General features: G+C 33.1%; 2 protein-coding genes and 3 long non-coding RNA genes across 5 annotated transcripts; 2 read left to right on the forward strand and 3 right to left on the reverse strand.

Moving 5' to 3' along the window:
- Positions 1-9215: 9215 nt before the first annotated feature.
- LOC139524202 (cAMP-regulated D2 protein-like) lies at positions 9216-18578 on the forward strand. The gene is made up of 5 exons (XM_071318857.1): positions 9216-9412; positions 10223-10343; positions 10737-10926; positions 11957-12093; positions 17467-18578. The coding sequence occupies exons 1-5, from the start codon at positions 9246-9248 to the stop codon at positions 18454-18456; spliced, it is 1605 nt and encodes a 534-aa protein (XP_071174958.1). The 5' UTR covers positions 9216-9245; the 3' UTR covers positions 18457-18578.
- A 1928-nt stretch (positions 18579-20506) lies between these two features.
- Positions 20507-28494, reverse strand: LOC139524200 (linear primary-alkylsulfatase-like). The gene is made up of 5 exons (XM_071318842.1): positions 28317-28494; positions 26957-27187; positions 25974-26180; positions 24966-25221; positions 20507-22321 (listed from the first exon to the last, which is right to left on the reverse strand). Exons 2-5 carry the CDS (start codon positions 27134-27136, stop codon positions 21210-21212), a joined length of 1755 nt encoding a protein of 584 aa, XP_071174943.1. The 5' UTR covers positions 27137-27187; positions 28317-28494; the 3' UTR covers positions 20507-21209.
- Positions 28495-30168: 1674 nt separating this feature from the next.
- On the reverse strand, positions 30169-35804 carry LOC139524181 (uncharacterized). Its single transcript, XR_011664749.1, has 3 exons — positions 35541-35804; positions 31762-31849; positions 30169-30884 (listed from the first exon to the last, which is right to left on the reverse strand). It is a non-coding gene; the product is annotated as an uncharacterized lncRNA (long non-coding RNA).
- A 5492-nt stretch (positions 35805-41296) lies between these two features.
- On the forward strand, positions 41297-45758 carry LOC139524182 (uncharacterized). The gene is made up of 3 exons (XR_011664750.1): positions 41297-42063; positions 44071-44269; positions 45682-45758. It is a non-coding gene; the product is annotated as an uncharacterized lncRNA (long non-coding RNA).
- A 5130-nt stretch (positions 45759-50888) lies between these two features.
- On the reverse strand, positions 50889-59997 carry LOC139524205 (uncharacterized). The gene is made up of 3 exons (XR_011664751.1): positions 59904-59997; positions 59066-59147; positions 50889-51108 (listed from the first exon to the last, which is right to left on the reverse strand). It is a non-coding gene; the product is annotated as an uncharacterized lncRNA (long non-coding RNA).
- Positions 59998-62039: the final 2042 nt, after the last annotated feature.

Raw genomic sequence — 62039 nt, forward strand, 5'->3', positions numbered from 1 at the left:
AACTGATTCAGTCATTAAATACGCTCGGATTCAAGCTTAAATATTAAAAATCTATCAAATATGCCAAAAAACGTCACTTTTCAGATGGTTTTTGTCAAAAATGAAAGTGACCGCAATCGTGTTCATCCTTAACCTTTATACATGCAGGGGCGTAGCTACCCGGAGGCACGACAGCACGTGCATCCACGTCGTTTTCACAAAAAAAAAGCAGAAGAGAGAGAGATGAGTTGGTCAATCGGAATCGGAGACTTTTGTTCTATCCCGGATATTAGTTTGACAACCTAGTTACAAGTGTTGATGAAGCTGTTACAAGTGTTGATGAAGCTGTTCATTCAGAGAAAGATCGTAGCTCCGAGTTGCGTGCACATTGATTCGGCATGCAAAAAAAGAATTGGCAAAATAAAAATTTATAAATTGAATGTTAAAGGAAACAACTATGTTGTCACTTTTTTTAATTGATGAAATATCATTAAATAACGACATTTGGTTTCAAAATAATTGGTTTTTTTTTTTGAGATTATGACAAAATCGGAAGGCTACTTGTATCTTTTACAAGATTTTTACTTTTGAATTTGTAATACTCAATCTAAGATATGTAGTTTTGGAGCACATTTTACAGTGTACAGTTCATCAGTTTGGAATGAGATGTACCAATCGGCATTATAATTATCAGATCCCTTCGATATCGTTGAAAATATGCCGAGGCGATGTGGTTGACAGACTACCGGAGCCAATCACCCTGCAACCAAGCCAAAACAGTATTGGAAAGTCTCATTATTTTTTGCGTTCATAGACCATATGATAAGGCAACTGGAGAGTGGGGTCACGTCAAGTTATCAGAAAATCGCTTCTTTGTGCTGTATCTGCTTCATCGTGTTGTAGGAAATATCACAAACGAACAAATCTCAATATTGTCTGAAACATACGAAACTGACCTAGCATGTAATTTTGACGAATTCAATTGGGAGTCGCTCGATGCCGAACACATACGCTAGTTTATAACATCTCGCGAGTGCTACCATGCCATGATGGCCCTGAGATCTATCAGTCACGGTACTACGTATGTAATTGAAAACAAATGTACGATCAACAATGAACAACGAAAGTTACATAGCATTACTGCATATTCATCGGGATTTCAGTGTGAATGTTGACAAAGTAATAGAGAAGTTTGTTTCTGCCCAGACCCGAAGAGCAAATTTTGGACAATTTTGAGTAAATTCTGTATCACAAATGTGTTTTTTATGTATTACTATATTCAGAAGATTTATTATAGTTTTACATTCATAAATTTTTATCTACATATAGCTCCTCTTTTGACCGAAAACCGAAAAAAAAAAATTTGCTGCATAATAGGGTCCCAAAAATTTTTCGACTCGCTCCGCTCAGTAGTTGCTTCCACATCGTTTCTTTCTAGCTACGCCCCTGACATGTTATGTAATATCATCAAATACAACTTACATTTCAATATTATGGATGAACACGAATGCGGCCACTTTCATTTAAGACGGAAACCGTCTAAAATTTAACAAATATGCTGAAATTGTGAAGATTTTTGTAATTTAGCACGACTTAATGATGCTAGTACTCGATATATATGCATTGTATTGTATTGTCAAAAACAGCCCATATTTATGTAGCAGAAGCATTCTACTTTCCAATAAATAGCTGAAAGGTTACATTTTCACACTTTTGTAAAACTGCTATATTTTGGGACCAAAAAGGGGTCTTACTGAACCTACTCCTTTGTGTTGTAATTTGTTTTATCGCGTATCTCTATATAAATGTTAATTTCATGCATTTGTCTTATGACGATACGTTTATATGGTTATTTACGGATAAATATATGTACTTTTATACTGCCGAAATCTGCAATGACATTCTAATGCAAATAAGTTGTATCTTATATTGCTTTTACAAGTGTACATATCGTATTTATACATTTTAGAGTCTTTAGAGTGGCTCTTGTACAGTATGTTTTAAGAAATGTTTTATCAACTATTAAGATGTCAAAAACATTCGTGTAAGGATCGAGAAGCAAGTCACTCGAGAAGAGATCGAGAATTCGTCGAGTAGCGGTCGAATTGATCTGGAAAGGATCGTGTATAGATCGAGTTTGGTCGGAATACAAAAAAAAATACCGATCAGTTCTCGATCATTTCGACCTTTGTTCGACTAAGGTCCGATCATTTCCAGATTTACTCGACCAATGCCCGATCGCTTCCAGATCACTGCGACTAGTATATTTATTTTATTCTAGTCCAACTCGACCAATCTCCGATCCCTTTGCGATCACATTCAACCTCTTTTCGAACTCTACTCGGCCATACACGAATACACATGACTGCTACACGATTCTCTAAAAGTGTGTGCAGATCTGATTAACTCTCATAACTCTGCTACCGCTAAAATATGTTGGCAACATTATTTTTAACTGTACAAAAATTCCTACAATAACAGTACGTGTCTTTACTTTTGCAAGGAGAGGTAACATATTAAAAGAGAGACAAAAGACACCTAAGGAACAATCAAACTCAAAGGTCGAAAACAAACCGACACAGCCATAGCGAAAAACGGTAACCGACGAGAAGACAAACAGCAGTCTACATAATAGTTATCAAAAGTACCAGGATTATAATTTTATACGCCAGACGCGCGTTTCGTCTACATAAGACTCATCAGTGACGCTCAGATCAAAATAGTTAAAAAGCCAAATAAATACAAAGTTGAAGAGCATTGAGGATCCAAAATTCCCAAAAGTTGTGCCAAATACGGCTAAGGTAATCTACTCCTGGGGTAAGAAAATCCTACATAACATAGAAAACTAAAATTTTAGCAAACACGTTACCCAACAAAACCTGGGATGGTCTCAGATGTTCCAGAAGGGAAGTAATTTTAGCACCGGCTGATTTTTAAAATATTAAAGTAATTGTTAAACTGCTGATAACTAAGTTATTTTTCAAATTTGGTTTATAGGAAACATCAAGATTATATTTTACCTGTTTTATGGGCTATTTTCTGTTTTGTCTGTCCGTATTTTCCGTTTGTCCATAAATGTTTGTAGCATAAACAAAGAAGATATGGTACAATTGCCATTGCGACATATCTTCACAGAACACCAAATTACACAGATATTATCAATAACAACTATAGGTCACCTTACAGTCAATTTATTTTTCATTCGATCTTTTTGACGTAATTTCACACAAACATGAGACGAAAGAAAAATATTTTTTAATTGGTGCGAATTTTTTTCTGACAGTAACGATACAAACTGTTCAGCGACCACACGTTTTGATCATTTGTTTCTAACATACTTTTGCAAGTTTGCATAAACTTTGACAAACTATACACTCGCTGCAAATGCGTCTACAGTTTGTCTTCGTCGTTTGTTAGTTCAAACGATGCATTTCTTTCTAACTTCTGTACCGTTTAACAAACTATAACAAACGTCACACAACGTTTACCAAACTTTGCGGGGTTAGAAAGAAATGCACTCTTGATCTCTTGATAGATATATGTAAAGTTGTAAACTGTTTCAGAAAAGGTATCCCTCCAGGGGATTGAAATTCTACTTTGGGTCAAATTTTGGGGAAATATGTGACATCTTTGCCTACTTTTTGCAATATTTTTTAGCAAATACATACAGGTTGATGCCATACAGCAAAAAGAAAATAAATATTTTTAACCATTCAACTACTGGATATTAAATCTATGAAAAATACTGATTACATACTTCAATGTACTTATGCACATATATTTGACAAACAAGGAAATGAGAATGGTAAAAGTTTATGTATATTGCTATCTAAAATAAGTACTAATTCAGTGACAAATCTCATTTTGTGGCGTCATTTCCTACAAAGAGCAATAAAGCTACCATTACATATCAGTGTCCACTATGAGGAAGTTTTATAAGTATTTGGTTCTTTTTTGTTGAGTTAGTGCAAGTCTCTTTTACGGCCCTCACAGTGGTCGTCGTGTCAGCCATTGCCTCTCCTAGATTTGTCGACGCCCATTGCTGTCCACACCTTCTTGTTCGTCTTCTATGTACTCTGCAAGCTCCGTCACAGCTATTAACCTGTCTCTCTGTGCTCTAACCACCTTTCCCCATCTTTGCTAGCCAATTGTAACGATTCACCTCCCTCCTCTCCTCGAGGGAAGTAGGTCGTAACCCTTGGCTAGCGAAGATGCACCATGCCCACAAATTAATTAATGTATTTCTATGTAGATATTTTAAATGTATGATTTTACTCGGACCTTCTGCTGAATATAACCAAATAAACGGAGAATGTGTCCATGGGAAACCGATAATGCCCCAGTTAGCATATATAACATTATAAAGGGTCATGTTGGGACGTACGTGCGTTCGGACGGACAAGGGTAACACTTAATGCCCTATCCGAAGCGGCGGGGAATAAACAAATTTGGACGTTTTTATACTAAAAGTGTGCATACACTACCAATTCCCGATTATCCCTACCACCCATATACGATCAGGTCGATCTCGTCTGGTCGAGATCAGGCTGAGATCGTGAAAAGTTGATTTGGTCTAGCTAATGGAATGAAGATCGTGTAAAGATCGTGAATTGATCGGAATTATCGAATAAGTATTCATTTTGTTGTCGGGATGGAGTCGAGATGGAGTAATAAAGGAGTCGTGAATGGTCGAGTTAAGGTCGTGTGCAGTCGGATGGCGGTCGGGTAGAAATCGTAAAAGGACCCGATCAAGAATTTGGTTGAGTTTGGTCGTGGAAATTTGGACAATCGTGATCATCGAGTTGATCTGATCGGCAGTGTGAACCTAGCTTAAAACAGTGAACACGTCATGGGCAGGAGAAGATATTAAATGCGGATGAAAAGAAATAAGATTACATTATGGATATTCCCGACTATTGCTTATAGTTAAAGCTAGGTTCACACTGCCGATCAGATCAACTCGATCAAGCCCGATCAAGCAAAATTATGTGATCGGGAGGCTGGTCTGACTCGATCGACAAGTATGTTCGGGATAGTCTACCTTGCTCTTCATCGATCTGACTTTCTACCCGAGAGTTTTTGACATGTCAAAAACATTTGAGTAAGGATCAAGAAGCACGTCACTCGAAAAGAGATAGAGAATTCGTAGAGTAGCGGTCGAATTGATCGTGAAAGGATCGTGTAGAGATCGAGTTTGGTCGGAATACAATTTTTTTACCGATCAGTACTCGATCATTTCAACCTTTATTCGACTAATGTCCGATCATTTCCAGATTAACTCGACCAATGCCTGATCGCTTTCAGATCACTGCCACTTCTATATTTATTTTATCCCAGACCAACTCGACCAATACCCGATCCCTTCGCGACCACATTCGACCACTCTTCGATCTCTACTCTGCCATACACGAGAATACATGACTGCTACACGATTCTTTAAAAGTGTGTGTAGATCTGATTAACTCTCATAATTCTGCTTCCGCAAAAATATATTGGCAACATTTTTTTTAACTGTACAATAATTCCTCCATGTACAATACGTGTCTTTACTTTTGCAAAGAGAGGTAACATTTGAAAAGAGAGACAAAAGCCACCAAAGGAACAATCAAACTCAAAGGTCGAAAACAAACCGAAACAGCATTAGCGAAAAATGTGAACCGTTGGAAAGACAAACAGCAGTCCACATAACATAGAAAACTAAAAACAATAGCAACACGTAACCCAATAAAACCTTGGATGATCTCAGGTGTTCCGGAAGGGAAAAAATCCTGCAATTGTGGCACCGGCAGATTTTTCAAATAAGAAAGTAATTGTGCAATAACATTCATTATTAGACTGCTGATTACTAAGTTATTTTTTCAAAGTTGGTTTATATATAAGAATATCAAGATTATTTTTACCTGCATGTTTTATGGGCTATCTTCTGTTTAGTCTGTCCGTATTTTTCGTTTGTTCAGAAATGTTTGTAGTATAAACAAAAAAGATGTGGTACAATTGTCAATGTGACAGCTCTTCACAGAACACCATATAACACAGAAATTATTAATAACAACTTTTGGTCACCTTACAGTCAATTTTTTTCATTCGAACTTTTAGACGTTATTTCACACAAAAATAAAACAAATATTTGTTATTTGGAGCGAATTTCTTTCTTTTTCACTAACGATACAAACTACAATGTATTCAGCGAGTACACGTTTTGATTATTTGTTTCTAACATACCTTTGAAAAGTTGTCATAAACTTTGACAAACTATTTATACACTAGCTGCAAATGCGTATACAGTTTGTCGTTCGTCGTTTGTTAAGTCAAACGATGCATTTCTTTCTAACTTTAACATTAAATCAATTATATAAACGTGTCCTTGCTTGTCACAACTAAAAAACAATGTATAAAATTACTCAAATTTAGGTATTACCCTCCTTTCTTTCATTAAAATAACAGCTATGAAAGAAAATTTGAGTAATTTAAGCCTATATTTTGAGTTATGACAAGCAAGAACATAGCACTTTTTTTAAAAGGCTTTATCATCACTATCTTCATACATTCATCGGATTAAGATGAAGAACTGCCAATAAAATTAAATATGCATAGAGGAGCGATGTCCTCTGTGTCTATAAAATCTTCTACAAAGGCTAATTTTTTCGCGAAATAAGTTCAAATAACAACAAAATGTGCATGCGTTTTTTACAGTTCAAACAGGGTCAGCAAACTCTGATAAAACGATGCATTTGTTTCTACTTCTTTAACTTTAACAAACTATAACAAACGGCACACAACGTTTACCAAACTTTGGTTAGAAAGGAATGCACTCTTGATATATATATAGTTGTAAACAGTTTCAGAAAAGGAATCACTCCAGGGGATGGAAATTCTACAATGGGTAAAATTTTGGGGAAATATATGACATCTTTGCCCTCTTTTTGCAATATTTTTTAACAAATACATGCAGGTTGTTGCCATACAGCAAAAAGAAAATAAATATCTTTGACCATTCTACTATTGGATATCAAATTTATGAAAAATACTGATTACATACTTATGCACATATATGACACAAACGGTACGCTTTATTTGTAAGAAAGCAAAGAAAGGGGATGATTATGTATATTGCTATCTAACATAAGTACTAATCCAGTGACAAATCTCATTTTGTGATGTCTTTTCCCTAAAAAGAGCAATAAAACTACCATTACATAGCAGTGTCCACTATGAGGAAGATTTTATGAGCATTGGGTTCCTCTTTGTTGGGTTAATGCAAGTCTCTCATACTGCCCACACAGTTGTCGTCGTGTCAGCCACTGCCACACCTTGATTTATCGGCGCCCGTTGCTGTCTATACCTTCTTGTTCGTCTTCTGTGCACTCTTCAAGCTCCGCACAGCTATTAACCTGTCTCTATAAGCTCTTATTCCCTTACCCATAAATCCAACTGCTTTATTTCTATGTAGATATTTTTAATGTATGATTTTACTCGGACCTTCTACTGAATATAACCAAATAAACGGAGAATGTGTCCATGGGACACTGATAATGCCCCAGCTAGCATTATAAAGGGTCATTACTCAAGAACGGCCATATGAACTGTGTTTCATGGTAATAAGCATTGTATATACTGCGTTTCATAAAATTTGGTTGAGGCAAAATAAAATTAGAGAACAAAAACTAATTTTGTTTGGACGTACATACGTACGTATGTTTAGAGGGACAAGGGTAACACTTAATTAATGCCCACTTGGAAGCGGCGGGGAATAAAAATTTCGGACGTTTTTATACTCAAATTGTGCATACCCGACCAATTCCCGATTATCCCTACGACTCATATCCGATCAGGTCGATCTGGTCTGGTCGAGATCAGACTGAGATCGTGAATAATTTATTTGATCTAGCTAGTCGAGTAAAGATCGTGTAAAGATCGTAAATTGATCAGAATTATCGAATAAGTATTCATTTTGTTGTCGGGATGGAGTCGTGATGGAGTCATTAAGGAATCGTGAATGGCCGAGTTAAGGTCGTGTACAGTCGGATGGTGGCCGCGTAGAAGTCGTAAACAGGCCCGATCAAGAATTCGGTTGAGCTTGGTCGTGGAAATTTGGACAATCGGGATCATCGAGTTGACCTGATCGGCAGTGTGAACCTAGCTTAACACAATGCATGATAATGCGAATTACGCTGAGCTTAGCAGAAAGGTCTCAGTACTAGATTTCAGTAATATTTAACAAATGTTTTTAAACCTATGCATAATTTATGTGTAACTCTTTAATTCAAGGACGTCTAAAAGTGTAAGCAAGGATCATATGATCTGGATTATTAATCTCGGTCATGATAAATCGGTTATATGATTAGATAGAATACATGTTATCCATATGTATAATAGCTGAAATCGTCGGAAAAGACTCTTATTTCAGTTATCCCTATTCTGCAACAATAAGATACTCTGGAAATTCAATAAACTCGTCCATGATAGTATTAAAAGTCAATATATAATCGAACTTAAGAAGATTTAGAGTAAATTTTATGATATTATAAACAATAACAACTTATTTTAACAAATAATATACCTTGTTGTGGTTGTAGATATTAAATTTACTAATTCACAATTTACAACGTCTTCATTGTCAAGAATATAAAAATAAAAAGGGCGCAACATACAAAGGCACTTATTTTTTCAGTCTGATATCTTTTTTTTACGAAAACCATATTAAGAGTTTATCAGAAAATTATTTGTCCCAGTCTATGGTATTCATCGAAGCTCTTATTATGTAATAGAAAATAGACATATACCAAAAGCTTCTCCTTTTTATGCATCTTTAAACGAATTATAATTATAAGTTAGATATTTCTGATAGAGTCTAATAAATTGAATTACAAGTTCGATATATTTATGTTCCAGTGTCTATCAATTTATTCAGATTTGGAAGTCTTTAAGTTAGCTTACATGTATCATGTATAGCTGCACTAAAAATATCAAAACACTATTTGTGATACTTTAAGTATTGACATAAACCACTGACATGGTATATCGTCCGATAATCAGTAAAATCATATGTTGTTAATATTTGCTTTGTAACTTGCATTTCATGAAAATACTCGAAATAACAACAATTATTCCATTTGCAAGTTAGCATGATTTTCATTTTTCTGTTCATCAATATATAAACTTTGATCGCTACTGTGTGTTGGTTTATACTGATAACATTGATAATGTTTACAATATTATCATATCAAATTTAATATTTACAAATAAATGTTATTCAAAATATTGCGATGCAGAATATTGTATATCCGATTTTGTCTCTTGTGCTTTCATTTTATTTGGTGCAGTCATTGCCTGTAGTGAATACTAAATATGGTCCAATAGCTGGTCTTCAGGAAAATGGTGTCAATGCATTTCTTGGTGTTCCGTATGCTCAACCTCCTATTGGAAACCTAAGGTATGTACATGTATGTATGTATGCAATCTACTTATGACTTTCGAACAGCGGGATACTAATGTTGCCTCTATTCATTCAGTGCTTATTGTGTCAAGTGCCTTTTTCAATCATAAAGCTGTGCTAATAGATTTTAATTAATATGCTTTGATGGTAATAGGCTATTTTCTGCTTTTTGGTCGGTTTGTCTCCGTTTGTCATTTTTTATTTCAAAATTTTCAAACCGTTTTACTTTATTATGTGGTTTAATCGAACATTTCCATAACTAAAAATATATTTCGTTCATTTGCGTTTACGGCTATGAACAAAATGAAATGTTGTGGTTACGTCAGCAAAACAACAACTTATTCAGAACATTACTAATACGACTTTCGACATGGACAAGCGTCTATCTCCAAGCAAACTAATTTTCAAAATATGTGGATAATTTTAACAGGTACTTAGACTTTCAAAGTTCTGGAATTTTAGGTCCTCAATGCTCTTAAAACTTGGTACTTGTTTTACTTTATAACTATTTTGATCTGAGCGTCACCGATGAGTCTTATGTAGACGAAACGTGCGTCTGGCGTATTAAATTACAATCCTGGTACCTTTGATTACTATTCTGATATCAATACAAATATTATTGACGTAGAATATTTAACAACCAATGACGTCGTTCCCGACTTTTATGGTTCGTGAACATGTGTAGGGGTTTAACTTTATTCCTATATCTTAATCATAAAAAGAATGTACTAAAAATTGATATATTTATAGATCGATGCCATTTTGTACGATAAATTAAAACTCTAGTTTTGCAACAAACCCTTTCAGATGGAACAATCCAGTAGAGAAAAGCAAGTGGGTAAACACATACAATGCCACCAAGTTTCAACCAGGTTGTCCACAGAAAGGATGCAAGGACACTAACCCATCATTCGTCTGTCCTGATAAGGTAAAAATATTGTAAGCAAGCCATCCCTGTAACTAAGCAACGTATATGGCTAATGCATTTCTACGAGTCCAAATCATAACGTTACCTTTGTGGTATCCCAGTCCCCTTTTTAAAAAATCTAGGTCTGCATCTGGTTAATGCAATCCTCTAAAAAGAACACAAGTTTGCTCACTTTGAAGATCAAAGTGAACATACCATTCTTGTTACAATGGGTGATGTTTCATTGATGTTTAACTTAACTCTCATTTTATTCGTATTAAAATAATTTCTTTTTTCATTTAATCAAAATATTAAATATGAGCATGCAAATGACAAGGATAGAGGATAACTCTTGAATTTGTATAAAAAAAAACCATAAGCAAATAAACATGGTACTTTGAATTCTCCTTTCAGACTTCTGAGGACTGTCTATATTTAAACATTTGGACTCCTTTGAGTGCTAATGCATCCACAGCTCTTCCAGTAATGGTATATTTGCATGGAGGCAACTTTGTTCATATGAGCGTTTCTTCTATGCTGTTTAACGGCCAATATTTTGTAAAGTTGGGACAAGTGATACTAGTAACACTAGATTACAGACTGGGTAAGTACGTACTAACACTCATAACACTACATTGTAAGCAAGTCAATCAAAATATACTGATAACACCAGATTATAAACCAGGTGATCCCATTTAACCGGTAATACCGGATTATAAACAAGGTAATCACATTATACTGGTAACACCAGATTATAAACGAGGTACCGAGTATTATAGTTTTATAATGGTAGCACCAGATTGTAAACAAGGTATTTACATTATACCCGCAGATCGAAACAAGTGGGTCTCATTTGGGGTTAAAAAAAATGAGAATTGCTTACGTACATAGTGTAAGCGGGAAACGGGAATATGACAACACCGTAAGCGGGATCCGGGATCAGAACCCCCAATGAGACCCCCAAACAAGGTAATCACAATATACTTAACAGCAAAAGGGGAGGGATCCGTTTGCGACAAAAATGCGTTCTTTTGCGCCACAACTTTTTTTCTCCAATGCTACGTTTGCGCCACCTGTTTTAAAATTTCATGGTATCATTTGCGCCAAAAAATAAAACATAAAAAATTACGCCAATTAGAAGAAAAATGACTTCCCTCCTCCTTTATACGGACATAAAACCGGCAGTTTACACGGCAAATGTTTGCTTTTCTGAAACATATTTTCTTCTTACTGCTGCTGCATGGATATTTCCCAATTTAATGTATGTAGTAGCTTGTAACTTCACTTTATTGTCCAAAAACACAACCATTGAAGGATGAAATACATAAAACAGTTCATAATAATTCCTGTGGAATGCTTTTGATCCATTACTGGTACGTCTTGTGGTAGATAGTTTCAGCCCATACTCCTGGTGGGAACAAAGCACTGTGTCATCAACATATGTGGCTAAAACCGTAACACATCGATAGGTATCTTTGGAGTGACTATTTCTATTGCATGTTATATTTTTTAGTGATCGAAGAAAGACACGTTTTTTTCCAGTGCGTAGAACTATGAAAATTATCTTAAAAACATAGAAGCATCATTTTATCTAATAACTTTTAAAATGCATTGAATTTGTCAATTATTTCTAGGTGCACTAGGGTTTCTGTTGACAAAAGATACACCCAATCAGAAAGGAGCTACAGGAAACTATGGTATATTAGATCAACAGTTTGCATTGAAATGGGTGGCAGAGAATATTAAAAACTTCGGTGGAGACCCAAATAAGGTATGACTAATATTTAAGAAAAACAATTTATTATCGATGGAGAGTTGTCACTCTCATTGGCATTCATAACACATCTTCTTATATCTATGTAATGTACAATCTATGTGTAGACAAGTAAACGATTTTATTGACCGATTGGATGCTGGCGGTACTTTAAATAGAGGCCAATTTATTAATTTTAATCAAAAAAGTAAATCTATATCATGTTGATGTTGTTCATATGTAGCAAATGATACTTCTCTTCAAAGGCATCATGCAGTTTTTTTTATTGGTACATCCAAAAATGTAGTTAAGTGAGCAAATGCTGTTTTGTGGTGAAAAAATATGTTTTTGTGAGTTTTGTTGTTTTTCATGATGTTGTCTTTTTAATGTTGCTCAAGTTTTGTATAATCTTAAGGTTTAATAGTACATCACATCTTTGCAATCTGTTTATTTATGTCAAAATACATTATAGATTGGACAATCATATACTAGCAGGTTGCAAAAAACATCTGTTTCAAAAACCACGCCGTATTAGGGGATATTAAATATGCATAGACGTTACGCTCGATGTTGGTGTCACTTTTGGTAACGTCGTAACGTCAAAATCATGTTATATGATTGACGTTTTGTAATATTGACGTCCATTATATTTAACAACTTAAGTTAACACTTGGTTTTCTGTTAATAAAAGGAGATACGGGTGTATGCCAGGGGACCTCTAAACAAATGGAAATATATATAAGGAATACTAATGGTGTTTTGTGAAAACAGAAATTGTGGGATTTACGCTACATTCAACTCTACGCGTATGCATTCATGCACAATTTGTTTTAAAATAATGTTTACCGGTCGAAAAAACAAGATTTTTTTTATTATGAAAATCGCACTGAAGAGGAGAAACCCTTACAGTTTTTAGATTTTTTTATACTTGTTCTTTTTGTTTTTAACTTTAAATATGGCTGTAGGGAGTATAATCTTTTTATATCAACCTTTAACAAATTGACTTTTGCGTATTTTCAATGATTGTAAGATTTTAAAGTCTGTCAAAAATTCTACGATAACAATATTTGATTGCCAAGTTTGATTTTTTGGGGAATTGGATGGTTATAAAAGGTGCAGGATATTCTCGGTGAATTGGTGGCCTTCGGCTGCTGTCTGCTCTTTAATTTGGTCGGGTTGTTGTCTCTTTGACATATTCCCCGTTTCCATTCTCAATTTTATATTTTATGTTTTACTTTGTTCTGTAGTTTTTTCTCTCTCTCTCATTTACCTGTTTTGTCGTTGATGGTATCTTATTTAATTGTTCTTATTTGGCACATTCTTGATTTCTCAACGAAATGATTTTCTGTTCCTTAGAATACAATTTAAGTAAAGTTGTACGTTAATGTCATGTGATTTTCTCCTGAGTAATTTTTTAAATTTTGCATTTCTCTAAAATATCACAAACAAAATACTCATTGTTTAATGCAAGAGCTATCAAACGCGAGAGAAAAGATAAATAACGCGTCATACATTTCTAAATCACTTCTTTTAATACATGTATCAATTGGAGAAATAAAAAAATAATAAAAAAAATTCTTCAATGTAATAGATATTATTGCTTCGGACAATATTGATACAATATTGAGAAAGTTCTAAAGTGCTCTCATCCTGTGCCGTGACACATTATTAAGCCGTGACACAATAAAAATTTCAAATGAAAATCAATGAATCAGTTCACATAAATTAACACATTCCAAAACATTATTATTCTCTTCTTCGGTTATAGGTTGCATTTCTGTAAATATTGACAATGCAATTTCCCATAGGAAATCCTTTTACGGCTAAAACTGTACCACTTTTACCATGAAGTTTTGAAAAATATCTTATCCTAGAATTGCATGAAAGTTTATACATTGTTATATGCACCACAATTTTTTTTTCAAAGATCAAAATATAGGGCTGTGCGGCATATTTTCAACGTTTATATGCCCTGAACTTCTCAGAGTTTAAACTGACACTAATTTTCTTAACTACCCCTACCTCGAATGAAAGGTTACCACAGATTTCAAGGTAAACAATATGCATGTGTATATTTACTGGTAACATTCCCAAGTTATGTCTCTGTGAGATGGAACACAGAGAGCATAACTGGGAACCAGTATGTAAACAAAATTAATTTTCTATGAATATTCAAGATCTCCCCAAAAGAGGCGTGGTTTGAGAAACAGCTGTATTTACAAAGTGCAACCAAAAATGAGCTTATTTCTTTTCAAAACATTGTCTTGACATACATACTGTTACAACACGGAAGCGCTTGAGACAATTGTCTTTTGATTTTTAAAAAGACTGTACTGTAAAACGTGATGCTTTTTTTCTTTATGAAATAATGTCCATTAATTAATTGACCGGTATTTATCATATCAACGAATGTCTCATATCTGTCATCTTCTAATGTCTCGTCCTCTGAATTGGAATCCTAGCTCTCGCTTTACTTTGACTTCCAACGAAATGCCAACTAGATCAGTAAACAAACAATGGTCATGCCCAAGGCACCCGCCACAATAGCATGACACGGTTCGAACTAGTACCGTTTGTAGATTTTTTGTTTCTACTCGATGTATGGTCCGTATCCCCTTTATTGGTTTAAACGATTTTCTATTTCTAGGAATTTCTTCTACATATTTAAAAATTCTTCGATTGCACGCATATGACAGTGGTGTTGTTAATCGTTAACAATTCTACAGCCGGACGTATCCGAAATTGTCCGCGTATATAAACGGCAATATCTGCTTGATTTTTCAAAAGTCCACGAGCGGCATACTGTGGACCTTTCTATGACAACTTTTAAAATAGTTCCTAATTATTTGTTTATATCCAAATTCGGCTACAGATTCTACTTGGGTACCAATGCAATGACCTATAATTGCATTTGTCTTCGTCATTAGAACTTAAGTGTTACTAGTGGATAAATGTCTCATTGGCAACCAAACCACATCTCCTTATCTACTAGTATTAAGTATATGGCGTTAAAGAGCTTGGGTTGCGGTTTTTGTTGGATTTAAATTGTTTGGTATGGTGACACAATTATCTACTATATCGACTTCAATATCTAACACGTCGACCTAACATCCGACAAGTCAGTATAATTATCTAACAAGTCAACTTGAAAATATCTGACATGTTGAGTTGAATATTTGACATGCCAACCTGAATATCCAACATGTTGATTTAATGTCCAAAACTTTCTTCATCAATATCTATGTAAGGCAACATACAGTATCGATGATTTTTATTTGATACATATATACTTTTAAAATATTACTCATAAAACGGAAAAATTTCAACCTATGTTTGGAAATATTAATATCCAATTAGCTGTACGTATAACATATCTCCGTATTTGATTGTTTACATATCGATATGTGTCAGTGTGTCCCCGTATTCGTATACATATATGTATTTCAATACTTTAATTAATACGAATATCCATTATGCATGATACATTTTGTATGCTAGTTGTACTTGAGGCGATAATTATGTTCTCCACTGAAGCTATTAATTTTGTATATACATGTAGAATTTTGTTGTTGTTGGGTTTCTGTTTGATTAGCTTAACAAAAAATGACACGAAAGAAAAAAAATTGAAAGAAAAAGTATATTCTGAATTAAGTTTTAGATGTTTTTATAACAAAATAACTACGTTTCAAAAACCGCCATAACGCCACAAAAAAAACCAGGTGAACGTCAAAAACGTCAAATAAGCAACGCTGTGACATTTTGGTAGACCACCATGTGACCAATGTATTTTGATAATTTGTACATTAATCTTTATCCTATTTATATTGAAATGTTCCTTCGGTTTGAGAATTTCCGATTATCGCTTAAATTTTCTTTTTAATTATACAGTTTTCACTTATTTCTAAAGATTTGTAACAACTTGTTTTTTAGTATTTTAGAAAAAAATGAAGATGCCATTTTTGTGACATTTTGGTAGACACCCTTTCAACGCATCAGTAATCGAAAAAAATTGACAAAAATTTAAACGAATGCATACTACCGTTTCTTTTTTATTAGGAATTTATCATATTGGCTTCATTTCTCCGTTCCGAAATGCACAATCCCTTTTTTTTCTTCGTTTTCTTTAAAAAACATCGAAATTACTAACGTTGGACGTTAGTTAAAAGTTTTGTGACGGGAGCCCTGTGGGGACTCATATACATAATTAGATTTTTATGTAATGCTGAAAAAGAGACTGCTATATGAATAAATGCAGTTCAGATGTTCCAGTTTAACGGACATATAGTATTTTCGGACTAGATATCATGCTTTACATATTTTTACTCGGTATTGATAATTTCAAGTAGAGCATGTTTTTTTTAAACGTTGTTGTGACAGTGTTTTTCGGGGCTTTGATTTTGATTATGATGTCGAAGTTCTAATTGAATTCGTTCTTTTAAATTGGGAATCAATGTTTTTAAAGCATTTCCCAAGTTCGTTTTACATAATGATAATTGATATAAAGACTTTAATGACAAACAATCTCGCTATCGATGGATTCTCATCTGTTATGCCGCAAAGGGCTTATATTTTTCCTTTAGTGTCTACAAGCTGAAATGGATTCTTCCAAGGTCTACTCGATTCGAAAATGGTGTCGATTACGTCATACAAATATGACATCACAAAGCCCTAACATTCCTCTTCCAAATGGTATACAATTTTTATATTTTATTTACTTATGGGTATCCGAAATTTGGAGGAACCCTCAAAAACAATATTAGTATGTTACCCGTCTACACGCAAAAACATATGATTTGTCTTGTTTGTTTTTGAAAAGCTTATTGACAAAAGTGAATAAAAACTAATAAGCCACCGTAAAAATAATGTTTTAAGTGCTCCGAAGATTTAAACACAAAAAACCATTTGATCTTCTCGGTATTTTTCTTTTTTTAAGCCGATAATTGGTCAGAGGTACATGAAATTAGAAAACGTCACCAACATCGAGCGTAACGTCATAGATATTTTCTTTTGTTTACATACTGGTTCTCAGATATGATCTCAATGTTTCATCTCATAGAAACATATGTTAACAATATACATTCATATGGATAGCGGTCAAATTGAATGTTGAGGTAGATTCAAAGTAAACGAAGGGGTTGTACATAATTTTAGTATAAGTTTAAACTTTTAGATAATGGCATAGAAATGTTAAAAAAATGCCGCAAATCCTTATGATTGGACCTTTGAAAGAATTGTACTACATATGAAACTACTCATTCGAGAATACAATTTTTAACAAAAATTCATAGCAAAAGTGGCACATTTTTAGCTACCAAAAGAGTTCCTAATGAAAATTGTTTGTCTATATTTACAGAAGTGTAACCCATAACCAAAATCCTTCTATCTTGTTAGGTAACACTGTTTGGACAGAGTGCAGGGGCACAGTCAACTATAATCCACCTAATGAATGCAGAAAGTTCGTTGTATTTCCAAAAGGCTATAATAGAAAGTGCACCGATATCTATCCCATTCAAAGACCGGACTGAAGAACTTTTCCTTGGAGAAATGATAACACTAGAACTTAAATGTCAACCCAATGACATGGAATGTCTTCGTTCTAAAACCGCTGATGAAGTTGCAATAGCACAAAAGACTGTCCGTGGTTACCCAAGTTCATTAAAACTTTTAGAGTTCTTTGAACCTTTGGGACCATTTGTTGATGGTAAGGTTGTACCATTTCAACCTCTAGAGGCAGCTTGGCGTGGTCATATACAGAAGAAGCCATTTATTATCGGATCTTTGACTGAGGAAACGAGAATTTTTATATTTGAAGCATGGAATCGTACAATTGGTCCTACATTGTATACCGAAGCACTGCTAGCAACGTTTGGACGCAACATTGTTGACATCCTTGGAATGTATCCACCTAACAATCCGGAAGACGAACGCGAGGACTTGCAAATTGCATCTACTGATTTTATTTTCACCTGTCCGACGAGAAATTTGACCAGATCAGTGAAAACAGAAACCAGCATTGATGCATGGGTCTACATTTTTGATCATTTCTTTTCATTTGATGGCTGGGGGAAATTCACGGAATGTAACTATCATGTGTGCCATGGCTCAGATATTCCATACGTGTTTCAATCATTTCGTTACAGTTCTAATTTTACGACAACACCCGAGGAGAATATAATGTCTGATAATATGATAAACTATTTTGCCAATTTTGCCAAAAATGGAGATCCATCAGTAGGTAATTCAATTCCTGTCAATTGGCCAAAATATGACAAAAATACTAACTGGCAAAGTTTGAGATTTAAAACCCCAGCCAATGAGTTAGACAGTGTATTCAGGGACAAATATTGTTCATTTTGGGATGCAATAGGGTACAATGCATAATTTTCGACTTTATTGTATATATATATGACTGCCATTGGGCATTATCTATTTGCCAGTAGTAAAAATTTGTTATAGTAAAATTATCCATTTGACGTCAATAACGTAATGATCAGCAATTTAAATATATTTGTTACTGATTATTTATATTATTGTATATTACATATACCTAAATTGTTAAACAATGTCGCCTTAATACAATGTCGCCTTAGATAAAAAACAGATTTTACAAATATGTTTTAGATGACGGTGTTTCATAATTTCATAACTACGTGATGTTTTAATGGAATTAATTGATGTGTAGGTAAAACGTAAATGCGACAACAACCAAAAAAAATATAAAACCCGCACATAAACCTGAAACTACTGTTATATAGTGTCTTTAAGTAGCCTCAGCATAAACAAATAAAGGTCATCAGAGTGACTGTCTTTCGACAACAAACAAGTGCCCGTTTTTGAATGAAGACCTCTAAATCGGAAAGGGTCTGACATGATTTGATTCCTTTCAGCAGGGATAACTGTTGATTTGATTTTTAAAATACAAATGTAAATAATAAAAACAAAAAGATTACAACAACAATGGCAAAATGATATGCATATGCCAATTAAAGAAGTGCGTTGCATTATTGGAACATAACGTATTTTAACGTTCTAATCTGAACCTCTAATCTGTTCCAAACCACTTTTTTTTTTAGAAAACGAGCAATATGAATTTAGAATTTGAATTTATTTTTGCACATTTCGACAGCCATATAAATATGTAGTAAAAATATATGCGATCACACACTCAGGCACACTCCTCGACTCTTTATACAGTGAAGTAAAACAAATATACAGTTAAATTGCCCAATAAAAAAAAAATGTTATTACAAAAGGGCTAAAGTAAGATATGTCGATATCAAAGAATGGTCACAGTTTCCGGGAAATGCATATAGCACTTCATTGGGCTGTAGTTCGTAAGTGTAACTCGTTTTTCGTTGTTTTATCAAATTAAACCCTTCATAGCAAGTTGCTGTTCGGTGTAAACCAAGGCTCTGTGCTGTAGGCCGTACTTTGATCTATAATGTTTACTTTTTACACATTTTGACTTGTGGGTGGACAATTGTCCCATACAGCATCTTCTTGTATGTATATATTCAGTGTCGCACTCAACCACTAAACTTACAAGAATAATTCATTGAAATTTGTATAAACGATACAAGGTCTATTTTGAAGAAAAGACTGATATAGATACTCTTAAGAATAATCAAACCTCGCCAAATTCTATACTGGAATATTACAAAACAAGATAAACAAATTGTTTTCCGCAAGAAACAAACTAAATGAAGCAAGGCTTGGTTCAAGACAACTCAAACTCGGCGACAAAAGACTTCCTTTAGTGAAACGAAAGTAAAATTCATGAAATTGCAATTTTACATTTCTTTTCAACATATCTTACGTGATCGATTCAGAAAAAAAAAAAAAGATAACATGTATGCGTTTAGTAAACCTAACACAATAATGGTACAAAAATGTCAAAGGATATAGATGGCAACTGGCCACCGCGTTCATCTCCGGTCCAATAAAAATCTGGAATATTCAGCAGCTGTGTCAAAGATGTTTGTTGTTGTTCTTCGGTTTGAACGTTGTGTCGACTATTATATTATTTGTTTGTGCTTTTCTCTGTGATAAGTGTTGTTGTGCCTGTGTGTGCTGTAATTCTGTCACGTAGTGTTATCATTTTAGCGATATTTTTTAACATCTTCATATATGCGGGAGGTTTGGCTAGTCATAAAACCAGGTTCAATCCACTATTTTTTCATAAAACATACCAAGTCCGGAATTTGGCACTTGTAATCAAATAGTTTGATTCTATGTAAGCTGACGTTTGTTTGGATTTTTTTTTTTTTTTGTTTTTTTTTTTTTTTTTGCTCTCCAGTGTTCCTATAACTGTTATTCCTTCTGTTTGTCTTTTCTAGTTTATGTGTTTCCCTCGGTTTTAGTTTGTAACCCGGATTTGTTTTCTCTCAATCGATTGATGACTTATATATATTAAATATTCAAATCTCAAGTGAATTATAGTTTATATTTTATTTTAAACAAAAACTTCAACAATAAAGAAATAAATATAGTGCATTGGTAATATAAAAACTCTTACGTTGCATTTGAAACTATCATTCTCTTTGTGCATGCACATTAATGTGATATCATACTGTCACACACACATGACTAAGACAAATAATTCTTTAAAGATATTCATAACTGTAAAATACCCATTTTACAAAAATACCTCATTTTATATTTAAATAACAAGACTTTAAAAAAAGTTTTCATACCCGAGTCAGTATCTGCATAACAGTATTCAAAACGGCAAAACTTATTTTACTACCAATCAAGCTTTTAATGACCATTAAACCTAAATTTAACACTTACACTGCTGCACTTGAAACCTTTAGGAATTTAAATAGTAATGTGTAAGAGCCACTATTATTTCTGATACTGCATATATTTCCATCGGAAGTGCTTGTGTTTTTCCTTCGATTTCCTCTCAAAATATCAGAAATATCTTAAAGTAGTTTATTTCAATAAAGTACACTTTTTATTAATTTTGATTTCTAATCTTTAGTCCTTTCCTGTAAAAAGGATTATTTTGCATGTGCCTGTCTTTTGAAATATCAACGGGTCTATCGGGGAAATGAAGGGGTAACAGAAGCCTTTAAAACAATGAACGTGCAGCGATTAAGAGTTTCATTTGATTGAGGTTTGCATAGTTAAAATTATCTATTTTCAAAGCAATTCATCAAATTTCTAAATTTCATTATTCCACCGTCAATAATAATTTCACCCGTCCCGTAAGCTGTTATTGCCCGCATTCTACTCGATATTAACTCCCGAAATACTTTCTCTGTAACTGTTATCTTCACGTCATATAATGGTTCTTTACCGTGGTGAAATGAAACAATGGCAACTGAATTTCTGATTGTTAATTTTACGTTATCACTGGTATCAGAAAATGAAAACAACAAAGAGTTGTTAACATTCATACATTCCTCCGCTTTAAATTTAACAGGCATTGCCATAAATAACTGTCTTATTGGTAGCGTTTTAATTCCCATTTGTCTATTGCGCTCAGAATTACGTATTTCTATTTCAGCTGCTTCTTCGAACGCACAAGTCAAATAATAATTTCTTCCACATGCGCTTACTTGCCTTGCACCCAGATAAGTCAATGCATCTATTTTGATGTCTCTTGCTTCATAGTTTTCTGAATGAATTATGAGAAGATATGAAGATAATTCTAAAGCCCATTGAAAGTCTTTTTCTTTTAGTGCTTTTTTAGCTGCTTCTAACATTTTATCAACACCTATTAGCTTTACCATTCGTTCTGATTTACTTTTTATTGTTAAAGGTTGGAGATCTATAGGGTTACCACTGAACCACCCTAGATACGAATTAAAAACACCTTTTACCGACCACGCAACTGTTCCGTAAAACTCCTTTAAGTATGGGTGTCTGGCTAAATTTTTTGGCAATGCTACTTTTTCAACAATTTCCTCTGATGTGAAGCCTTGGTTTATATATCGTACAGACTGATCGTGGATATACTGAATCGCATCTCTATAAACTGTTAATATTTCCCTTATATTTTCTTTGCCACTCACAGGTCGAGTATGGCTGGGAACTAAGTGTTGTGTGTCATAAGTTAACATTAAATCTAATGATCTAACCCATTGCATTAAATCACGTGAGGGTGTTCCACGAATAGCATAAAGATTTGGAAATGCTTTATAGATGTCGTCTGCGCATAAAAGAACTTGTTTTTCAGGGATCCACACACCTATCTGGTCGTCTGTTTCTCCGGGAATATGTATAATCGTCATATTGATTCCTGAAAATAGAAAAGGACATATCAGATAAATTTAAAAACGTCTCCTGTCATGGTTACCTTAAAAACAATATACAGCACACCATACTTTTACAAACAAATGGCGTTAACGTATCTCCGTTCATACTATAAACTAGAATATGCTCTCACATATGGTTGGACCCCTTTATCCTGCAATGGACCCCCCCCCCCCTTTTTTCTTTTATTTCTTTCCCCCTCTTTTGTAAATGGTTTGATCTGCCACTATTTCAACAAGATCTACGTCACAGAGTTTCCGCAAGTTTTCTCCACTATAACATACAAAGGTAGGTATTGCAAAAGTCAAATTTAGTTGATGATAGATCTTATCAGGGGACTCAGTTGTCCTTTGATTTTCATTGTCACAAATACAAAAATAGCTAGAGTGTGGACAATGTATATCTTGCCAATTTTTTCATACACCTTTCAAATTTATTTATTTGCACTTTTGTAACACAATTGTGTTTCATATCAAAGTTTAATTAAATATAGCATAAACGAAACAACTACATGTACCCTTTAGACACTTAATAATAATGTATACGAATATTATAGACATATACCATGCAGCCAATAAATGACCATATCTACTGTGAAATAACATGTATCCTTCAGGGGTTAATTGCATAGTTTGACAATTAAACACAGACTAGTATTATTCAACATCCAGACTACTACATAACCGGCCTACAGTTATCGGCCATTGTTTATGGACCACTGGACTATATAAGATCCAGCTTTGGACTTGAAGATTGGACAGATTTGTACAAGACATTCGTGCAGAGAGATTCCGCCAAGGTCTCCCCCTTGTGGGTAGGCTAGAACTCATGTGCTTAATATCCGAACGTACTCCATCAGGACTGAACAGTTATACCACTATACGATCACGTGCCCGTGTGATGAGTTATTAAACATTCGAACAATTCTACTTTTGAGACAGTTTGTGAACATTCGAACATTGAACTTTTGAATCTTTCTTGACTTTGTAATTACATAATAAAATATATTTATCCACTGACTGTATTACACTTTATGCGTAAAAAGTAAGTAAGTGGATGAAATAATATGTACAAAAAAATGAGGCATGATTTTTTAGGCAAAGCAGTGATTTGGTCCAGTTTGAAAAGGTCAAAATATGTCTTAAGCTGTTTAAATGAATAAGAAATTATAGATCACCATCAACAATGAGGGAAATCCAAACGGTTGGCCATTAAAGGCTCAGACATGTAAAATTTGAAGAAGATAAAAATTAAACAGAACCAGATGCTCCGCAGGGCGCAGCTTTATACGACTGCAGAGGTCGAACCCTGAACAGTTGGGGCAAGTATGGACACAACATTTAAGCTTGATACAGCTCTGAATTTGGATTGTGATTAAATAGTTGACACAACATAGGTTTCTGACACAGAATGAATGTGGTCTAAGAACTTAAATTTAAACTTTAAAAAAAATGACATTTACCTATTATGGTCCAACATCCAAAATCTAAATACATAGTTAGATTCAGCATATCATAGAACCCCAAGAATTCAATTTTTGATGAAATCAAATAATGTTCAATTTTAGACCCTTTAGACCTCAATGTGGACCAATTTGATAACCGGGCCCAAATATTAAAAATCTAAATACATGGTTAGATTCAGCATATTGAAGAACGCCATAGATTCTATATTCGTTTTTTGTTGAAATCAAACAAAGTTTAATTTTTGACCCTTTGGACCTTAATGTAGACTAATTTGAAAACTGGACAATTCTGTGCAATTGAATATTTCTTGCTATTGCGCAAAACTGTGCAATTGAAAATTTCTTGCTATTGCGCAATATTGTGCAATTAGATATTTCTTGCTATTGCGCAATGATGTCCAATTTAAGATTTCTTGCTATTGCACAATACTGTGCAATTGAAGATTTCTTGCTATTGGGCAATACTGTGCAATAGAAAATTGCTTGCTATTGCACAGTACTGTGCAACTGAAGATTTCTTGCTATTGCGGAATACTGTGCAATTGAAAATTTCTTAGTGTTGCAAAATACTTAATATAATAATTTTGGAACCCGGTTTGGGCCAACTTGAAAACTGGGCCCATAATCAAAAATCTAAGTACATGTTTAGATTCAGCATATCAAAGAACCCTAAGAATTCAATTTTTGTTAAAATTCAGCTAAGTTTAATTTTGGACCCTTTGGACCTAAATGTAGACCAATTTGAAAACAGGACCAACAATTAAGAATCTGAATACTCGGTTATATTTGGCATATCAAAGCACCCCAATAATCCATTTTTTGATGAAATCAAACAACGTTTAATTTTGGACCCTTTTGGTCCCTAATTCGTTGGGACCAAAACTCCCAAAATCAATCCAAACCTTCCTTTGGTGGTCATAAACCTTGTGTTAAAATTTCATAGATTTTTATTTACTTTTTCTAAAGTTAGAGTGCGAAAACCAAATGTCTTCGGACGACGACGACGTCACCAACGTGATACCAATATACGACCAAATTTTTTTTTTAATTTTGCGGTCGTATAAAAACTAACGGCTTAATCTTCTACCATACCTTTTACGAAAAAGAGTAAAAAGTCATTCACTTTAATTTTGTATTCGAAAGTTTAAACGAATAAATAGCTTACCAGCTAAAATTAAGTCTGTTTTCTGTTCATGAACAAAATGTGTGGGATAAACAACACCTAAAGTTGCTTTATCTGTTCCATATTTTAATTTCAATCCAATTCCAGCGTTAATTTGGCCTGGTAAATGGACCCCAAATTGTCTCATTGAGCGTTTGTAAGTAGCACCGTTGACGGTTGAGAATACTCTAGTGAACTCCCCAAGAATTCCATCGTGAGCCCATATATCCGGCGGGTTATCTTCATCCTCTATGAATGCCTGTTAAGGAGTGTGGGAATTAAGAAAACGTGTTAAACATTGCATAAAATACACACTTGTATACTATTATATAAATTAAATATTCTAAATCATTTTTTGAACACGGCTGATTTTACGCACATCTTTAATATATGTTTTATGAAAAACTAAATCTAAAAGTTAAACTTTTAATAAAAAGAAATAGACTGGAGAAACCGGAACAAAAAGTCTTAACAACATCGAAAAACACAAAAACTCCACCAAAACCTCGGTCAGTATACATGTATCAGGTGCTTTAAAACTTCAAGAAATGAAACAATACAAAACAGTATTTTCAATTTTTTTTCTAAACACTGTTTTTTCGTACATGTTATAATTTTACACCACTGTCCGGATTTTCGTGGATGGTCAAGTCCTAACAAACATAATTAAGTCTGCCATATTTTTTATGTGCCTCTACCTAGTCATGCGCCTATAATTTAGTAGTTGTCGTTTCATGCAATTGCTGTCAGTCTACTCTGTTTTTCTCGTTTGAATCGTTTCTCTTCTTCCTATGCCGTGACCTTATCAGTTTAGCTTATTATAAGTAGGGTACAGTATTGTGTATTGCTCATTATTGTGGGTTTTATACCAGTAAAGAGAGAAGTGAAGGGAAAACACGTCAATTTTTTTTCGAATTTCACTTTTAATGCAGCAAATTGACGAGATATGTTAAAAGTGTGTCAAAACATACCAAGATAACTTCCTACTTCCTTTAATGTTAAAATACAAACCTTAGCCCCATATGAATGATCGGCATGATTATGGGTATAAATCAGCGCTTTAATTGGTTTGTCTGTGACATTTCGGAACACCTTTAATATTTCTGAGGCACTCTCTGTACTTTCTGTCACATCAACTATAACTAATCCTTCGGGACCTTCTAACAAAATCGAATTAGCTAATGCGAATCCTACAGCAACATATACACCATCAGTAACCTGTCAAAGAAAGCTTAAAGAAGATGCAAAAAAACTTCACTTTTGACAGTAACCCAATAACAAAATATATTTATAAAAAAAGAAGATGTAGTATGATTGCCAATGAGACAACTCTCCACAAAAGACCAAAATAACACAGAAATTAACAACTACTAGTATAGGTCACCGTACGGCTTCAACAATGAGCAAAGCTCATACCGCATAGTCTGAGCTATTTATTTATGTATCAGCTTTTTTTATAACTATATTGCATAGACGTCTGTCTATTGTCAAGACTATGCGTTAACCTTTAGTTGTGCCTTTTGGTTATTTTTGTTGTTGGGCTTCCGTCACTTGGATGTTTACCACAAACGTCAAGTTCTTAAATCATGATTAGTTGTGAATGAAACTGATGGGTTATAAGTTAAAGAATATAATCCGGTCGTTGGTTTTCTTTTTAAAATTGTTTCATATTTTGTTATGCAAGGACCTTTTAAAGCGTTGAAAATCATGAGTATGATGACCTACATTTGTTTACATCTCTGTCCTTTGGTCACGTGTTGATAATTGTTTCAAAAGGAAAAAATCGATGCGAAAATTATTTGGGAGCAGGAATTTCAAATGTTGAGAAATATACATTGAATATTGATAAAGCAAAACAAAGATTTTCGTTACCGTGGAAGGTCAAAATCGATCATGCCCGCTTGGTTAGTACCTATATCCGGTGTACTGATGATACACGGTGATTATGGAATACAATAACTTTTATATATGTTAAATGTTAACGGTAGCCGTACCTTGATCAGTTCTGGTTGACTGAATTCACCAGAATGTTTTAATAGTTCTTCATCTGGCATTGCATTTTTGATAATTCTCTCGGCATACGATGGTCCTTGTAAACTGTGAATTATTCTACTACCAAAATAACCAAGTAAGGCCACAAACATAACAATCAAGGCTAATTGAGGACCATCCATTTCTATTTTTGTCCTTTAGGATATTCAGAAGCAGCAAGTCCTGAGTGTTAACTGAAATTTTAATTATTTTGAAACTATATTTACTAGTCTGCAACATTTAGAAAATACATAAAATATAACACATAAAATGTAATACATAAAATATATATAATACATCATATAAAATACATAAAATATATATAATACATCATATAAAATACATAAAATATATATAATCCATAAAATATAATACAGATAAAGATGAGTACATGAATTACATGGGAAAAAAATATTGGACAGCATCATGGACCACAGCAACCTCCGAACAACGAACCAAATACTGAACCTCCGAAAAATAGATACACAAACAAAAAGTCCCTTTAACCAGACTGAAATGTTTTACATTGTCATTTCGGGTCCTTTTATAGCTGACTATGCGGTATGGGCTTTGATCATTGTTGAATTTAAGGCCTACGGTGACCTATAATTGTTAATTTCTGTGTCTTTTTGGTCTCTTCTATGATAGTTGTTTCATTGGCAATCATACCACATCCTCTTTTTTTTTATTTGTACAGGTACAAAATAGAGTTGGATATATAGCATATATAAAAAATTGTTTTATAAAAGTTTCAAAACTTTTGAAATACTTCTTTGTAAAGAACTGCTTATACAGACATTAACATCAAAGCAAAGGTAATCTGTATATATTAGCATTTCAACAGAATAAAACTACTTTCCTCAACAATTCAGAAGTAAGCATTGTTTTTCAAACTACCACACCCCTTTTGATGACAAGAAGGTGTATAGTACTGATTGCCAATGAGACATCAACTTAACTTACAAACATCATCGACTGAATTTCATAATCTTGTCTTGGGATAATATAAGCCCATACAGATTAGTTAAAAATGTGTGTCTGCCACCGACCCTCCACTCACCCGTGGACAGTAAAATCAAAATATGAGAAAAAAACTAGAAAAATAAGTTGACAAAATTTAACTTAATATCAAATCTTGCTTTCATTTGTATAACACGTTAACGCTTATTGTGTGAACTGTCAAGTTTAAGAAGGCATTGTACTAAACATCGATTCTTCCTGTATATTCGCATCCATCGTAAAATAGGCCTACATGTATATATGTTATACAATTTATAGACATAATTATTTATATTAATAACTGAATATATAATTATTACATACCTGTATCATATATATCTCCAGTATGTACATTCATCGTCATAGTTGTAGTTTGTACTCGACTTTGTACTAGTATAATAACTAAAGTACTTATACTAAGATAATTTTCCACTGAAAAGTTTAATATAATTTATAACTAGGACGTAATAAACTGTTGAAAGTAAATGCACACAAAATAGATAAGAGTTATGTAAATATGTGTACTTCCAATAATTAAATAAGTCAATATCTAGGACAAACTTTAATGCGTAATATAGTTATATGGGCTTATATAGAGCCTTCTTTTTTCGAGAAAGAAAAACAACAATTATAAGGAATGCTTACAGTTTCCAAGATTTACGGATATATATTAAAATACAGTCTTTGTGGGTTTTAGTTGATTTTGGTCTCCGAGATAATCGTACCATATCTTCTTAACTATTTCTAGAACGCAAAATAAAACTGCCATTTCACGATGAACGAACTATTAAAAATATCTTTCACGTTGATCTTTTTACCGATTTCACGAAACACGGTGAATAACGAAACTTTTTCACGGATGTACGTGAAATAAGAAATGGCAAAACACGTTTCACGAAAATAACACCAGTTTACAATCCTCTTTAAGATTACACAGTTTATTATTGGCACGACAAATACACGTTTCCGTTACCATGCTAACGTGAGACTCATCAGTGGTGATAGTAGGAAAACAGTGAAAAGCTTAACTCAAATTCGAAGTTGCGGAATATTTAAACAAATAATTCCAAAAAGAGGAACCCGCAAAAAATGGCTAGACAGTCTATTACCGGGTTATAACGCCTTAGAGTTTTGAAACAGATTCAACAATTTTAATATAAGAACAGCTGGTTGGCAATAAAAAAAACACATCTCAGTTGATGGTTGGCTTATGCACAGTTGCAAAGAACATGTTTTACATGCAAAGAATACAGTACAGCTCAATTGGTGTCTGACTAACGCCCAGTGGCAAATATTACAGGGAATAACAAGAATGTGTCCATAGTAGGCGCGTGCCCCACTCACACTATCATTTTCTATGTTCAGTGGACCGTGAAATTGGGGGTCAAAACTCTAATTGGGCAGTAAAATTAGAATGATCATATCATAGGGAACATGTGTACTAAGTTTCAAATTGATTGGACTTCAACGTCATCAAAAACTACCTTGACCAAAAACTTTAAAACACTGGACACTTTTAATTTGCAAAACACTCATTTGCAAATCCGCCGCCGCCTCAAACAAGAGCTACAATATCATGTATATAACCAAAATGTGCGGAATTACATGGGATTCAATAATTTCATTGGTTTTATACTGTTACTTTCATATTTATTTGGCAATTTGAATTATAAAAACATGGGATTTTCAATATCCCATGGGACAGGGCAAAATCCCATGGGATTTACCATTATCCCATGGGATTTTGGTTAAATCCCATGGGATTTTTTTTGGTCCCATGGGATTATTGTAGTCCCATGGGATATTTGTTGTCCCATGGGACAAAAAAAATCCCATGGGACTACAATTATCCCATGGGATTTTTAATATCCCATGGGACAAAATAAAATCCTATGGGATTAAAATATATATATATAAATATAAAGTTATGTGTATGTTACAATGAATGCTGTTTGGTAGTAAAATGTTTTAAATGTATACGAGTTTTTTTTATATTTTTTATATATACATATATATAATTTTTTTTAAATTTTGTCACAAACATGTTTTTTATTTGTTTATATGACAATAAATATTATTCTTATTTTGGAATGTATAATAATAATATTTTACAGTCAAAGAATAAAGTCCTTTCACTGAAACAAAATGATGAAATTTCTAAATAAATGAAAAAATATTGTTTTGAAATCTTTGTCTTGTTTATTCTATTATGAAAAATAGAACTGAAAAAATATTTCATATTCTGACTGAATAGTTCACTCTTTTCATGAGGTAAGATTTTCTTTGTTATAGGTTCATTGCAATACTTGTATAGGCAAACAATTTGAATTATATATAACTTTGTGGTGTACATAATAGTATGCTTATAATTGCAAATTTATAATATAAACACTTTTTGTTAAAGTTTTTGCTTTCTTTATTCACAGCTTGCTATGTACAATTATTCAGTCCACTATATAAGAGTGAAGTCAATAAATAATTTCATTCACTAGAATATTCCTGCAATTCTTAGACAAAACATTTCTTCAATCTGTTCTTCAAAGATCTTCCTCTGTACATCTTTATTGAATGGAGAGATTCAAATGAGAAGACAAAGCAAGTTTATTTGGACAACAACATTCTAATATCTTGTTCATTCGTTCCATCTTTCAATTGATAATTACATTGTTGTATTTATATGATCAAGTTCTTGTGCATCAATGATCGTGATGATATGACTCCTTTTTGTTTATAGTCATCATGTTGAAATTTCCTCTTTCAAATAAATGTAGGAAAAAACATGTTCCATTTCAAATTAATAAAAAAGTCGCACTATGGAGAAAAATATCAGCTTTAAGTTTTCCGTTCAGTATTGATCTGTGAATGATGACCATGAAGATCCAGATTTCTGACCTACAAATACAAAAACTCAAAAATTATCAGTGAAGAGATCAATAAAATGGCTATTTTATCATGTTTATGATTAATATGATAAACTTTCATTTAAATATTCAAGTACTAAATTACAGAAATCGCTTAAATTTTATAATAGTTTAGTTAAAGTACAGCTTATTTAAAATTATAATAAAAAATATAGGCCACCGATGAGTTAAATAAGATATTACATTTTTAATGCCAAAAAATGGCTTTTTTGCACCAAAGGGAGATAATTTGGAGCTTTTTCAATGATATATGCATTTTAAAAGTCATCTGGGGCCAAACCGAATTGATTGTTTTGAATGATTTGGTGTACCATATGATAAAGATATAAATAAATTGAGTTATGAAAAAAAAATATTAAAACATTTTTCTGAAATTGTTATACCCTAGAGCCTCCTTAAATGTCATTTGATCTCTATTGGAGAAATGTCTCATTGGAAATCAGACTGCTAAGTGTTTCTTATTTTTATATCAACCCAGCCATATTATACCTGTCTAATATCAGGAGCTTGTACATAGTTCAGTGGTTGATGTTGGTTCATACCCGTCATTTTTATTTTTCATAATTTTTTGTTTTTATAAATTAGTCTGGTATATTTGACGTTTGAATTGATGCTCTGTTTCAAATTTGGTTAGTGTTGACTTTTATAGATTACTATTATAACATGTATAGGGTATGGGTTTTCTCATTACTTACAGGTCATCAATGGCCTCTAATAAGTAATTACAATGCTTACATCCACTAAATTGAACTCTGATGGATAGTTTTCTCTTTCATCATACCACATCTTATTTTAATAAATATTTAATTATTATTCAAGGACAAAATTTTTTATAACAGTGGACTTACCATTTAGGCTTTGTTGACCTCTGTAAATCTTATTTTGTTGATAATTTCTTCTGTTTATAGTTTCCCCTTTATCTTTCATGTTCTTGCCCTACACATAAAAGGGTAAACATCATTTAATGACAAAAATAACTACTACATGTATTACATAATTAGTAGGCAACTGAAAATTTTGTCTTATTTGTATATAACATCAACTTACTCATCATTCTTGCTGTTCAATATCATGAATATTATCATTATTCTATGAATATGAGGTCACAGTAAAATTAACCTTGGCAGGCAGACATCTTTTTTTATATGAGACCTATGCTTAAAAAAATCTAAGGCCAAAATTAAAAATATGTTTGTTTCCCCTCCCCCCACACGGGTCAAAAATAAGCGCCCGGGTCAAAAAATTATTTTCCACAAAAAAATCGAAATTATTTTTTTCCTGAAAATAATTTGTTTCCATTTTTGGAAAGTGCTTGAAAGCAGAAGGATTGATAATCTAAATAAATACACTCAAATTGAGCACAAACAACTGATAAGTGGCCTGGACTGGACAAGTCAAACCATTCATGTGACCATGCTATGACAATCACATCCAGTTAAAAAAAACTAGAGGCTCTCAAGAGCCTGTGTCGCTCACCTGTTAATGTGTTTACTGATGTCGGCCATCTTCGTTGGTAGGCGGGGTCATTAGACACTTTTTTTTTAAATAGATACCCTAGTATTATGATTGTGGCCAAGTTTGGTTAAATTTGGTCAAGTAGTTTTAGAAATGATTTTTATACAAGTTACAAAAATGACGAAAAGTTGTTCAATATTGACTATAAAGGGCAATAACTCCTTAAGGGGTCCTCTAACAATTTTGATCATGCTGACTTATTTGTAGATCTTACTTTGCTGAACATTATTGCTGTCTACAGTTTATCTCTATCTATAATAGTATTCAAGATAATAACCAAAAACTGCAAAATTACCTTAAAATCACCAATTTTAGGGCAGCAACCCAACAACAGGTTGTCCAATTCAACTGAAAATTTGTGAGGGGATATATCTTATTCTGATGGACATTTAAATCTTGACAGATTTGCCCTAAATGTCTTAGTTTCAGAGATATAAAGCAAAACCTGCATTTTACCACTATGTTCTAATTTTAGCCATGTCGGCCATTTTGTTTGGTAGGCTGAGTCATCGGACACATTTTTTAAACTACAAACCACAATGATAATTGTGGCCCAGTTTGGTTAAATTTGGCAAAGTAGTTTCAGAGAAGAAGATTTTTAAAAAAGTTACAAAAAATTATGAAAAGTTGTTAAAAATTGACTATAAAGGGCAATAACTCCTTATTAGGGGTCGACTGACAATTTTAATCATGTTGACTTATTTGTAGGTCTTACTTTGTTGAACATTATTGCTTTTACAGTTTATCTCTATCTATAATAGTATTCAAGATAATAACCAAAAACTGCAAAATTTCCTTAAAATAACCATTTCACAGGCAGCAACCCATCAACAGGTTGTCCGAATCGTCTGAAAATTTCAGGGCAGATAGATCTTGACCTGATCAACAATTTTACCCCATGTCAGATTTGCTCTAAATGCTTTGGTTTTTGAGTTATAAGCCAAAAACTGCATTTTACCCCTATGTTCTATTTTTAGCCATGGTGGCCATCTTTGTTGGTTTGACAGGTCACGCCACACATTTTTTAAACTAGATACCCCAAGGATGATTGTGGCCAAGTTTGGTAGAATTTGGCCAAGTAGTTTCAGAGGAGAAGATTTTTGTAAAAGTTTACAGACGACGGACGCAGGACGACAGACGACGAACGCCAAGTGATGAGAAAAGCTCACTTGACCTTTCAGGTCAGGTGAGCTAAAAAAAACCTGCCTTCCTGGTCTGTTTACAAAGGGTAGACCCGGGGAGGGGAAACAGACATTCTTTTAAATGTGGCCTGATAAAATGACAAAACCAAGAAAACTTATCATTGACCAAAGAACAATAAAATGCGGTCATGGTTTATATATGAATCTGCCATTCAGACATGCACACCTTACAATTGTTTCATATCTACCAAATATAATCTACCTGTAACTTTAAACATATGATAAACTGACAAAACAATGCAGTGTTTCATTGACCAATGAACCATGCATGAAAATGAGGTCAAGTTCATATAAAATATGACAGACAGCTAAGTGCATCTTACAATTATTTCATTCACTAAATAAAGGGGCCTTATTAATTACAGTATCCGGAAAATTGACCAAACCACAAAAACTAAATATTTTCAAAGTTCCTTATACCCTGCCAATTTGTTATGGTTGTGCCTGTTCCAAGTCAGGATCCGATAATTCAGTGATCGTCGTTTGTTTATGTGTAACATATCTGTTTTTCAATTTTTTTGTACATAAATTAGGTTGTTAGTTTTCAACTTTCAACTTGGCTATCATGTGTAAAATCATACAAGTGTTGGGAAAACAGGAAGTTGTCGAGTGATGAATCTGAAAATGCATCACACGGTATAGCTGACTTATTTAACCCTGAAACCAAATTTCAGAAATCCTTTTATTGTAGTTCCTAAGGAAAATGGGACGAAAAATATTCATCGGACGGACTGACTGACGCACGCAAGGATGGATGGACAGACAGGGGTAAAACAGTATACCACCCCTTTTTTAAAGTGGGGGCATAATTTTAATACGGGGCTATAAAAACCCATGCAAGATGTCAAAACAAAAAGAAGTAACCTAATTCTTACTTGTTAGGGGCTATTTATTTATTGTCGGTTATACATATAACAATACAACATATTAAAGGTCTGTAGAGCTTTTATCCGACACACATATATATGACAAGCACAATACATTTGTACATGAAACATAAAGCTCATCACTGAGATAGTAGTCTCAGATAGAGGGAGGCGGGGTCAACCAAACTCCCCTATTCAATCTGAATGCAGGACAGAAAGTCACAGTCAAAAAGTCACACACTGTCACAGGACAAAAAGTCACAATTTAGTTTTGAGATTATTTTTCTTTGAACAAGAAAACACTCTTTTTGTATTTTTCTTGAAGTTTTATACATGAACATGATGTAGCAACTTTAAATTAAAATTTATTAAAAACAAATAAATCAGTGCATTAGGTTTGCGCACATTACCATTACATTTGCGCACAAAAATCATTACGTTTGTGTGCAGGTTTTGATTACATTTGCACGCATTTTTTAACATGTAAATATAAAAAAAAAGATATAGTATGATTGCCTTTTACAGCTGACTATGCGGTATGGGCTTTACCTCGGGCTTTGCTCATTGTTGAAGGCTGTTTGGTGACCTATGGTTGTTAATGTCTGTGTCATTTTGGTCTCTTGTGGACAGTTGTCTCATTGGCAATCATACCATACCTTCTTTATATTGGCTTATGGTTGAAGGCCGTAAAGACCTCTAGTTGTTAATGTCTGTGTCATTTTGGTCTCTTGTGGACAGTTGTCTCATTGGCAATCATACCACATCTTCTTTTTTATATTATGAACAATTTCCTAAAATTAAAAATGAATATATGTAATAAAAAGAAGATATTTCAAAATCTTTTTTCATTTATATTCAATCAATTGTCAACAAATTGTTTGTGACTTTTTGTCCTATTAACTTTGTTACTTTATGCCTGAGTTTGACATGTGTTTGACTTTTTGTCCTGTGACTTTTTGTCGGAATGTCCTGTGACTTTCTGTTTTTGCAGAAGTCCAGGGAGTGTTAAAAAATCACATGTGCAAGTTGAGAGTCAACACTTACACAGGGACTACACAATACTTTTTCAGAATGTCAGCAAAAAAGAATCACTGGTGACAGGGGAGTGTAACCGATGAATTGATCCTGAATCAGATAAGATTTTCCCGGTACGTCTAAACACCGCTCAGGAGGACCTCCTGGGTGCACACATGCAGGGCATACAAAGTGCACTCATGGCAGACCCTATATAGTCGCCGTCGTATCTGCACACATGATGGATGTATATATTCGTTATAGATCGTCATACACTTCTCATTTTAGAGTTAAATTTGCAAGCAACCTCTTACGATTCTAAAATAATAATGCTATAAAAATATATTATTTCCCCCAATTTTCGCAATTTTTTGGCCATATAAAATATTTAGGCGACTGTGCTTTTAGTGAATATAAACGATGACGAGGCCTCACGAATAAATTTAAATATGAAATATACTGGAACATCGATTAGCATAGATCGAGCAGCAGAGTAAACTTCCACACCATGATAAATCTCGAAGTTATTTACGCCGGATAATATAGACTGTGCTCCTGAATAAAGTTGTCAAATACATTAATTTGTGTTTTTTACTTCTACAAGAAATTTGATTCAAATGCTAATTACGCACCATTTGCTGAGCAGAGAATCATTCTAAGCCAGGAACCGTCTATACTAACTGATAACAGTAAGAATAGAAAGTCTCTGTAAAAAGGCAGTCAATACTAACAGAACTGTATTAACTTAATGATACATGACATACATGTACATCAAGTTCCAGCACCTCACCAAGCACCCTTGCCTTGCATACTGAGATGGCAAACTGGTGTGTGTCAGTATTTTAATATAAAACTGCGTAGGTTCATATCGTTTGATTCAACGTTTGTTTGGTTATTTTTTAAGGATCGTTGTAAAATTATATCTAAATCTTTATTAAAATACGATTTTAAATTGTTCAATTCTTTCTATTTCATAATTTTGTCAAAGTCTACTTTTTAAAGTTTTAAATTTTACAGAAAAATGAATATTCCAATTTGATTTGAAGAAAATCTTTTTGAACTGTCATGACATGGTGTTTCAAAGCTGATTACAGGTAACTATAACATACAGTAATTTTCCATTACGACAGTGCGTGTATTCTCGGGTGTGTATAACGTATAGTTTTCTAGAGAACATCCTGTCTACGTGTAATACAGATTGATGACATTATACAACATTTCTTTGGTTAAATGTGATAAGGTATCTGTGTCCATTCCCTATTTCAACACCACTAATTTTTCGAAGAAAAAAAAAAAAGAAAAAAAAATTATATGAAATTAAGAAGAAAAGTAGCAAATATAAACTTCAGTAATTGCGCATTGAGTAAACATAATTCCAATATTGCATGAACAAATCCGTGAGAAAACGTATATACATGTATGAATAAAGATGTGTTTTAAAAGACCTATTGGCATTATTTCACACTAGGACCTAAGATAACTAGAACTAAGCAATGGTTGATCCAGAAATTTTCATAAGTGGGGACTCATTGTCTGCCTTAGAGGGGTCACGTCCAGTCATGCTTCCGTGATTCCCTATATAATCTACCATTTGTTTCCCAAGATTTAGGAGGGGGGCTGGTACACACATATATATATAAATATACCTCTGCGGCGGAGCCAGCCATTTGAAAAGAAGGGGGTCTCAACCCAGGACAAAAGGGGGAGGGGGTGGTTCCAACCATATGTCCCCATTCAAATACATTGATCGTTCAAAAAAAGGGGTGGTTCCAACCCCCGAAACCCTCCCCCTGGATCCGCCACTGATACCTAGTATGCATATAATTAAGAACAGCTTTGAATATATGCATATAAAATAATGGTACGTTTAAAAACCGTTCCGGATCTCCTGGTTACACACAGGACATTAAGTAACTTAGGACATGTATATATAATAGTAAGAGTTCAGGGTATACATTCGATAACTAACATATTTTATAATTTTGTAATTTTTGTTTTGATAAAATCAGAGACATATATAATACATGTATTGAGACATATATAATACATGTATTGAGACATATATAATACATGTATTGAGACATATATAATACATGTATTGAGACATATATAATACATGTATTGAGACATATATAATACATGTATTGAGACATATATAATACATGTATTGAGACATATATAATACATGTGTCTCTGAAAAAATCAAACCATCTTTAAAAAGAAGTTATTTCAGTTTGAATCGACTGTCTTTTGCATTAGAATTCCAAAACGTTAATGTTATTTACAAATGCCAAAACCTGCAAGAAAGAAACATTTATATTCGGTGATTTTTACACTAAACGTTTTCGTAATTTGTTTTAAAAATATTAAAAAGTACATGTACATCGTTTTTTCAAGATTTGTATAGTAACTGGTTTAATTAAGTCCCCTTGATGAAATTTAAATTGCGAGACGCTAATTAATAAACTATGATCTATCTATCGGCATGCGTCGTTATTTGGGATACGTCACGGATGACCGATGGTCATATTCAATACGATATACCAATCATCATTTGAATTTGGGCAATTGATCTTTAATAATTAGGACTAATTGGTGATGGCAGAGAATAAGTCGCTGGTGATGGTTAAAAACATATAGAAGTAAACTTTGCAAAAAAAAAGGTTTCCTCGGAAAAAATTATGAAAATATATGAATATGCTAAATAATTTTTTTTCCCGAAATAATAATTAAAGACGTTTAGAAATAACAAATTTTCACAGTTGGGAAATTTTCAATTCAAGTTATTTCATTTTGAAAACGTTGAAAAATATAGATCTTATTATATGTTAAATGTGGGCCGCTTGGAGATCAACTTGTGAAACCCTGCATAATTAGGGTTTGTCTACTTTCGTCTTTTTATATTACCAAACATTCTATAATCAAGGATTTGTACAAGGCCTTGTTATAATGAATATTATCGCCAATATCACCATAATTAAATAAAGAACAGATACAATATTCGCCTAAAGAGTTTGCCATCTAACAATTCAAAATGAAATGTTGAGTCGAAACTGAGGTACCAAATCTATAAAAAGAATCACTATTTTAGTCGAAATTAAACTGTATATAATATTCTTTTTTTCAAAACTCCTGAAATAATTTAACATTAACTATAGAGAGCTTACATATGCAAATCTGTTTAAAAGTATGTGAGCGTAAATAAAATTTGTTTATTACCCCCCCCCCCCCCCTTTTCCTTCTATAAAATTTAATTGTAAACGATTTTCGTTCTGAATTTGTGTTTGCTCATTAACTGGGGTTCATGCTGTCAAAAAAAAAAATGTCTCCTTGTGTAAAAGTTATTGATAAGAAAAAATTGAAGCTTCCAGAAGAATAACGGTACGTCTAAACACCGCTTGAAGGACCTCCTGATTGCACTCATGACATACGAAGTGCACTCAGGACCCTTTATAGTCATCGCACACAGGATGGATGCATATATTCTTTATACGCTTCTTATTTTAGAGTTAAATTTGGTAGAATTTGTAATTCTTAGAAAATAATAAGGGCACGTGTCACTGATTACACAACTACTGAGCCATGAATTATCCAATCAACAAAATTAATTGGATTATCTTTATTGTTGTTTTATACATTGTGTTGTTAGTACAGTGTGGAAAGTAATATTGTGACGTCTAGAATGAATATCACGATGTTTTAAGATTTTCGTCTTTTATTAAAATTTCGTTCCATAAATTTTTAAGTTTTATTCTTAATTTTATTATCATGTCCTGGACCAGTAATTAATTCTTTGCACGAGTTTGAAAAGGGAAATAATTATAAATGTTCATACTTTAAAAGAATTTATATTAATTAAAGTTTTGTATATGGAATCCGTTCTAAACGGTAAAACTTAAAGCCGTACTTTTCAAACAATAAAACTCATATACATGTAGTTAGATGTTATTTCTCATTTTTATCGAACTTGTCCAGGAATTTTATTTTTGAGTTATACGAATATTTTAAGAAATCAGTTTTTATTAAGTTTTTTTTCTCTAATTAAAGTCGTTTTGTCCAGTTTCACAAGCCTGAAACGAATTTCAATGCGAAAATAAATTCTGAAAATGAACTTGTCTCCGTTTTCGTCTCCGTTTTTTGAAAATTATGATATTTTGGGTATAATTATTTCTAAAAAATATGTAAGTTAGATTGTAGTAGCGAGAAATTTTAAAAAAGAAGATGTGGTATGATTGCCAATGAGACAACTATCCACAAAAGACCAAAATGACACAAACATTAACAAAGAAAGACTATTTCGAAGACAGTTTATTGACACGAAATCCGTTCAAACCACGACTAAGTCTTCGTGCACAGATTTCCGTTAAGGTTAAACTGAATATTGTACATAATTGTCTTCTCTTGTATAATGGTTTGTTGAGAATAAAGATATACAAATGTAATAAAATTTGATATTCAGTCAACATTGTGTTTGTTTAAAAACTTGATTTAGAGAGAGAGATAGAGAAAAGAATCACACTGAAAAAACAAAAATCGAACTTGTTACAGAAAAAAAAACGCAACTATAAAATAATTTTCTTTATTCGTGAACTGCAAAACACAACAAATTAATTTACCCGCCATCATGAAAAATAAACTGAAAAAGCACATCGAATGAGATATATGTTTTATTTTTTCTATATGCAAATTCATGTTAAAGGTAAAACTGAACTAAACAATACAATTCCTAAAAAACAATAAAGATAATCCAATCAATTTTGTTGATTGGATAATTCATGGCTCAGTAGTTGTGTAATCAGTGACACGTGCCCTCATTATTTTATAAGAATTAACATATCTATCTAAGTTCGATTCAGGCGCGGATCCAGAGGGGGGAGGGGGGTTCCGGGGGGGGGGTGGAACCCCCCTTTTTTTGGCCGATCAATGCATTTGAATGGGGACATGTAGTTGAACCCCCCCTTTTTTTGCCCTGGGTTAGGACCCCCCCCCCCCCCTTTTTAAAATGGCTGGATCCGCCCCTGCGATTCAACTTCTACCAAAATTTAACTCTAAAATAAGAAGCGTATAACGAATATAAACATCCATCATGTGTGCAGATATGATTACGGTAATGGGTCCTGAGTGCACTTTGTATGTCCTGAGTGCACTCAGGAGGTCCTGAGCGGTTGTTTAGACGTACCCGAAGAATAAATCATTTCCTGAACCTAAAATACATTTATCTGTAATTAAAGAAAATTCGCCTAAAAACATTCTCTCATATATTTAAACAATTAATTGTAAACTAATTAATTCAACGTCGGACTTTCTGTCTGTTTACTAATACTTTTCTTGTTCAGTTTAGTTTATACCCATAATAGATGAACGGAAATAAGTACTTTTTAGGAAAATTTACAATTAGATGAACGGAATTAAGTACTTTTTAGGAAAATTTACAACTCAAATTTTCAAAAACAAAATTCTACACTTTTTACCTGGATGTTTTTCTCTGTCTCGAAGCCGCAACCTTTGACCCCGTATCAAACGTAGCGACCAACACCTCACATGACGTATTCTCGATGTTGAGGTATTGACAATATACAATCACATTTATCAATCACATTTATCAATATACAGCAAGTAAGTAATTTGGTGTTGAATGCCAGTAGATCAGAATTTGTTAATTGAACTTTACCTGTTTAAGGGGCACTAGCTGCCAAATTCATGTTCTTCATCGATTTTAATAAAATTCACATAACGTGTATATAGTGTTGAATTGTTTATTAAAATGTTGCGCACAATATTGGCTGATATGCATAAAACCATTATATTTCATGACACTGCATGAAAAAGAAATTGACTTATCGCATAATACCAGAACCAGAGACATATATATTGTATCTAATATCTCTGCCAGAACTAAAAAATAAACTACAGTAAGTCCACATACACATAAGAGGGTATGGATGTGAATTAACAGAATAAAGAACAAAGGACAAAGAAAAAAAAGGAATAAAGAATAGTGAAAGAAAGAGAATAATGGAAAAAAGTGTAAGTTATTAAAAATATAACTAAAACAAGAATGTGTCCCCAGTACACGGATGCCCCACTCGCACTATCATTTTCTATGTTCAGTGGACCGTGAAATTGGGGTAAGAACTCTAATTTGACATTAAAATTAGAAAGATCATACCATAAGGAACATATATACTAAGTTTCAGGTTGATTGGACTTCAACTTCATCAAAAACTACCTCGACCAAAAACTTTAACCTGAAACAGGACGAACGAACGGACGAACGAACGGAGGCACAGACCAGAAAACATAATGCCCCTCTACTATCGTAGGTGGGGCATAAAAAGAAGACAGAAAAAAAGACACCCCTCCGAGACGAGCCTTACATGCACTGTTATTACCCAGGCGGCTCATTTTATTTTGGCTTAGAAATAAACATAATTGACAAGTTTCCTTCCCCTGCATTCTCGATCCCACATGTAAATAGCACGGTGATTTCAAAAAGACATTGATACATCATTACAACACTTGCCGTCAGTATTTGAATATATTGATTAAGAAGGTATAGAAGATTAATGCACGCACACTATTATCCACCACTGGCCTAAATAGTTAGTCCGCAAACAACGAGGGTCATAAAAACCCAGCACTTTGAACACAGCCACCGGCATGGTGTGAATCTGAAAGCTTCCCACTATCCATTTCTACCCATAGAAAACTTTTGCCTTTCATTTATCAAAAATGAAATATGTTGATATTAATGGTATATAAGAATTATTGGGGAATTCAAACCATTCCTATTGTAAGTGATAAAACTAAATTTATATCAGGGTGATTGAAATGAGGAAAAAAAAGGGGGAATCAGGAGTTCAGGGCCCCCTGTTTGGGAAAAGAATTGGTTGATTATATATGGAATCACTGAGTCATGGCAGGAGCAGGCCCCTCTTAGGCAGTCGGTGGGCCCCACTTATGAAAAATTCTGGATCCACCACTGTGGTCATGGTGGTCTTCAGTTGTATTATCTTTTAAAAAAAGAATTACACCTGTATAGTGTATATTCTTTAGTGTAAATCAAGGGAAAATACTGTGAACTATCTGTGCATTGGGGATTATTAAAAGGTATTTCGGGGGGAAGAAAGAAGGGAGGGTGAGTCCATGGGAGGTAATCCCCACCCCTTTCAATTTGAGAATATGCTATTATCTTGTAAACGGTCCAGATCCCCATCCCTAAACCATATATTTTCTTGAATGGGACGATAAAACAAATCAAATGAAATTAAAAGGAGGTCTTTGGGGGTTACCCCACTCTGTTCAATTTGAGAATGTGCTATTATCTTGTGAACGATCCAGATCCCCACCCCTAAACCATATATATTCTTGTCGGGGACAATAAAATTAATAATGAAATAAAATAAAAGTGAAGTCCCACCCCCTCTAGTTTGAAAACTTGTAAACGGTCAAGATCCCCACCCCTAAACCATATTTATATATTCTTGTATAGAACAATAAAACAAATCAAAGGAAATATAGGGAGAGTCCATGGGGTTCACCCCCACCCCCACATGTTTGAGAAACTTTTAAATGGTTGAGATCCCCTGTCATCCAGTGGTTAGGTGAAAAAATTTCAGGATCCCTGATCCCCACCGTCAAACCATATATATTCTTGTATGAGACAATAAAACAAATCAAATGAATATAGGATCATCCCCTTTGTCTTGGGTTGGGAACCCCCCTTTTTAAAATGGCTGGATCCGCCCCGGCATACCATCTAGCTAGCTATAAAGGCTTTAAAAATATGAAATCAAACAAGGAAATTAACAGTGTAGGCAACTGTTTTGAATTTAAAAAAAAGTCTTTTACATATACATGATATATATAACAATGTTAAATTTTTTGTGCATTTATTTTTGCTTATCGTATTTTCAATAATAGACAAAATTGCATGATTGAATATTGTAATTTAAGAAAAATCAGCATACATGATATAAAATGGGAAGTGGAAACTGGGAATTTGACAAAGAGACAACAACCCAATCAAAGAGCAGACAACGGCCGAAGGTCACCTATGGGTCTTCAATGCAGTGAGAAAAATTCGGCACTGGTCTTCAGCTCATAAATATGTATCAGAAATGAAAACGAGATACAGCTTTCAGTTGTATTAATAAAAACCTCACAATAAGTTCTGAATATCAGAATATATACAGTATTGCAAGATTCTCTCAAAATGTACACATAGAGCTGAAAAACTGTCAGTGACTGTAAAATTAATCATACTTACATTAAAGTCCATGGAGTCCATCTTAATATGCATACTCTCGTACAAAGAAATATAAGTTTGTAATAGACATCAAGTTTTCAAAAATAAGAGTATCTATGCCATTAATTTACGACAAGATCTTAATCAAGTAATAATTTCGGTTTGTTTAAATATTTCGGAGGTTAGTATGACCTCCTCTTTGGTGATGATGTTTTCGTTTTAAAGTTGGGAAAATTGTTTGTACATGTACCAACAAAAATAAAAACACAAATTCAATCTAGAATTATGTTTTTATCATTTTTTTATGTTTAGGTTGTCAGCAAGATGAAAAGGACAAGTATGCAGTTCAAAATTCAAAATATGGATAAGTTGAGGTTCTAGGTCTTACCTTTGCAGATTTTCATATTTTGCATGAATGAATTCAAAAGTTATATGATGGACAGCAGAGAAAGAATAAAACAACTTTTCAATTATCCTGCTCCTGGATAAATGTAAAACATCTTGTTTTTCGGTAAGTTTTATGCTCTGTTTTGATAGTGTTAGTGCATTCATCTTTCCAGTCTTTCCTCTAAATTGTAAGTTTTTGGTGAGTGTTCACCATGAATTTCAGTAAGTAACTTGTGGATTTACATGTATATACTCAAAATTTAGTACTAATATTAATGGGATTTTAGCATGACATCCTGCCAAATGCTTGTTAATCATGTTTATGTTCCAGAACAAACAAGTATTTGGACTGTACGCATACAGTCTGCCCAATTTTAAGAAGTTGGTCAAGTTTATTACAAACAAATGTACAGTACAGATCAACATAACTGAAATCTTTAATAGATTAATACAAAAAGTTTAATTGCAGTTAAAATAAAAACACAGGTTTGGTTGAGCTGGTACCAGACAGTACAAGTATACTTAAATGGTCTGACTGTACACATATGGTGGGACTGTAAGTTCTGGACCATAAAAGTAAGATCCGAATACTGATATGGTCTGGAACATTTATACATGTCTTAAAATTAATATCAAACACATTGGTGTTTTTGAACTTGGTAATAAGTTATTTGATAGAACTATAATGTTTTGGGATATCAAAATCAAAAATATCCCATTTTTACTTTTAATAAAGAAGAAGATTATTGATGTATGTTTAAATGTATATTAAAATGAGACAGCAAGCCAACAACACAAAAAAAAAAAGAGGATAAAACATACATATTTTGTTTGTATCAATGTTATAATTTCCAATATGTTCAAGGTATTTTTTCATTGAAATAAAACACAAATTGAAATCTGTCTGAACTTCAAAAGCTTAAAGAAATATTGTTTCTGTTGTCTGCATTTTGTATAATATATTGCAAATTCTTGTGAATAATGGAATGTTATTATAGTTGTCTAAAGTTTTAACTTTTAACATTGATCTTTATACTGTAAAATTTATAAATTATTGCGTGCATTTATTATTGCGATTCTGTCATTTTAGACTTAAATGCGATTTTAAATTTTACGATTTTGAAAAATCCTGTTTAATCCATATAAAATATTTCATAATACGAGTTTAAATTATTGCGTTTACAACTCCGTTGCATTTTTCGCAATAAAAAAAAACTTGCATTAATTCCGAATTTACAGTATATATATATATTATGTATATAACTTGGGAAAATACCCAAATTTTATAAAGAAGAATAAATTAATTGATTGTTATATGGTATTAGAATAGGAAGATGTGGTATATTGCTAATTTGACAACCCTCCATCAGAGACCAAAGGATGTAGGCCGTTAGCAACTGATGACACTGGACAACCTTTAACAATCAGTAAAATCCATACCGCATAGCTATTTTTATTGAAAATCATATTATTGCTACATGTATGAAAACAATTTTGTATAATCCATTACTTTAGATTTTATTGGTTCTTTTTCAGAAGGATTGAAATTCACCACCTAAAATAAATGGAGAAAACATAGAAACAAGACCAGAATAAATTCAAAGAAAAAAGTTCTTTTAAATTCAAAAAAATATTGAAACCACAATAATGTCAAAGTTCTGTGCTGAATGTCCAAAAAGTGGACTATACCATCAAACAATGCTGGATGATAAGAAACTATTAATGTTTTGTGTTGAGGGATATTGTGAAAAAAATAGCTTTACTTAAATAGCTACTAGTATGTTAAGCCTAACAATAGAGTTTTTATTGATTTCAAATGGCAAATAATTGTGTTTCAAGAAAGTATTCTATAATTCATGAATAAACATATATTGATACTTACATTATCTGCTTTGTTGTTTAAAAGTTTAGTTTTGAACAGTTAAAGAACAATATGCTAAATTAACATTTCCCAAGAAAAAAAGATATTCAATTAAAAAGATTCATCTTTTAATAATTTACTACCAAATAGAATACATTGTAACATACACATTACTGTTTATTTATATCTATATATTTACAATTAGAATCCCATAGGATTTTAATTTGTCCCATGGGATATTAAAAATCCCATGGGATAATAAAAATCCCATGGGATTTTTTTTGTCCCATGGGACAACAAATATCCCATGGGACTACAATAATCCCATGGGACAAAAAAAAATCCCATGGGATTTAACCAAAATCCCATGGGATAATGGTAAATCCCATGGGATTTTGCCCTGTCCCATGGGATATTGAAAATCCCATGTTTTTATAATTCAAATTGCAAAATAAATATGAAAGTAACTGTAGAAAACCAATGAAATTATTGAATCCCATGTAATTCTGCACATTTTGGTTATATACATGATATTGTAGCTCTTGTTTGAGGCGGCGGCGGATTTGCAAATGAGTGTTTTGCAAATTAAAAGTGTCCAGTGTTTTAACCTGATGCGGGACAGACGGACAAACGAATGAACGGATGAACGAACAGATTTACAGACTAAAAACATAATGCCCATACAAAAGGTACAGCTAGCCGTTAATTAATGGCTGACTAACACTAAGTTGCAAATTAATATGCCAGGCAATGAAAATTGTACAGCTCGATTGATGCCTGCCTAATGCCTAGAGGAAAATATTACAGGCAATAAAATAATACAACTAGCTTAGTGGCTGACCAACTCCTAGTACAATGTAGCAAATATGACAGGCACTGAAACTAGAGGCTCCCAAGAGCCTGTATCGCTCACCGGTATTTTCTGATGCTTTGGAAATCATGTAAAATAAGGTTAAAATCATAATCAATAGTATTAGATACAAGATATTATTAGATACTATAATGATATCTAAGATAATAACAAAAAAATTACAAATTTCTTAAAAATCACCAATTCCGCGGCAGCAACCCAACAACGGGTTGTAGGACTCGTCTGAAAATTTAAGGGCAAATAAATCTAAATCTGATAAACATGTTTGCCACCCTTCAGATTTGCTCTAAATGCTTTAGTTTCAGAGATATAAGCCAAAAACTGCATTTTACCCCTATGTTTTATTTTTAGCCATTGTGGCCATCTTGGTTGGCAGGCGGGGTCTTCGGACACATTTTTAAAACTATATACCCTAGTGATGATTGAGGCCAAGTTTGGTTAAATTTGACTGGTAGTTTCAGAGAAGAAGATTTCTGTAAAAGATTACAAAAATTCACGAAAAATTGTTACAAATTGACTATAAAGAGCAATTATTATAGCTCCTTAAGGGGTCGACTGACAACTTTGGTTATATTGACTTATTTGTAGAAACATACCATCATCCATTTTATGCAGTGTACGTCGCAATAAAATGCGAGAAATTAACACAGCATTTGTATGCCCCATTTATGGGCATTATATTTTCTGGTCTGTGCGTCCGTCCGTCTGTTCGTTCGTTCGTCCGTCAGTTCGTCCGTTCGTCCCGCTTCAGGTTAAAGTTTTGGTCAAAGTTTTTGGTCGAGGTAGTTTTTGATGAAGTTGAAGTCAATCAACTTGAAATTTAGTACACATGTTCCTTGTGAAATGATCTTTCTAATTTTTATGCCAAACTAGAGATTTCCCCCAATTTTCACGGTCCACTGAACATGGAAATTGATAGTGCGGATGGGGCATCCGTGTACTGGGGACACATTCTTGTTTATTGTCTATTACAAGAAAGAAAGATTAAGAAGAATCAAAATCTGAGGCGAACATGATTAAAACATTGTTCATGCATACAGCACAAACATATGTTCCACGGGAAAATATAAACCGGTTTATAAGTACTAAAAGAAATAGCGATATTTTGGGGGATCCATTTTTAAAAGGCCTAATCGAAAGACTAAGAGCTGTTTACCCTCATCGCTCATTGTCTTGTACAAATGTATATATATAGTTTTACGCCAATTAGACAGCAAACAAAAAATATAAATGCGTCTGCTTCCAGCTTATGGATTTAGGCTCACGGTATGTTGGCCCTTGGCTTACCCATTTCAAGTGGACTGTTAGAGTCACCGTCTTTATTTGTACAGTCGGGTTATATACTGAAAGCGAACTTGCGCACTTTCAATCAGGAGCTGTATACTTATAAATATTTTTGTACGAGTGATATTGTGATCTCTTCAACATCTAGCATTGAAATATCAGTTTGGTTGGAACATGATAAAATAAATGCCAAATTCATCTAAGGTCAACTTTGCTTACAAAATACTACATGTTGACAGGGTCAGATTAGGTGAACGTTCTTCTGTAACACCAACTTCTCATATCGTACGTGTTATAGACATTTAAACTGTGTGTTCGCCATAGGTTCTAAACGCCTATATAGTAAATAAAAAATACGAATAACTAGCAGAGGACTAAACCTTTTGTGTTAATTTAAATGTTGAATACTTATTTAATCTAAACTTTCTTTCTTTTTCTTCTCGTGCACCTGCATGTACTTTACTCTTTTATCCTATTTATATACACATTGGAAAGCCTATGACAGACTGAGTGATAGCCGATGACATAGATAATAATACTGCATTGACTTGACATATCAACGATATAAGGATGAGGCTTAGAAACGGGGAAATGCGAGGCTGTGCCGAGCTATTTCCTCGTTTCGGGCCGAATCCTTATATCGTTGATATGTCAAGTCAATGCACTATTATTGTCTTTATACTGCAATCTAAAAAAAAATATTTTTAACTGTTGTTTAATGCATTAATGTTATTTATTTGATTTAAATATTGGGGAACATCTCCTTTAAAAAGGCCCCATATCATGCTCGCGGAGAAATATACAACACAATGAAATGTACATTTACCTGTTGAATCCCACACCCAATGGTGAACGAAATCGTTTGAGTATGGACTAAAATATCAACCATATTAAGCATAACACAATGATTTATAGGTTGCAAACAAAAAATATTAACAAATGAAATATGTTTTTCCAATAAATGCAAAAGAAACAAGGTTGATTCGTTCCACGCATCGTTGTATGCATTGGAAACAAGGACAGGTTGAAGAGGTCGTATGAATAATTAAATATTATTTCGGCAACTTCTATTTAAATATTCATGAGAAAAAGTGATATCGGGTCAGTGACTGTATATGACATAAAAATATATGTAGTCAACGCATTTTGACTGCTCAAATAGAACGAGTGCAGTATAAATAGACAATAATAGTGCATTGACTTGACATATCAACGATATAAGGATGAGGCTTAGAAACGGGGAAATGCGAGGCTGTGCCGAGCATTTTCCCCGTTTCGGGCCGAATCCTTATATCGTTGATATGTCAAGTCAATGCACTATTATTGTCTTTATACTGCAATCTAAAAAAACATTTTCAATTGTTGTTTATTGTGTTAATGTTATTTATTTGATTTAAATATTGGGAAAAATCCCCCTTTAAAAAGGCCTCATATCACACAGACGGAGAAATATAAAACACGATGAAATGTACATCATTACCGCAATCAATGATGAACGAATTCGTTGCAGACTAAAATATCATCAATAAACATAAAACATAATGATTTATAGGTTGCAAACAAAAAAATATTAATAAGTGAAATATGTTTTCCCAAAAATTGCAAAAGAAACAAGTTTGAGTCGTTAAACGCATCGTTGTTTACATTGGAAACAAGAACAGGTTGAAGAGGTCGTATGAATAATTAAATATAATTTCGACAATTTCTATTTGAATATTCATGAGGAAAAGTGATATCAGGTCAGCGACCGTATATGGCATAGAAATATACAGTCAACGCATTTTGACTGCTCAAATAGAACGAGTGCAGTATAAATAGACAATAAAAGTGCATTGACTTGACATATCAACGATATAAGGATGAGGCTTAGAAACGGGGAAATGCGAGGCTGTGCCGAGCATTTTCCCCGTTTCGGGCCGAATCCTTATATCGTTGATATGTCAAGTCAATGCACTATTATTGTCTTTATACTGCAATCTAAAAAAAACATTTTCAATTGTTGTTTAGTGTGTTAATGTTATTTATTTGATTTAAATATTGGGGAAAATCCCCCTTTAAAAAGGCCTCATATCACACAGGCGGAGAAATATACAACACGATGAAATGTACATCATTACCTTTTGAAAACCGCTATCAATGGTGAACGAATTCGTTTGATTACAGACTAAAATATCAACAATAAACATAAAACATAATGATTTCTAGGTTGCAAACAAAAAATATTAATAAAGGAAATATGTTTTTCCCAAAAATTGCAAAAGAAACAAGTTTGAGTCGTTAAACGCATCGTTGTTTACATTGGAAACAAGAACAGGTTGAAGAGGTCGTATGAATAATTAAATATAATTTCGACAATTTCTATTTAAATATTCATGAGGAAAAGTGATATCAGGTCAGTGACTGTATATGACATAGAAATATACTGTCAACGCATTTTGACTGCTCAAATAGAACGAGTGCAGTATAAAAACAAGTTAAAGGTAAAAAATTCAGTACAGTATTACCAACTTAAGTATTGTGGTTCTCCACGCTGTTATGAAAATGATTATATGGCAATAAACAGAGTGCTATAAAAAACAAACAATCGGATTTACAAAACTTCCTTCATGGAATCAAACTTTGTGATATATAAGTGTTAAAGGTTCAATTAAAATTTGACAATACTTAATATCATAAAGTCATAAAATCATGAGTATATACACCAGTTGAACAAAGAAAAATGAATCCTGATAATTTAAAGATTTATTTAAAAACATCGTTCTGCTCAATATTCCACCATATTCAAGATGTTTTCTTATCAATGATGTCCAAAACGTCGTCTAGTAGCGTATCCCAAGCTTTTGAAAGTCCTGAGTCGGTTTTATCTACAGAATTTTTAAAGGCGTCTTTTATGTCCTCGCCTAAACCATCAATGCGATCATCCCAGTCAAGCCATCTCTTCTCAATCCTTCAATGATATTATAACAAAGATTCATCAAAAACAGTTTTGTCAGTTGAAATTTAAATTTGTAATGATGAAAACAGAACAGCTTAATTCAAACCTGGGGTAATTTACCTTCATATAATAACTTAAAGATTAAAGAACACTTCAGGCTTTCCAAATTCAAAAAAAGGTTGCATGACATATACTAGTAAAGCAAAATTGAATTTTGCTTTTATCGCAGTGTTATAGTTTTTGTGGGTCAAACAGCATGTTATTCTGAAGCTATTTCATGTTAAATGCTCGCAATGTTTTATTGTATATTTTCTTGTCTCAAACTTTTCAGTCCTTTTCGTACTTCATAAAAGTTATTCTTGTGAACTGAAATCAAGGTCGGGCGTTTATGTTTTATTTTGTGCCGGTCCGTTGTTAGAAATTATTTTTTCTTTTCTTACTGTGTGTGTTTTTAGTTTTAACGAGATAATTTTTTGGAGCGCCCTAGGAATTATAGTAAAGATTTCTTTTGCATAGTTCACCCATTGGGCCATAGCGGTCGATTAAATACAGATTACAATAAAAAAAAAATCAAAAAAAAAAATCACCAAAGCAGAGTAAACATGTCTGGTTAACGTTAATCTTTCGACGGACATTTTTTTTAAGCTTTCCATTCAGTGTCTTTTATATTTACAATCGAATATGCATCGTACTATGTTTGATTTTAACTGTTTGATTTTTCCCTATACAGATATGATATGATTGCCATTGAGACAACTATCCACCACAGACCAAATGACGTAGTTTTTAATAATGACATAACCGATTCCGCATAGCAAACTATAAAAGACCCCGAAATTGACATAATGTTTAAAACAATTCTGATGAGAAAACCAAAGACATGATTTATGTACGTACATAACAACAAACGAAAAACAAATATGATATGCAGTTACAAACACTATATAACAATAACCTACAGACTCCTGACTTTGAAAAGGCTTGTACAAAATATGAAGGGGTTACTCATGTTCAGAGAGGGGGCAACTATCCTACAACAAAGGACAATGGTACAAACCTCACGTATGGGAATTTTCGTTAAAATCATACAAAGAGAAGAGGGGTGAATTTTCAAAAAAAAAAACGTTATATGAGGCAATGGATGTGTCACTGTTTTTAATAAGGACACCCCCGGGAAATGTATTGATCGAATATCTAGGTACGGGGCGCCGAATGGGACTCTTGTGGTTTTGTACAAAATTCAATTCTGTCATAACAAAATCATTTTTGTCTTACAAAACTATGTGATACAGACTTGTTTTATGAGAACTTCAATTTTGTGATGTTTTGTCATGACAAAAGTCAATTTTGTCAAAAAGGTATGCAAATATAAACTTATTTGCATACAAAATTGACTTTTGTTACCTGATATGGAAATTAAAACACAAAAGTCAATTGTGTGAGACAAGATTCAATTTTGTGAGACAAAATTCAATTTTGACAAATTTAAAGTCAATTTTGACAAATTTAAAGTCAATTTTGACAAATTTAAAGTCAATTTTGTCTCACAAAAGTCATTGCATTTTGTCGTCACAAGAGACAAAATTCACGACAAAAGTCAATTTTGTATGCAAATTAGTTCACAGAATCCAAACTAAACTAATTTGCATTCAACATTGACTTTTGTCGCCCAATTTTCAAATTAGGAAACAATAAAGTCTGTGTTACAAAAAACGAATTTTGTCATGACAAAAGTAACTTTTGTCCACTGAAAGATAATTTTGTATGACAAAATCTTAAATTTGTAGTATGCTACAAATTTTATTAAACTGAACTCATTTTTGTTGAACAAAACTCACTTTTGTCCGTACAAAATTGAATTTCGAGTACAAAACCACAAGAGTGCCATTCGGCCCCGTACTACGATGATGATAGAGCATTTTGTTACCCTTTAAGAGGTAAAGATCTGGCCTTGAAGTCTCAAACTTTCGAGTCAGTTGTTTGTACTCATAATCAAAAATCAACCAATCAACATGCTGGATTTCTTGTTTCGAGCATGATTTTTGTGCTCATACATTTAGCACTGAGCAAAGGTTTATGACTTCAACACCTGCTCTGTTATTCTGTCAATACATTTCCCGATGTTGTCCTTATTAAAAACTTTAACATGGTCTTTTCCTCCTTTTCCCACTTTTTAAAAATACTATTCCTTCTATTCCCACTTGCAAATAACAATAGATGTTTTGATAAATAATTTGTTTTTATAACAGTCAAGGTTAATTAGAATTTCATTTAAGATTTACCTGTATTTTTTTTAAAGCATAATATATTTGGTACACTGTCCAGGTATAATACCTTGTTTATTTGTAATATGTTTCTTTTTTCATCAAAGAAATACTTAAAAATAAAGAAAAAATATGATAAATAGATTGGAGTTAGATTATTTTAATTTTTGTGAATTTGTAACCTTAAAAAATTGTCTGCTGTACTAATAAATCATGATATAAATAATAATATAACCAAGTATAATCTAAGAAGTGGAATAAAAGTATACTCTAAAAATATAATTACTTGGACCAATAATCAAAGGTATGAAATAATGGGTGAAAACTGTTAACTTTACTTCAAATACATATAGGAAGATGTGGTGTGAGTGCCAATGAGACAACTCTCAATCCAAATAATAATTTATAAAAGTAAATCATTATAGGTCAATGTACGGCCTTCAACAAGGTGCCTTTGCTCAAACCGAACAACAAGCTATAAAGGGCCCCAAAATTACTAGTGTAAAACCATTCAAACGGGTAAAATTTGTGTTATATTATGCTTGCTTGAATCTATAGTTGAATTTGTGTTATAAACGTAATAAAATAATTTACTTATATTTGTTTTAATTTCTTTCATATTTATTTTGTTTAAAAAAAAACAGATGTCATATAGAAAAATAATTTGGTCACCTGTTATATATAATGTTAGTATATAATGTCAAAAAACAATAGTAAGAAAAGAAAGGATAGAAATAGTAGTGGAAGTGGAACTGATTCTAAACACAACAAACAAAGTAAACAGTCACGGCGAAGAGAGTTAACAGAGTACATACACGACTCAGATATATCGGTGAGTGAAATATTAAATCACACGAACTCAATTTTATATAATTCTGATGACGATCTAGAAAGCAGTATCTTTAGTGAAACATCCAAACCAGATCATGACCCTACGAAAAAACACTCAGAAACAAAAATGGCCTCAGATGCGAAAAATGTGAATAAAAACAAAGACCCTACAGTCTCTGAAAAACTTGATACTATCGTAAATGCTATACAAGATCTCAAAACAAACCAAGAAGGGATGAAACGAATGTTCGAGTCAAAACTTGATAAACTTAGAACTGATTTAATGGCAAATGTAGACAACAAAATTAGAGCACTACGTGATGAGTTATCAGTTGACATTGGTAGTGAAACAAGACGTACAGATCAACTCCTAATTACTGTTCAATCATTACAAACACGTCTAGAGGGCATTGAAGAACACAATAACACTCAATCTGCATTTAACGGTATCGGTGTCTTAAACCCGGTCAATCCGCTTGACAATCCAGAAATAACTATAACAGCCAGCGGCATACCCGTTACGGAAAGTGAAGATTTGCTATATAAAACTGAAAATCTTATCCGCGCACTTGGCGAAGATGTGTTTTCATATGTTCATGTTACCGCTGCAACTCGTCTGCCGAATAGATTTGATGATCGCCCAGGGATTGTAAAATTCAGTCTAAGAAATAAAGATGAAAAGGTCAAAGTTTTGAGAAATAAAATGAAACTTAAAGACAATGAAATTTACAAAAATGTATACATTAAAAGCAGCAAGTCGCGTGTGGAACGTATAATAGAGATGAACGCTCGTGCTGTTCTTAGAAATCTGCCACAGGGTAAATCGTTCCGTGTTGACGCAAATGGTCGTATTAAACCAAAGAACAACCAATCACCGCCAACTGAAAATCAGCAAAATGAAAACGAGAACCCACATCCATAGGACCAGAACCGGCCCATTTCATCTATTAAACTCGGACACATTAATGTTGGGGGATGGACTAGAGAAAATTGTGATTTAAGAAGAGGCATCATCAATGCAATTGAATGTGATATAATTTCGGTGTGCGAGACTCACTTAAAAGCGCAAGACAATATTTTTATGGCGGGTTATAGATGGTTCGGATTTAATAGAACAGAAATACATATCAATGCACCAAAAGCCTCGGGAGGAGTTGGAATCTTTGTGAAAGATCTGATATTTAAAATTTTCAATGTTTCGGTAATTGACAAGTCGGTCGATGGAATACTTGGACTAAAATTCGAAAGCCGCAATACAGATTTCAGTTTTATAGTTTTCGCATGTTATTTGCCTCCTGAAAATTCAAACAGAGGACGTGATGCCCAAGGATTTTTCGCACATTTGTTTGCTCAAATTTACATGAATAATGATAGCGATGACTTTTTTCTTCTTGGTGACTTTAATTCACGAATTGGATCCCTGTCCGAACTGTTATTCGAGACCGATGAAATTGCAAAAAGAATCCAAATAGACAAGTGTATTAACCAGCACGGGCATGAATTTATGGAATTTCTAAACGAATCAAAATTTTGTGTACTGAACGGTAGATTTGCCGACGGTGATAATTTTACTTCAATTTCGAAGAAAGGAAAAGCGGTAGTTGATTTCATATGTGTCCCGCAGGATATTTTTCAAGATATAAGTTACTTCAAGGTGTTAACGGTTCAATCGATTGTTGATGACTTTCAATTACACGATCTTATAGGTGCCAAGTCTAAATTGCCTGATCACTCAGCTATTGTGGCGGAATTCAATATCATGCGTCACTGCATCGCAACGCAAACAAAAGAAAAACGCAACTCAAATCTTCGTTATAAACTTAATCAGATACCGTTAGATTTTATGACTAGTGATATTCAACGGTCTGCCTTACTTACTTTAATAGAAAACATCGAGCGTTGTAGAGAAACTCAGGATAATATTGATAAAATCTACAATGAATTGTGCGAAATAATTTTTTCAGAGATGAACGATAAAATTCCAAAATTCGAGGATAATAGCTCTAAGAAACGTTACAAACACAGAAAACCGTATTGGAATGACAATTTGATGAGTCTTTGGAACAAGATGTCGATTAAGGAAAAGGAATTCACCCACTGTAAAGGAAATCGTAATACAAGAGCGTCATTACGGAACAGTTATATACAAGCCAGAGATATTTTCGATAAAACACTGCGACGAACCGAAAGAACATATAGAAAAATGAAAGCGGTAGATATTGAAGCTATGACTACGAAAAAAACGAACGACTTTTGGGAAAAAATTCGCAACCTCGGACCGAGAAATCACAAGTCTATACCAATAGAAATTGTCGACGAAAGTGGGAATATAGAAACAGATGAGCAATTAGTGTTGGATAAATGGCGGATTGACTTTGAAAATTTGTACACCGGAAGCAATAGTGACGAATTTGATTATGAACACTATAGAACTGTCATGTCACACAAATATCTACTAGAGACTAACATGGAGGATCCTTTATTTATACAGAATGAATACTTGAACCGAAACATTACATTAGATGAAATCCACGATATCGTTATGCACTCAAAATCAAAGTCGGCCAGTGGTTTCGACGAAATCCCGTACATTGTACTGAAGTTTCCGATTGTGATAGAGACTATATTAAAACTATTTCAACTCATTTTGGACACTAGCCTTATACCGTCAATTTGGAGAAAATCTGTGATATGTCCGATACTTAAAGATCCTTCATCGGATGCACGAATGCCTATGAACTACAGAGGTGTAAGCCTGTTGTCTTGCATAAGCAAATTATATAGTGCTTTTATGAATAAAAGGATAACATTCTACTTAGAAAACGAGGACATACTGGCAGACGAACAGAACGGCTTTAGGAAAGATCGATCTTGTGAGGATCACATTTACACACTCAATTCTATCGTCCGCAACAATAAATCACTCTTTGTGGCGTTTATTGACCTCAGAAAATGTTTTGACTTCATAGACAGGGATATGATGCTATATAAGCTACTTAAAAACAACATTGATGGCAAACTGTATAACTCTATCAAAAGCATTTATCAGAATTCCGAATCCTGCGTCCGATTAAATGACAAGCTTACAAGTTGGTTTGACTGTAAATCCGGTGTAAAACAAGGGGACAATTTATCACCAACACTTTTCTCTATATTTATTAATGATTTGGTTAATGAACTGAACGATCTAGGTGTAGGAATCGATTTAGCTGATAAGAACTTGTCAGTTTTATTGTACGCTGATGATATTGCACTGATAGCTAAATCAGAATTGGACCTGCAGTGTATGTTGGATAAACTTCATTGGTGGTGTAAACAATGGCGAGTCTTGATTAATACTGACAAATCGAAATGTATCCACTTTCGAAATGGGAAATCCAAACAAACAGAATATAATTTTAGTGTTGGTAGAAATTCTTTAGAAATAGTGAATCAGTATAAGTACTTAGGTGTAACATTTAGCTATAATGGCAGTTTTTTATTAAATGCGGAAATACTTGCTAAAAGTGCTGGCCGAGGACTTGGACACATAATTGGTAAAATACACGGATTCAAAGACTTTGGATATAAATCGTATGAGAAATTGTTTAATTCTTGCATTGTTCCTATACTTGATTACTCGTCTGGTGTATGGGGGTATCGGAAATATCAATCAATAGACAACATTCAGAATCGAGCTATTCGGTACTATTTGGGAGTTCATAGGTACGCACCAAATCTTGCTATACACGGAGATATTGGTTGGATCCCGAGTCAATATAGACACTGGAAAAATATGGTTAGATATTGGAATAGACTAATTCGATTTGACAGAAACCGCATTACAAGAATAGCATTCGACTTTGATTATGAACGATGTGAAAATAATTGGTGTAGCGATTTAAAGGATATTTTCTACAAGCTTGAATTAGGACATTATTACGAACTGAAATTACAGGTTGATATGTCATTGGTGGAACTTAACATTTCTCGTTTTTATTCAGACATTTGGAGTAATTCTATCGAAAGCGTCTCAAAATTACGTACCTATAAGACATTCAAAACTATTTTCGACACTGAACACTATATTGAATTAAATTTAAGTAAAATTGAACGGTCGTACTTGGCACAGTTAAGATGTGGAATTTTACCATTAAGAGTTGAAACAGGCAGATATTCAAGTGAAAAACCTGAAGAAAGACTTTGTATTTTTTGTAATCTTCAAGAAGCCGAAACTGAACTACACTTTATCTTTAATTGTCCGCTTTATTTGAATTGTCGAAATAACATTTTTGGTGAACTTTTAACTACAGAACTCTTCTTAGATCTGAATCATGAACAAAAACTGAACATTTTAATGTCTCTTCACACAAGAAAATTAGCAAAATATATCGTTCGTGCATTTCATATCCGACGTCAGGTGCTATATAATCTATGAACATTTAATTTTTGTGTATATTTATTCTAACTTTCTGAACTTTAATTTCAAATGATTTGAGAAATTGTGTATATATACATGTATAACGTGATTATGTTTAACCTTACTGATATTTTAAAAAGGTGACTTATAGGTCCAATGGGCCGGGTGTAACTTTGACTATAAACTTTGTAATTGTATTATATTTATGTTCACAAGTCACTATAATAAACAAATTACTTACTTACTTACTTACTTACTCTAATAAAAAAAAAACCAACACTGGTCAATTAACAGTTGATTAACAAATGTTTGTACAGTATAATCCTTTGTTTGTACAAGTTTTCCTCCAATTCCCACATGAAATTCTACCTTTTCTTACTAGATTTATAAAAAGTGGGAATAGAGGGAATGAACCCTTTGACATATCCATTATTCACGTGATATCTATAAAATATACAACTTTGAATCGTTTTACCTGTTTTCGTTTGAAAGGTGTCTACCTTCAATCAAACAAATAGCAACAAGTCCTAATGCCAGTATAAACAGCTTCATTTTATCTGAAATTACAAAGCAAAATCATTGCTTTTCAGAAAAATATAAACCTGTATATTAAATATAAAAGCGATGCGGAAAAAACCCAAATAGATCATGATAGTCAAATTCATGTCGAAAATGAACTTGCATTGTTCCATAAAACGAAAAACTTCCAAACGACAAGCAACAGTCTGCAGAACACAGAACACAATAAAAGAAACTTAAAACTGAGCAACACGAACCCCATGAAAAAACGGCGCTGATGTTATATGTTCCAGAAGGGTAAGTACATTCCTATAGTAAAAAGGGTTTGCGTCCAATCGGCAATCCTCGTGTGACTCCGCTGCTCTCCTTAGATGAGGTACGGAATCGGCCGAGTTGTGACGAATGGGTTTGCGTCAAGATAGAATAAAGTATTAAAAGATATAAACAGAAAAAGGACAGAAATTTAAATGCAAAAAACAAAACAATCTAATTAAAATATAGATCTCTGATTTCTTTATACTATGTAGTATAACGAAATCAGAGATCTATAATTATATATCATTTAGATTGAAATAAAAAATTACATTAGAAGTTCAAAAACATTCATGAAAAAAGAAACTTAACATTGAATAACAAAAAAAAACTAAATCTAATTGGAAAGGAACTCAAGTGCGCTTCAGAGACTATTTTGATTTTAATATTAATTGATTGATCGTTGGTGGCAATATTTCATGCATGTTCAGGACGACTTGATCTTAATATGATATACATGAAGATACAAGAACTATACTTACTTGTACTAGTCCAGTGTTAGCGTACAATATTCAGCATGTCCAGTGCGATAACACTTTATATACCTGCATGGAAATGTCAGTTCTACAATTTAATGACTTAATTTTAATAGATTTCTATTTTAATATATCTAATTTTCTATACTTATTTGACCGTTTGGTTGTTATTGTTGGTGATTATAACAACTCTGATTGGTATATTATTAGGATATTAAAAAATGTTATTGTTTGAAGTAGATATGAGGATGTTGATGATGTTTACAGAATAGAGAATAATGGGCAGAAAAAAAAAGAAAGAAAAGAGAATAGAATGAAATGCATAACAGTGAAGCTATGGCCATTCATTGACTGGGGGAAATTAGGTGAACGTTCGTCTGTAATGCCCACTGCTCACGACGTACTTATCATAGAAATTTAAACTGTGAGGTCACCAAAGGTTCTAAACGCCTAAATAAAATAATTAAAAATACTAATCAGGAATAACCTTTGTAATTTGAAAATAAATAAAAATGGCCTTCAACACGGAGTCTTGGCTCACACCGAACAGCAAGCTATAAAGGTTGAATACTTAAAATTCTTTACTTGATTTTTTGTTATGGTTTGACCATCAATTTTCCTAATATGATATCGCACGTTCTTTCAGATTATTTTTTTTTTACTTAATTGGCTTTAAAAGTTACAATGCATGATGTCGCCTGTTTGTGTAGTTCATATGTGTTTTTCGTTTCTCGTTGGTTTTCCCGTTTGAATGAGTTGTCTCATTGGCACTCATACCACATCTTCCTATATCTATCTATATCTATACATTTTTTTTCAACAAAAGAATACATCTCAAGAATATAAGTTTTGTAAGAAACGTGAGAAATTGTGTTGGACTTGAAGATAAGGCAAAGTGACAAATATCTGAAAGAATGAATCGTTTTATGGTATTAAACAAAGAAAACAAATGATTTTTTTAATTATCCAGAACTCTTCACAAACAAAACCCACATGTATATGCATTGAATAAATAGTAGGCCATTCTTAAATGATCACACCGTAGTAGTAGTTGTGCTCTTAATCAATGAGATATTTTGTGAATAAACCCCATCAACTTAATAGTTTTTTTTACAATTGATAAACCTATTTTTTTTTTATTATTATTAAATAATATCATCTCTGAACATTATTATTCTTATAAATGACACGGTTGTATGTGATGATTATAATAAATATTTAAAACAAATTCCTTTCAAGCTTTGTAAAAAGAAAGTTTCATTTTATGTATCGGAATTTGTAACAAGTGAATATTTCAATCCCCACTGGAAGGCCTCTGACAGACTGGGTGAGCATAAAATCATAGCCGTTGACAAACAAGTTACAACCTACAAACGTTTTACTGTCGACCACACTGTTATGCAATTAATTCTAAGGAATTGAAGGACACCAATCATACCATCTAAGAGGGGATAGGACCTTAATCGGGATTCCGGGATCGGGTGCTTGTAAGCTCGGGATTTCAATATTGACCCTTTCGGGATCCGGGAATTCTTTTTCGAATTTTGGGATGTTGGGATTTAAATTTATTTTAGTTCGGACCCTCGGGATATCGTGTTTATAAGCCTGTGATTTCGGGATCAGGACCCCTCCTACACCCTCTAATCTAACATATTTGATTGTCATACATCAGATGTATATATTTTTATGACTTTATTTTAGATTATCATTAATATCTAATAACGAAACAGATGCTCCAATAAAATACTCTGAAATAAAAAATGATTATGTTATTAGTAAGCTAAAAACTAAACTAAAAAGTATACTTTACTTATCAAGATTACTAAATTCTGGAATTAATCCATTATTATACGAATTCATTTTACTTTTCTAAAAGTTTAGATAATTCAGGTTGCTATACCTGGTTTACATATGTTTAGCATATTTTGAAAAATGGAAACATGGACGTATCCATTCTTGAGGGAAACAAAAGAAAAAAATACTCAAAGTTGTTAAAAAAAACCTTAAAACATCAATTTTTAAATTTCTACACAAATATATTTGAACAAAAATTTGAAAAATAGATCAAAAAAGTAAATTATATTGATATAAAAGTTTAAAGTAAAATTTAGAAATGGAAAACTACTTAAACTGTTAATCTTT

Source organism: Mytilus edulis, chromosome 5 (genome assembly GCF_963676685.1).
Source record: "Mytilus edulis chromosome 5, xbMytEdul2.2, whole genome shotgun sequence".
Classification (NCBI taxonomy): domain Eukaryota; kingdom Metazoa; phylum Mollusca; class Bivalvia; order Mytilida; family Mytilidae; genus Mytilus; species Mytilus edulis.

Bases quoted from the DNA above. Each gene is read 5' to 3' on its own strand.
- LOC139524200 (XM_071318842.1), bottom strand. From the start codon at position 27,136: ATGGATGGTCCTCAATTAGCCTTGATTGTTATGTTTGTGGCCTTACTT. The intron at 26,181-26,956 runs GTACGGCTACCG...TTTCTTTGACAG, and splicing joins GTCAACCAGAACTGATCAAG to GTTACTGATGGTGTATATGT. The intron at 22,322-24,965 runs GTAAGCTATTTA...TTCTATTTTCAG, and splicing joins AACAGACTTAATTTTAGCTG to GAATCAATATGACGATTATA.
- LOC139524202 (XM_071318857.1), top strand. From the start codon at position 9,246: ATGCAGAATATTGTATATCCGATTTTGTCTCTTGTGCTTTCATTTTAT. The intron at 10,344-10,736 runs GTAAAAATATTG...TTCTCCTTTCAG, and splicing joins CATTCGTCTGTCCTGATAAG to ACTTCTGAGGACTGTCTATA. The intron at 10,927-11,956 runs GTAAGTACGTAC...AATTATTTCTAG, and splicing joins AACACTAGATTACAGACTGG to GTGCACTAGGGTTTCTGTTG.